Source organism: Coregonus clupeaformis, chromosome 15, assembly GCF_020615455.1.
Source record: "Coregonus clupeaformis isolate EN_2021a chromosome 15, ASM2061545v1, whole genome shotgun sequence".
NCBI lineage: Eukaryota > Metazoa > Chordata > Actinopteri > Salmoniformes > Salmonidae > Coregonus > Coregonus clupeaformis.
The window spans coordinates 32,659,957-32,732,045 of record NC_059206.1 but is presented as its reverse complement, the minus strand read 5'-3'; the positions used below and the strand labels follow the sequence as shown (position 1 = coordinate 32,732,045).

General features: G+C 44.3%; 3 protein-coding genes across 5 annotated transcripts in view; 1 reads left to right on the top strand and 2 right to left on the bottom strand.

Annotated features, from left to right (window-relative positions):
• Positions 1–4,184, bottom strand: part of LOC121582669 (protein kish-A) — a 5,220-nt gene extending 1,036 nt beyond the window's left edge. Inside the window, exons 1-4 of the mRNA XM_041898649.2 lie at positions 3,789–4,184; positions 3,114–3,223; positions 232–266; positions 1–5 (exon numbers count right to left, since the gene is read on the bottom strand). The exon at positions 1–5 is cut by the window's left edge and continues 1,036 nt beyond it. Of these exons, the coding sequence (XP_041754583.1) occupies positions 1–5; positions 232–266; positions 3,114–3,223; positions 3,789–3,791 (153 nt within the window). The 5' untranslated portion in view covers positions 3,792–4,184. The remainder of the gene's footprint in view (positions 6–231; positions 267–3,113; positions 3,224–3,788) is intronic.
• A 4,049-nt stretch (positions 4,185–8,233) lies between these two features.
• On the bottom strand, positions 8,234–11,617 carry LOC121583376. Of its 3 annotated transcripts, none has more exons than XM_041899555.2 (7): positions 10,822–11,617; positions 9,575–9,788; positions 9,122–9,447; positions 8,939–9,023; positions 8,720–8,854; positions 8,448–8,609; positions 8,234–8,340 (listed from the first exon to the last, which is right to left on the bottom strand). In XM_041899555.2, exons 2-6 carry the CDS (start codon positions 9,765–9,767, stop codon positions 8,452–8,454), a joined length of 897 nt encoding a protein of 298 aa, XP_041755489.1. In that variant the 5' UTR covers positions 9,768–9,788; positions 10,822–11,617; the 3' UTR covers positions 8,234–8,340; positions 8,448–8,451. The 3 variants fall into 3 exon arrangements, with proteins under 3 accessions (XP_041755489.1, XP_041755488.1, XP_045081329.1); XM_041899554.2 differs by lacking the exon at positions 10,822–11,617 and adding an exon at positions 10,016–10,295; XM_045225394.1 differs by lacking the exons at positions 8,448–8,609; positions 8,720–8,854; positions 10,822–11,617 and adding an exon at positions 10,016–10,295.
• Positions 11,618–34,320: 22,703 nt separating this feature from the next.
• LOC121582671 (versican core protein-like) lies at positions 34,321–68,935 on the top strand. The gene is made up of 13 exons (XM_045225109.1): positions 34,321–34,487; positions 35,660–35,731; positions 37,541–37,960; positions 39,803–39,977; positions 40,098–40,225; positions 40,327–40,620; positions 61,541–61,654; positions 61,816–61,929; positions 63,996–64,154; positions 64,828–64,910; positions 67,001–67,145; positions 67,443–67,625; positions 67,738–68,935. Exons 2-13 carry the CDS (start codon positions 35,671–35,673, stop codon positions 67,983–67,985), a joined length of 2,124 nt encoding a protein of 707 aa, XP_045081044.1. The 5' UTR covers positions 34,321–34,487; positions 35,660–35,670; the 3' UTR covers positions 67,986–68,935.
• The last annotated feature ends 3,154 nt before the right edge of the window (positions 68,936–72,089 follow it).

The window sequence follows — 72,089 nt, the reverse complement described above, 5'->3', positions numbered from 1 at the left end:
CTCACCTGGGGGGCAGATGGTAGAGGTCAGAGGTGATGATTGGAGACGTCAGAAGTTAACAGGGAAATACTGAATGCTTTCATGGTGTTAAAAAACAACAACTGACCACAGTAATCCAACACTGGGTTATAAAAGAGCAACAATTTATAGATGGCCATCATCACAAGTCTTCTAGATCTGGGTTCTAGATTATAAAACTGTTGATTATATAGCCAACGCCAAATAACATACCTATTCTGGCACATTTCCAGAAGATACCCAAGAGGCTGAAAAAAGAAAGACAGTTAATTAGCTAGGTATTGTTGTACACAACCAACAAAGTTTTAATAAGAAAACTTGAAAAGAGTAGATCAAGAGAGATACAGAGACAGATGGTCCATATACTGTAAGGAAGGGGACAGTCAGTGAACCGACACACACATCAGGGGGTCCTGAGTTTATTAAACACACATGTGGACTGACTGACTGAGTGAGTGAGAGGTGCAGTAAGGTGATGCTAGAGGCTACTAATTAGCCCACTAGCCCTCAACTGAACTGGCAGACGGAAATTGTGTGTGTCCATATCTTGATGGGGATGATTAGGGGGATCAGACAGTTGAATTAAATTTCCTTCCCCCTCAGTACCAGCCATAGAGGAGGGAGAGGAGAGTCAGAGTTAAGCATTGTTTGGAAAATAGAGAACGCCAACTGTAGAGCTGGTGACCAAGTCTGAAGTGGCCATGACAGGCCTGATGGGGTGGTAGGACACGACTCCTCCAGACTAAGCACCCACTGTCTCCAAGGTCATGTCCCAACCACCTCAAACAGCTTCCTTCCTTGTGTTTACTTTATTTATTTTGAAGCTTTCAAGACAACTGGGAACTTGGGAAAAAAAACTAGATTAAATCATGACTTCAGTGATCTTCAGGTCAGCAAGTCAGAGTTCTAGAAAGATGCCCGAGTTTCCTACATGGAATTCCGAGTTGGATGACCGTTCAAAACGATTTTCCCAGTCAGAGCTTGTTCCCCTCAACTGAAGTCGGAGATTTCCGAGTTGTTTAGAACACAGCATATGTCTAATTTCCTTCTTGACCTCAGATATAAAAACCGATATGCAAAAGCAGTGCAGCGGGAAAATAAAATCCAGTCCCATGTATCTATGAGGGAGACCAGACAAGAACAAGAAACCATGTGAGAGAATTGGGACAGAGCCCGACCCCCACTCTGTGACAACACAGAGGTCAGGTATTAAAGGTCAGGGGTCAGAGTGTAGACTGCGTGTAAGCACTCCTCTGGGAGTCGGTCTGCACTGGAGTTTGTTTTAAACCCACAACAGAACACACTATCCCCTCTATCTTTCCATCACTCATCTCTGTCTGTGTGTGTGTAGAAAAGCTTTAGCCCACCAGAACCGCTACTGGAGACAGACGCACAATGGTTCAGCCAGCAGTCTTCATATTTTCCCCCCATCCTTTCTCTTCACTTTCTTTTATTTAGCCAAAACAGAAGAGCTGGTTCAGTTACTTGTCTAAACACAAACTCAGCACCATATCACTGCTGAATGATACCAGTCACCTTAAAAATAATACAAATAACAATATCCAATATTTAGATTAGTAGAACACATTTAGAAAGTGGAAAAGATTGGCTTTTTGTCTTTTACATAATGATGGATATCATATCATGGTGCTTTCCCTAGGTCTCAAAAGTTCTTACATTCCATCCACCACCAATGTATAGCAATATCAAATTTGCTAATATGAGAAATGAGATCAATGGGAAACAGGATTCATAAGTACTAGCCTAAATAGGTTGTGGCCTTTTAGACCACCATATATCTGTCATCCAGCTGAGCCAATGAGCAGTGTCATCACTGACACCCCAACAACACAGACAGGCCTCCATTGTCCTGGTCTTTGGGGGGGGGTCAGTGTGTGTGTTTGTTAATGCCAGCACTGTAATGCCCAGGCAGTGTGTCAGTCTAATTTGTCTTGGAGAGTGTGTTTGCCAAGCTCAGATCCCTGGCTCACAATACTCCCCTCATTTCCCCCTAACCCAACATGTGGCACACAGCTTGTTGCCTTAGCCTCCCTCACTCAGAGGAAAAAAAACACAGTTGTGAAAAGAGAGAAAGAAAGACTGAACTGTTGTGGTTTTATCAGCGCTTAGCTTCCCCCCACCAAGAACAACATTGAACTGATGTGTTGTGTATGTATGCTGTGGTCCCAAATACCACAACTCCCACTCAGATTCAGAAACACAGTCACTTATCTAGTTTATGCTAGAGTGATATATAATATTGTTTATCACCGCTAGTAGCCGCATAGAAGTGGAATACAGTCAACACAGCCAGAGGATCTGAGTAGAGACCTACACATGCGAAGAGTCGGTGACAGACAGAATAGTCTCTCAAGGTAGTTAGCTGGCTACCTAGTGTGATATTTGGTTTGCTTGAACAGGCATGATGAGTTGAGCAATGATGTTAGTGTATCAGAGTTGGATTAATGCTGGGGTTAAAGTTGGCCGTTGGGGTAACATTGCTTTCCCTGAATGTTGTCATTCAGAAGCTAACAAATGTAGGCCTCTAGGCTTTAGCTCAGTGGATGAACAACACTGTCTGTATAGGTGTTTTAGTGTGATAGAGCCAGTATACCCAGTATTTTTCTTCTCTAGCAGGCTAAGTCCAGGGCTGCTACCAACTAGGGCTTTAGCTCAGAGGGATAACACTGTCAGTACATACTAGAGCTGGGACGATAAACCTAAAGTTATCGACACCGACCGTACCATATCGCAGGCATTTTGCTGAAATCATTCATTACGACAAGTAGCCTATACTAGAACAATTTGACATTTTAAATTAAATAAGTTAAGCTAATATGGGTGATTGTTAAATCAAACTAGTGGTAGTAGTTAAGGGTAATATGAAAAAAAACTGGTGCACATTAATGTTATAAACATATCATTATATTTATCATTACCGCATCAATTCAGGCAGTTTATCGTGATATGGACATTTGTCCACATCGCCCAGCTCTAGTACATACCCAGTCTTATTCTTCTCTGGCAGGCTAGGGGCCAGCTAGAGTTCTAAGGTAAGACCTTTAGCTCAGTGGGCTAACACTGTCAGTAAGTACCCGGTCTTGTTCTTGTCCAGGAGACTGGGGGCCATGGCTCTGAGGTAGGCACAGGTACAGACGAGCAATAGGATCACCGTCAGCAGGCTCTGGAAGTTAAATATGGCAGACTAGAGAGGGAATGAGAGCGGTTATTGCTGGTTCAACATCCATCTAGGATGCATTTATGACTCCACATAAGCAGGGTAGCTAAATCATACAGTATTTAATCTAATGGCATAGCTATTGCAAAGTCATTAAATAGTTTCAGTTCTGTCACACCTAAATACAAACAGGCTACTTCAGGACTGTTACTAGTGGTTGAAGGCTTTTTAGGTTGTCAACACAGGTTTCCAGGTTTATGCAATTGTGATAAACGCTAGCCTCGACCTTTCAGTGGGACATTTTCCTGACTGAGTTTGAGGGAAACCTCGTCTTAACAAGAAATGTAAAAGACAACAGAATCTACTTTTCTGGATTAATCAAGTTAGCTAGCTAGCTCAGCTGGCTTCACTGAGGAATTTGCGACTAGCTAACTAGTTATCCACCTGGCTACCTAACTAGGGACAGTGGCTCGCAATAAGAACGGCTACAACAGTGAAATAACTTCCACATAAGACACAAAACATGTCTTAATGCGGAGAGTATAGTTATTACATATATGTTGATGTTTAAGACTTTAATTCAACAACTCACCATGTCGGAGCTAGGTCTGCTGACTAGCTAGCTGCAACCTCACAACAGCCTCACAATTCCGTTGCGTCGCAGACAGATGACGTGAACGGAACAAGAAAGAGACGAACTGAAACCGCGGCTCTTGGCCTTTTAAACTATATTTTACAGCGGTTGTAGGTTTAAATGTTGACCCTCAGATATTACAAGACACATCCAACTATCTAACAACGTAGGCTGGTGCAGTTTGAGGTAGGTCGGACATTGACGTACGTGCGACATGTTTTGTATATAGCCACGTGTGCTGTGCTAGCTACGTTGCCTGAGCTTTGTTTACAAACAAGCCTGACGCATGCAAACACAAAGATATAGTAAGTTCTAGAAATCAACTTGGAACTGGCATTCGGTTATAATCGCCAATGAAGTAGGCTGCTTACTATGAGAATATCACATACCTGCCAACTTTTCAAAAAACCTTGGAGTGAGATTTTGTCCTGGGTCCGCCTGGGTCCTGCAGTCGGTGAAAAGCAATTGCACTGCCTGCGCCTCAGAACTGCGGCCGCCTTGATCTCATGAGGTTATCGTTACCCACGTGTGCATGACGTCAGAGAAAGTCGGGATCAAAGTCGGACACAAATCTAACCAGCATGCATTGGGCGGTGATCGATTCTGCGCAGACCTGGCTCATCTCAAATGAGCCTCTTGTCTATGATCTGTCGGCATGGTTATCCTGGCTTGTGGCCTTCTTGGAGGCCTTGATGATATCGGAGGGGGTCTCCCATTTGAAGCAGGGCTCCAGATTGGCCATCTTTATGGTCATTATTGAGGACAGGGTGCCATCCAATGCTAGGCTGTTTCTTCTCTTGGTTTTGTTCAGTCCCACAACTGAAAACACCCTCTCAGCATCTGCGTTTGCATGGGGCAACACCAGGACAAGCTTGGCGACGGCAGCAAGCCTCTCAAATTCTTTGGCTCCTGTCACCTATGGAAAATGCACCAAAACACAATGGAAAAACATACCTTGATTTTTGATTGATTAATACTGTAAGTATACTGTAGGTTGATCCATTAACAAAGTTCAGATAAAAACATGCAGAATTTGCAACATGCATGACATATATGCATGCAACAATTTTAAGCAACAGATGTAGCCAAGCCACACCTGCCAAAAGGAAAGACAAAAAATGAACAAATGTTTACCTTATGCTTCCGGGTTGCCATTTCCGCCCAGAAGCTTTCCATTTCAGTTTCGTCCTGCAGGGATATCATTGGCATGGTCTGATAATTTAGAAACTCCTCACCCAGAAGCAGTGGCGGCTCCTGAAAAAATTCTCAGGAGGGGCAATTTTTCTGATGATTTAGGTGACCTACACACATTTAAAAAAAGATATGTCCAGCAACAACATGAAGACAGGGGCAGCATATAAGTCAATACCAGAAGCATTTATTGACTGATCTCAAAAGTGTTGGCTTACCAGGGTTGGTGGAGCCCTCAGTTTCATCTTTGCCTCGCAAAGCTAACTCAAACACTCCGCAAAACTTCACACACTGGATTAGCCGGCTGAGGATGTGGCGGTTCTTGCTAATGTCGTAGTAAATATATTTGTTATAGTGAATATGGAATATGATATGTTGAGTAAAATGTTGTGCTAAGATCTATTTAAGTCAGGAGCTGGTTATAAGTTATGTTCCTATCCAATAACAATGGACAAAAGGGTCCTATCTTGTCAGCCTTGTCAGCAGGTGGCCAAGGACAACACCCACGCCATAGGCCTCTCAGTTCTTCCAACTCACGAGTTCTTGCTCTGAGGACACACACACACACAAACACACACACACACACACACATCATCACTGTTAAACACACACACACACACACATCATCACTGTTAAACACACACACACACACACACACACACACAAAAATCCCCTCTCTTAGGCTGAACATTTGAAGACAGAGAACCCGACTCAGAGCCAATGCAACAGTGACAGTAGCCTGGAGGGGACCTCGCCCAACTCATCAGGACCAATCAGAAGATCAGAACTACTAGATTGAACCTACTTCATTTATTGCATAAAATGTCTGCACACAATGTTTCGGGGCTCTCTTCAGATAATAATAATAATAATATGCCATTTAGCAGACGCTTTTATCCAAAGCGACTTACAGTCATGCGTGCATACATTTTTGTGTATGGGTGGTCCCGGGGATCGAACCCACTACCTTGGCGTTACAAGCACCATGCTCTACCAGCTGAGCTACAGAAAGTGGATACTCATGGATGCGCATTGCAATTGTAAAATGTCAACACAATTGGAGACACCACGTCATTTTTGGAGACATGTTATTGACAGTAAACTATTGTAGATGCGACTGCTAACTAAATAAAACATTTTAGCTGGCTAGCTAATCATCTTAGCTAAATGTGGGGCAAACAATTCAGTTATTTACCGTTAATTTGAGGGATTGGGGTGAAAGAAATCGAGTTACATAGTGATACTTTACGATATACTGTATTGACAATATCGCAATATTTTAGCGCTAGTTGGCTGTACCTGCACCAAAACACCATTATTGTTCCTTCATAGCTTGTTCTCAATCTTTTCACATTGGGAGCCAATTTGTTTTCAGCACTTTTATTTCCATGACTGATCAAAACTCGTTCTCATGGCTTTCTGATCCCTCTGCAACAGACATATGGTGCGCAATAAAATCACAGTATCGAATCGCAATACGTATAGAATCATGAGACTCGCAATGCTGATGCATATATCTTATCGTGAGGTTCCTGGCAATTCCCAGCCCAAGTTCATTTGCCACAACAAATCTCTTCGCTAGCAAACGCAATGTGTCTCCAGCAATGTTTACTTTTTTTGACGTTCTATGGCATCTCCACTTTCCAAGCATATATGACCACATGTAATATTTTGGTAAGTGATGCAAATAGTGAACTATGTAGGGCCAGGATGTAAAATATATGTAGCTGCAGCAATTTCTCTTATCTGATATGGTAAGTAATGGGGCTTGATTTATAGCTCCCTAAGAGTTTGACGAACGGGTCCGTGAACGCGATTGCAGATATCTTTACCTCTGAATAAACTGCCTTATATTATACAATTATCCACCTTGTCCAAAAGTCTCTACTTTTTCTCCGTTCTCCAGTAAACTTGTTTTTATCAACAATAGTAAGGTTCAATGACACAGAAAGCAGTTCAATGTCGGGGTACAGTCGCTCTCTTACCAGGATCGCGGTCCGCTCTGACCAGGGTGAAGGTGGCCGGCTCCACCTCTCTGCCAGCAGCGTTTTCATTATTTAGTCCGTTCGTAGCGGGTATGTACACGATCAACAAGATCAGTCCAAAACCGAAGATCAGTCCAAAGCAGAATGTTTGCAGAATGTTTGTAAACTAAGTCTACAAATTAAAAACATAAAATAACGCCACACTGCAGGTCGCAACATAGACGCTGATAGCCGCCATTGTCTTAGTTACGTTCAACGTTACGTCACGTATGACGAAAGCGCGTAAGTGCATGCACACAGACACCCATAGAGAATGTATTGAAAGCTTTGAAATGTGAAAAAAATTGATTTTACATGACAGGCTATGAGAGACTTCTGGGCGATTTTCAACCTGACTGAAATCGCCCAAAAAACGGGCGGGGCCATTTGAAGCACGACTTTAGCCTGATTTGACATTTAGTGGCTGGCAGATCAGACGTGAACACTGATAACTGCTGTTGCCGTGATATAATTTTTTATAAATTTATAAAAAAAAATAATAATTTTTTTTTATTTTTTTTTATAATTGATTAGAAAAAAAATCCCTTCCTTTTCCCGTTTGGCAGTGCGTCGCCCATATCGCCCTATTGAACAAGCCGTCCCTGCCCAGAAGGTCATGCTCCTCTGGCACATGGTATAGGAGGAGATGGGGAAACCTATTTATGAAAGTAGAGTTACAAGTTGTTACGTTTTAGGTATATAGTCATCAACCAGCAGCAGTTCATACACATCTTTGAGGAGAAGCCACATAAGAATATCTCATGTGCAGTTTAGGAGTGAACACACCTCCTCATAAAACACAGGGTATTTTAGCTAAGATGATAGACAATAATTAGAGAAAAAAAACTAACCTTTCAACAAAGTACAGGACATCTTCGATGTCACTTTCAGCCCTCTGCCGTACATCTACAAATTGTGTGTGCTTGATCAGTGGCTCTTCCAGTGGCAGCTTCTTAAGTGCATAGTCCACAGCACTTGTCAGGAAACACAACACAGCTTCATGGAATGAATCCACCTGCTGTGGTGTGATGTCACCCTCGTCGAGTAATCTGTTAAGTTTAGCCCTGGTTGTGAACCCAATGTTCAACTTTCTTCCTGTCACAGATACAGCATATCGGTATAAGGTACAAGGCTAAATATCACATATCACAGTGTTTGATCATAATAATAGTCAAATACTAACCTGGTAAATGGTTAGCCTTTTCTTTAAAGGCAATTTCACAAGGCTCCTCATGGCACTGCAGAGCTGCTGGAACCATAAACTTGGAACATAGCTTGCGTACGAATTTCACCATCTATAACAGACATTTACAAAAATAGTAGGTGAAACCTGTTTTAGAGGATCCCTGCAGATATCAGCAAGAAACACTGAATGGAAAAAAACTGCAAAATCCAATCCCACCTCATCATGAAATGTAACAAAAATATTGATGACTGCTCTCTCTGAAGCAGCAAGTTGAAAGAAGTGAAAGTTGGTACAGTGGCTTGGAAGAACAGCAGGTACACTTTGTCATGGGGTCAGTGAATGTCTGCACAAGTCTCTTGAACCTGGCCTGATTTTCATCTTGAATCAATCAATAAATAACACAAAACAAGAGGTTGTCATTAATACAAGTATGTGACTAACAATCCATGTAGTTGCTGCATAATGAAATTGAAAATTGATGACCATACTAGCAGATTTGTAGTAGCTGGCCAGAGGTTCATACAGCCTCAGGATCCTGGTCACACAACGTTCAAGGCTTAGCCAACGGACCGAGATATGCAGGAGGACCTCCATGTCCTCCGCTTCATGGAGCTCACAAAACTCTGTTTTAGACATTAAATCCATATCATATATTTTCTACAGCTCAGCATTTCAGTATTACACTTAATAGTATCAAACATGCATACCTGTCAGGTATCCTTTCCGATTTGTGCTACCCTTGAACCAGTAACCGATGTCCACTACCATATCCTCCAAATCAAAACCGGACACCTGCAATGCATAAATCAATCATAACACATTCAGTCAATGCACGTAATTATGATACAAATAAAAAGTTACATGTAAAGATAAATCAAGCCTTAACTCACTTTAAAAAATCCCACTCCTGCAGCTTTGGCGGTGTTATGTGCCACATGACAAGGACAACCATGAATATAGGTGTTGGGATGCTTCTGGAGCACCCTAGAGGCAATGGAATTACGTGGTCCAATGTTCACAGCTCCATTGTCAACTGAGAGACCAATGCAGTTCTCCCAAGGGATGCCATGCTCCTCTATGGTGGAGTTAATTTTGGTGAAGATCTCACTTGCTGTCCCACATCTCGTCCCACTTGTTGAGCACATATTTAAAAACTGGTGGACAACTTTGCTGCCCATGAAGACCCGGACAGTAAGCGGGTTCATCTTTTCCACTCCTATAATGACAAGTTAGAATCATACAGATGTTCATGTTATTAGATGTTTAAAAATACACAAAGCACATGTTTTGCAGAGGAGAAAAATCTCAAATAGTTTGTGAAATACCAGTGTCATTCGACCCACCCATTTTCATCTCCTTCACAAGCTCCTGTGTGAAATATGGTGCGAGTGCTTCATTGGTAATGCAGGATGACTTAGTCCTGGCACACCTGTACTCCTGCGCTGTCTTTGAATCTCCGAAACATTCTTTTAGGAGAGGCCCCAGGTGGTCCGCAAAGGCTAGGGGGACGTTGTGAACTACCAACCCAGCTGTCATTTTGACCTCAGCCCTTCTTGTCTGTAAGAAATTAAAAAGTATTAATCCTCCCAAAAGACCATTGTTTATATAGGGCACAGGTAAAAAACACATTCAGCAACTAAGATCTCAAATTAAGAAAACTGGACTGTACTACACTGAAATACAAACCACAAATTAGTCAAAACTATCAACCATGACTTTACGGTGATCAACTAGAACACAAAACTCTTGACTGAACCTTGACAGAATCATTACACATATCATACCTTAACCTCTTGTGCAGACATACCCCCAACAGATGGAACGGCCATTGCATAATGTGGCTGTGGACTGGAGAGCTCGTTGCTTATCTTGGTGGCCTTTGCTTTTTATATGGCGCACTACATCTGTCACACCCTGGTGGCAACATGAGTTTTCAATACGGCAGACTGCACACCAGTAGTGCGTGTTGAGGCTCCCTCTGGTAATAAATGGCCATGAAGAGGTCCACTCATTTTTGAAAATGGATCTATATGTTGCTGCTCCAGCCAGAGCACGACTCTTCTGGCCCTGCTGTTGGACTGGGGGGGTCTCTTCTGTCTGTCCCTCTGTGTCTCCTTGTTGGTTGTTCTATTTGTCCTGTCTGTTGCTCCTCTGCTTGTTTGTCAGTCTGTCCTGTCTCCTGCTCTCTCTGTCCTTTTGTGTTGCTCCTCTGTCTGTTGTCCTGTCGTTTCTATCAATCGTTCTGGCTGTTCTGTCAGTGTGTTTGTCTGTCTTTTCTCACTTGGCTGGTTCTTTTCACTTTTGTCCTGGCAAAGGTCTCTTACGGGACATCTTTGAAACCTTAAACAATTCAAATGGTCATGTTGGTTTAATAACTCTACTCTCAGTTACAAAAACATACCTACTTCTATTGCACACATTTCCTGTATTTATTTTAAATTCTTTGGAATACATCTTACCTGTTCGAAATCAGCTGAGTTTACATTCACCACACTAAATCATGTTCACACGCACAAACAAATACTTTCTTTCAAGATTTAAAGTTTAAGAGAGTGAGTACTCAATTGGACGACATTTCATTTTTACATACCTAGTCTCAGCTCAGCTTCTTATCAGACTTCTTGAGGTAGTGACCGTTTCTTCTCCTGTTGACTTTCGCGGCAATGGTATCTCTTCTTCTGTCGCTAACTTCGGGGTGCAGCGCATATTGTTCAGTGGCGCTCATCAGCGCCATCTACCATCGGGGAGTTTGAAAAAAGGAACGAACGAGTCTCTGCTGATTTTTTTTGCATGAGAAATTGGATGTGTGGCGTGAGTGCGTGTGAAAACAGGCAAAAACGTGTGTGACACGGCGAAAGCGTGAGAGTTGGCAGCTCTGTATCATGTCAGTGGATCTCCCACTCCCACTTCTCCTTCCTTTTAGTTCTCCATATCTCCCTTCTCAGGCTCTATGACCTAAGAAGGTGGTGCGGCTTTTGCTAATATTCCGTGTAACTCCTTTGCTGTGAAATCTTTCAGCCCCAGGAACCGCTCCGCCGCAATCACAATGATTTCAATCTTCCTAGATCTTTTCTCCACCTTGGCAGTGCCATTTATCACCATTGCAATAAAGGCCACCGTTTTAACCTTTAAAATGTCAGGATCCTCTTGGAGTCAAGACAACCCCTGCAGCCTGCAGTGAAGGCCTATCGGCTACCATGGACTCTTCTGGCGCAACATTCAACCCCTCAACCCTTTTCACAGCTTTTGCATATGAAATGCTCTGTATAACCCTGACTTTGGCCACCCTTGTGGGGTATTCAGAAGACGTGGCTTCATGATTCCCACCGCAAATTACAACATGTCACATTTTCTTCACTTTTATAACACATAATATGATATTTTCCACATCGGCTTCTCCCTTCTGCAAACACTGTCTACATGACCAAAAGCTTTACAATGTTCACAATTCATTGTTCTTGGGATAAATGCTCTAACTCTGTAGTTAATATACCCTAACCGCACTTCATTAGGGAGAGACTCCATTTCGAAAAACAAAAGACCAGATAAACTCTTCACTTCTTCCCCATTCACCAATCGATTCATCCGACCTGCTTCAATCACTCCAGGAATATTTTTCATCTCTTCCAAATCAACTTACCACGAAACGCCAGATATAACTCCCTTAAGGGGTACCCTGTTCCAAAGCGACACACACAACACTTCAAACTTATCAAATCGATTAAGACACAACGCACGTTCCTTCTGTTCTGTAGAATCACAAAAAATCTAAACAAGCCTGCCTCTCGTGATCCTCACATCCTTCACTTTACCCAGCACTCGCTCCACCAGTTTGGATAACTCAAATGTTTTTTTCAAGATTGGTACTCTGGTCAGCTGCTCCATATTAACAAACCGTACTCCTACTAGATACGAAGGGTCATTCTCATCACTGTACACTACTTTGCTCCGTTTTCCATTCTTTTGAACAATACTCCAATTCTCCTTGATTCTACCTCCATTGTATTCAGATTCCATTTCATCATCCGCTTCCGCCATCTTCCGTGAATCTGTCAACAAAACTCCTCTTCTTCCTCCACTCTCTGTAACATGTCGCTCCTCCTCCTCCTCTTCTTCTTTGGTATCTTCTGAGGTTTAACGGCGGTTGGCATCCAATTTGTTGCATTACCGCCACCTACTAGACTGGTGTACAACTCCCTTATATTTAGCTTGAAAAATAAAATAAAATAAAGAAATACCCTACCATCTAACACTACACTCACAAATTCAAAATTATTATTAATAATTAACACCACCCCACTCCACTATTTAAATAGATTCATTCCTACCTCATGCCCTCAACCTGAGATGATGGAACATCACCACTTAACACTCCCTGTAACTCTTCTGATGTCAAGTATCGCACATCCAAATACCTCTCTGCAGCTGCCACCACAACCTCAATTTTCTTAGACTTACGTTCCATCCCTACAGGACAATTAATAACCATTGCTATAAATGCTAAAAATCCAATCTTACTGAAACATATATCACTTGTTGTCCTATCCCTCTGCATTGGTACATCTCTACTACTCTCACCACTCCTCCCCCTTGACCCATCTTCCTCTACTTTCTTCACTGCCTCAGCATATGACAACTTCTTCACTACTCTTACTTCTGCACACTTCTCACACCTTGGAACCTCCCTCCTACACACTGCTTCCACATGCCCATAAGTTTGACACCTGTAACATCGTAATGTATTCGGCACATAAGCTCGTACAGGATAACTTATGTACCCTAACTACACTTTATCAGGCAAAGACTCAACTTCAAAACTCAAAAAAACAGACAATGACTCCTCTGTTTCCCCACTCTCGCCCCCCTGTTTGTGTCGCACCAAACGACGAGCATCACACACACCGGGAATCTTCCCCTTCAGTTGGTCAACTTTTATATTTACCTCTACCCCAGTAATCACTTCTTTCAATGGCGCCCTTTTCTTGAGAGCGAAACAATTCACCATTCTTTCCCCCATTTGTCTAAATCTGAGCGCCTTCTCCCTCTGACCAACAGAAACCCAAACAATTATCACTAGACCACTTCTGGTTACTCTCACCGATTCCACTTTACCCAACACTCTTTTCACCCTTCTTAAAACCACAAATGGATCAGCCAAAAGGCAAGGCTCCACTTTTTCCAAAAACGTCACTCCTACTGTCACAGACTCATCTTCATCTTGACCCTCTGCGCAATCCTCGGGCTCCGAGTACTTCACCACACCTTCCACCTCCGATACTTCACCCTCATTCACTTCCATTTCTCCTCCTATCTTCAGCTCACTTTGCTTACATTTCCTACCATTCTTCTTTAACAAACCTTCTCCTTTTTCCCACCATTTTTAACATACTCAAGCTCACAGACTTCCTCCCTCTCACTCTTAGACCTCCTCTGCCTCTCTTTTTCCCTCATTCCTCCTCCGTTATCCAGGTATACGTTTCCATATGATAATACTGCACTTCTCCTGACATACATCTGTTTCTTGCTTTCTCAAGGGACTCCATTTCTCCTCTTCTTTGGTATAATAGTGTTCGCAACAATTATATGTGCATTCCGCCACCTACTGTACAGGTGGATAATAAAGATCACAAAAGGAAAAAACAATCCACACCTATGTTAGCCAAGATAATACCTGAAACCAAGATGGTGCATTTACCTTCTCTCCTTTAATGGTGTTGTTTTAGTGACTGAATCCATTAATTACCAAGAAGAGAGTGATAGAGGAAACTCAGAGGACAGAGATTTTTTCAGGACCAGTGTGAGCAGGAAAAAGGACGGACAGAAAAACACATTTTAACAGAGGAGTGTGAGTGTGGAGATTTCAGTCTGTGGCAGTGGCACTCAGTGGTGGACAAACTCATGAACTGTGACTTTGATAGATTGGTAGGAGAAGCTAAAGCCTACTATTACAGAGTTGTACATAGCTGTGATGTGTTTTGTGGCTGAAATAGAAGCACCTGTGTTTAGTGATTTCACCAACCTTCAGGTAGAATTTCTCCTGTTCTTTTGAAGTTCCTGTGCTCTCTCTGTCTGTCCTTGTGTCTGTCATTATTCGGAGGTTGTGCGCGCACGTGATTGTGAAGGTGTCTGTGTGTTTCATTACAGATCGTGTGTGTCTGTCAGTCTGTCTATCATTACTGTCCGGCTGGTGTGTGTCTGTCTGTCAGTCTGTCTGTCATTACTGGCCGGCTGGTGTGTAGATGCTAGGTGGAGATAGTACAGATGTTACTAGGGGTTAATGAATGACTGTCCAACAGGGTGGGTTAAGCTCCATGGTTCTCCTCATTTACAGTGCTGCACATCTAAACTCACATCACAGTCACTGAGCTCTACTGTGTGCAACTTCTTGGTGTAACAGAGTATAGGCCTAGTGAGAGTCTGAGTGGAACAGTTAATTACCTAAGTCTATGACAGGAACAGGTGTGAAAGGGATGTTGTGAAGGCAAAGCATGCCACTGTGACTATAGTCATTATTTTAACTGAGGTAACTAGCAGATTGGTAGAAGTGTCTCTCCTCTCAGCTTCGTAGTTAGGAAGGAAACATAAGGGCCTGTTACAGTTTCTAAAGCTGTGATGACAAACCAAGTGGGGCTGCCAGTCACTGCCTGATGGTTTACAGATCCAAACCCCCTTGATACCCCTCTCTAATTAGCCCCCTTGCAGCTTCACAGTATATTAAAACACACAAGTCAGTCAGGCAATCATATCAACAGCAGGGTTGTATTGGTACTAGAGTTGATGGATCATTCAGGAGTGTGTTGTTGTTTCCCAGTGCTAACGTAAGGCTCTGTGATGTCACCCTAAGATATTAATGTCTTCCTCCAACTCTGTGCTTTGACTGGAAAATTATCCCCATCACGTTGTAAAGTAGAATACAGTACTATCACTGTGGAGGTAAACACACACATAGCCAACTAACAGCTTAGTTACGGTCAGTGTGCTCAGAGGTCGACCACACACACACACACACACATCTTCTTTATGCTGTGTTGCCATAGTAATAATGTAATGATAGAATGGAAATCCTAGTGCATGTGTTTCAGTAGAAAATGGAAATGAGTACAATTGACTGTTTCAGAAAGGAGAGTTTTGGACCAGGCCGTTTACAGAACTCACTGTGGTGCAACATCCCAGAGGAAAAAGCGTCTAGCGTTTTCTGTTGCTCAACAGTTTATAAAAAGATTCATTTATTCATCATAGAGATATGACTCATTATTATTAAAGGGTCCATGTCTAATGGCTGGTCATTCAACTCTTGCAACAGCACAGTGTGTGTTTGTGTGTGCCTGTTGTGTATTCTGCCGAGAGGGAGGGTTTACAGACACCAGTTGAAGAACCTTACAAAACCCATATAGAACCATATACTGTAGAACCATGCAGAACCCAATAGAACCCTGTAGAACTGTCCTGGACTAGGAGAGTTAGGAACATCTGGGTGATTGTTGGGTAGGCCTTGATATAAAGATTGGAATGTGATCTTCGTGTTTTTACTGCACATTACTGTCCCATAGCATCAGCCCCAGGACAGCTCCCAAATAGCTGTGAGTGGATTATCACTATTATCATACCAGCAGTGATCAGTTTATCATCACAACAGCAACATGCATTTGACTATAAACAGTCGTATTATGGCAGCATTTTACCACCTAGTCAGTGGGTTCCCTCAGATCACTGAAATTGTGCAACTTTACATTTGATGTTGCATTTAAGAGAACAATTCCAGCATTATTATAGTATGTGAATAATGGAATATTGTTGACTTCTCCTGCTGTTCCCTTCTGATGTGTCTTTTCTCCTGTCGTTCTTTATTTTTGAGAGGATTTGTGTGTGTGTGAGGATGTGTAGTCTCTCTTACTGTGTGTGTGTGAGCGTGTGTGTGTGTGTGTGTGTTGTGTCACAGGTCTAAACTACCCCCTGAACCCACTGATCATTCCCTCTGAGACCTGCTTTGAAAACTACCTCCAGAACCAGCATGTGGATCCATTTACACCAGGACTGTGTGTATGTGTGTGGCAGGGCTATGTGTGTGTAAATGTATGTGTATGGCAGTGGAGGTTAATGGTTTTCATCCCCAGTAGATGGACCAGTGTAAAGAGAGTCCCTGTAAGACCAACCCAGAACACAAACCTGTGTTCACAACAACAACATTGGACTTGACCTCCTCTCCCTCTCTCCACTTTCTGTCATCCTGTTATCTGGTTGCCAGTCACCTCACCACCTATACACTACTACTGTGAAGCCCTCACAGAAGCAGCAGTGGTTACAACAGTGGTTGTGGCTCATTTAGGAGTAATCCAGTTTAATGTAGGACACCACAGTGGTGTAGTAACGGCAGGCTATCCAAATTGCTCCTAATTCTCTCCAGTAGTTAATCATTGAATCTGAGTCACAGAGAGAGAGAGGGAAATAGAGAGAAAGAGAGAGTGTCTGAAACAGTAGCGTTTCTATGACGACTTATAGAAGCTCTGCCCAAGTCAACATTCTGTATCCAACTTGGTGCGATCCATCATGATACCGGCCAATAGTGTTCTGGGCCAAATCATTGTTGACCAATCGTTTTACTGCCCATGTCTTTACCAGTCAATTAAGTAACTGTCCAACTCGTTAGGGGCAAGCTAGCCTTACTGAGGCCTGTTAATGTCCTAACTAGGGCCCTGAGGTTTCCCTTGTTAGGTCACGTGGTCAGGAAGAACTCTAGTATCAATTATAATGTTAGTAGTACCGGTAATATTCAGTCTAGTATTAATAGGTTGATGTTTAGTCTGTTGATGTTTACCTAGTGTTACTCAGAGGAGATGAAGTCATGACTGGCACATATTACCCTGCTTTAAATATACCAGAGAGAGAGAGGGGAGGGAGGGTGTGTATGGGTGTTACAGGTGCACAGATGAACTCTTTCCAATCCCTCTCCCGCCTGGGTTCTGTGTTGCTGTGTGAGATTCCAGAGCCAGTGGAGGAGGTCCGAGCGTTACTGACTCACGGTCTAGAACGTGGAACCCCACCGCAGAACCGCAACAACTCACTAAAGGAGGAGAACCACAGACTCAGACATGAGCTACAACATCAATGCAGAGTAAGAACATACACACACGCAGCTCACTTCCCTTCTCTCTAGGAGTCATTACCCTATCCCCATAACTCTCTACAGGGTGGGGCCGCCACTGCACGTCACATTGTCTAGGGGCTGATGTCACGTGTGCGAGTGCAGTGTGTGCGTGCGTGGCTGCTGAGACTGGAAAAGATCGCTGAAAGGGGGCCTCAATGACGCACAGACTACAGAGCTCAACACAGAGGCAAAGATCAAACACACACACACACACACACACACAAAGGATGAGGGAATCCCTCCCAAGTGAGTGTTGAGGGCAGCTCCGATCACGTAGAGTGAGTCCATGTGTTTCTGATCATCTCACTGCTGTAGTTTCTCTGATTCTCAAATAGAAAATAGAGGGATTGGGTTTCGGAGGGGGGAAAAAAACCTTGTCTAGGTTCCCTGGCAACCAACACCAGACGCAACAGACCCTGCCTGGATTCAGAGGGAAGGGGTGGCTGATGGCTAGTGGCTGTGTCAGGGCTGGGGTATTAGATGATGTCCCTCTTTGATTATCACAAGGTTAGCTAATGATATAAATATCCCAGTCACATTTCTATCCCTTCCAAGGAATTGTTGCTGTGTTGCTGCATTTTTTTCCATCCCCTCATAACTAACTGTAACTAACTCTAACCCTGCTCTCCTGTTCTGGCTCTGATAAGTTGGGAAATCTTTAGATTCTCCGAGCTCTAACACAAACTATGTGTGTCTGTGTGGGTTGCAGTGGTATGTCAGTGGTAAAGTGGCTTGCGAAAGTATTCACCCCCCTTGGCATTTTTCTTATTTTGTTGCCTTACAACCTGGAATTAAAATGGATTTTTTGTGGCTTTGTATCATTTGATTTACACAACATGCCTACCACTTTGAAACAAGAAATAAGACACACAAAAAACTAACTTGAGCGTGCATAACTATTCACCCCCCCAAAGTCAATACTTTGTAGAACCACCTTTTGCAGCAATTACAGCTGCAAGTCTCTTGGGGTATGTCTCTATAAGCTTGGCACATCTAGCCACTGGGATCTTTGCCCCATTCTTCAAGCCAAAACTGCTCCAGCTCCTTCAAGCTGGATGGGTTCCGCTGGTGTACAGCAATTTTTAAGTCATACCACAGATTCTCAATTTGATTGAGGTCTGGGCTTTGACTAGGCCCCTTAAACCACTCAAGTGTTGCTTTAGCAGTATGCTTAGCGTCATTGTCCTGCTGGAAGGTGAACATCCGTTCCAGTCTCAAATCTCTGGAAGACTGAAACAAGTTTCCCTCAAGAATTCCCCTGTATTTAGCGCCATCCATCATTCCTTCAATTCTGACCAGTTTCCCAGTCCCTGCTGAAGAAAAACATCCCCACAGCATGATGCTGCCACCACCATGCTTTACTGTGGGGATCGTGTTCTCGGGGTGATTAGAGGTGTTGGGTTTGCGCCAGACATAGCATTTTCCTTGATGGCCAAAAAGCTAAATTTTAGTCTCATCTTACCAGAGTACCTTCTTCCATATGTTTGGGGAGTATCCCACATGGCTTTTGGCGAACACCAAACGTGTTTGCTTATTTTATTCTTTAAGCAATGGCTTTTTTCTGGCCACTCTTCCGTAAAGCCCAGCTCTGTGGAGTGTACGGCTTAAAGTGGTTCTATGGACAGATACTCCAATCTCCACTGTGGAGCTTTGCAGCTCCTTCAGGGTTATCTTTGGTCTCTTTGTTGCCTCTGATTAATGCCCTCCTTGCCTGGTCCGTGAGGTTTGGTGGGTGGCCCTCTCGGCAGGTTTGTTGTGGTGCCATATTCTTTCATTTTTTAAACAATGGATTTAATGGTGCTCCGTGGGATGTTCAAGTTCCGGATATTTTTTTAATAACTTTGTCCCTGACCTGTTTGGAGAGCTCCTTGGTCTTCATGGTGCCGCTTGCTTGGTGGTGCCCATTGCTTAGTGGTGTTGCAGACTCTGGGGCCTTTCAGAACAGGTGTATATATACTGAGATCATGTGACAGATCATGTGACACTTAGATTGCACACAGGGGGACTTTATTTAACTAATTATGTGACTTCTGAAGGTAATTGGTTGCACCAGATCTTATTTAGGGAGGGGCTTCATAGCAAAGGGGGTGAATACATATGCACACACCACCTTTCCATTATTTTATTTTTTTAATATTTTGAAACCAGTTATTATTTTCATTTCACTTCACCAATTTGGACTATTTTGTGTATGTCCATTACATGAAATCCAAATAAAAATCCATTTAAATTACAGGTTGTAATGCAACAAAATAGGAAAAACGCCAAGGGGGATGAATACTTTTGCAAGGCACTGTAAGGAAACTAGAGTCAGAGCTGTACTCTCGCTTCTTCCTGGTGTTGAATGACAAGAAAGCCAAGGTACAGGAGTCTACAGGAGGACATCACCCACCTGGAGGAGACCAGGTACATAGTACACACACATCCCCCATCTGTGACCTAACCTAACGTTACCCCACAGGGGTACCGCTCATATTATGTCCACGCCCATCTGAGATAAATGGAAATTATCTGATTGACCAACTGGGTTTGACGTCTCCTGTTTCATAATCTACAGTATGTGGTAACCTGTTGTGAAATCACGATGTTGTTAATCTAGTTGCACATTCTAGGATGAAAGGTGTGATTTATCCAAAATCATACTGTTCAATATTAACTGATTACCAGACACCCCCCATCCCCCATCCCCCCGTCAGGGCATGGACTCTGAAAAGTGTCGAAAGCCTTCCACAGATATGCTGGCCCATGTTGACTCCAATGCTTCCCACAGTTGTGTCAAGTTGGCTGGATGTCCTTTGGGTGGTGGACCATTCTTGATACACATGGGAAATTGTTAAGAGTGAAAAACCCAGCTGCATTGCAATTCTTGACACAAACCGATGTGCCTGGCACCTACTACCACACCCCGTTCAAAGGTACTTAAATATTTTGTTTTGCCCATTCACCCTCTGAATGACACACATACACAATCCATGTCTCAATTGTCTCAAGGCTTAAAAATCCTTCTTTAATCTGTCTCCTCCTCTTCATCTATACTGATTGAAGTGGATTTAACAAGTGACATCAATAAGGGATCATAGCTTTCACCTGGATTTACCTGGTCAATCGATGTCATGGAAAGAGCAGGTGTTCCTAATGTTTTGAATGCTCAGTGTACAAAACCTCCCCAAGTTGTGAACTTTAACATGTGCGTGTGTATATCTCTGGTCTCTCTAACGGAGGAGGGATAGCGCAGCAGTCCTGGGAAGAGAACGAAAAAGACCAGAGAGGAGGAAGAATATGAAGCAAGCACTGATGAAGAGCAGTCCACAGCACCTACCCAGGGTAGGGTGTACACACACACATATTCATGAAAGCACCCACATTGATTATTGCCATAGTAGTTGTAAACAGGAAAGGCAGTCCTTTGTTATGCAGAGCAGCCTGGTCTTATCTTAAGGTAATGGATAGATCTTTAACTAGGCAAGTCAGTTAAGAACAAATTCTTATTTACAATGACGGCCTACCCCGGCCAAACCCGTACGATGCTGGGCCAAGTGTGCGCCTCCCTATGCGACTCCCGGTTGTGGAGTGACTAGCACTGCGTGTGAATTAGTCACCCCCTCCGGTGCCCACAAGTTTTACATTTGTCATACACTCTTATCCAGAGCAACTTACAGTATTGAGAGCATACATTGTCGTACTGGTCTCCCGTGGGAATCGAACCCACAACCCTGGCGTTGCAAGCACCATGCTTTACCAACTGAGCCACACAGGAATTATACAAATTATATAAATATAAATACATATAAACACATATAAAGAAGAAACACACTTTCAAGTGTCTTTGAAGCTTGTTAATTACAAGTTAACTCGTCACTGGCAGTGTGTTTACGTAGTGGTCTCGTAGTGATGACATAAGAGCGTGTGTGATCTCACTCCTGGAGAGAGTGTTTGCAGTCGATTTACACAATCTGTCAGTGAGGGAGGTTACTGTGGGTTATATTAGAGCTTTGTGCCTGGGGGGCGAGGGAAGTGTGCATGCGTGTGAGAGAGAGAGAGCAGGGGAAGAGGGCGCGGAGAGAGGATATGGACCTGATGAAAGAGTTAATGATATTAGCCCCCACTACACTATCATTATGGAGTTCAGAAAATCCCCCCTGTTTGTGTCCAGTCCAGTGTCTGAAAGCATTTATCCAGTCTCGTCATTAACCCTAGCCTAACCTATAAATGCAAACTTAACCTACTACAGTCTATCTAAATTCTAAATGTGAGGTGAAGCCACCAAACAATTTTAATAGCCCCCACAGTACCACCATGGAGCTCAGAAGATCCCCCTGTGTGTGTCCAGTGTATGAAAGCATTGATTCTATCCAGACTCATCATTAGCCCTAAATTAACCTACTGCAGTCTGTTTCTGTCTAAATGGGAGGTAAGAGGTCACTTAATGTTTACCTTATGTTATGGGTAAGCGTGTGCTCAAAGAGAGAAAACCCAGCAGCATTCCAATAATCATGTAAAACATACGTTTTACAGTGCATTCCGAAAATATTCAGAAACCTTGACTTTTCCCACATTTTGTTAAGTTATAGGCTTATTCTAAAATGGATTAAATTGTATTTTTCCTCATCAATCTACACACAATACCCCATAATGACAAAGCTAAAACAGGTTGTTGTTTTTTGAAATATTACATTTACATAAGTATTCAGACCCTTTACTCAGTACTTTGTTAAAGCACCTTTGGCAGCGAATACAGCCTCGCGTCTTCTTGGGTATGGTGCTACAAGCTTGGCACACCTGTATTTGGGGAGTTTCTCCCATTCTTCTCTGCAAATCCTCTCAATCTCTGTCAGGTTGCATGGGGAGTGTCGCTGCACAGCTATTTTCAGGTCTCTCCAGAGATGTTAGATCGGGTTCAAGTCCGGGTTCTGGCTGGGCCACTCAAGGACAATCAGAGACTTGTCCCGAAGCCACTCCTGCATTGTCTTGGCTGTGTGCTTAGGGTCGTTGTCCTGTTGGAAGGTGAACCTTCGCCCCAGTCTGAGGTCCTGAGTGCTCTGCAGCAGGTTTTCATCAAGGATCTCTCTGTACTTTGCTCCGTTCATCTTTCCCTCGATCCAGACTAGTGTCCCAGTCCCTGCCGCTGAAAAACATCCCCACAGCATGATGCTGCCACCACCATGCTTCACCGTAGGGATGGTGCCAGGTTTCCTTCAGACATGACGCTTGGCATTCAGGCCAAAGAGTTCAATCTTGGTTTCATCAGACCAGAGAATCTTGTTTCTCATGGTCTGAGAGTCTTTAGGTGCCTTTTGGCAAACTCCAAGCGGGCTGTCATGTGCCTTTTACTGAGGAGTGGCTTCCGTCTGGCCACTCTACCATAAAGGCTGGATTGGTGGAGTGCTGCAGAGATGGTTGTCCTTCTGGAATGTTCTCCCATCTCCACAGAGGAACTCTGGAGCTCTGTCAGAGTGACCATCGGTTCTTGGTCACCTCCCAGACCAAGGCTCTTCTCCCCCGATTGCTCAGTTTGGGTGGACGGCCAGCTCTAGGAAGAGTCTTGGTGGTTCCAAACCTCTTCCATTGAATAATGATGGAGGCCACTGTGTTCTTGGGGATATTCAATGCTGCAGACATTATTTGTTACCCTTCCCCAGATCTGTGTTTTGACACATTCCTATCTCGGAGTTCTACGGACAATTCCTGGCTTTGTTTTTGCTCTGACATGCACTGTCAACTATGAGACCTTATATAGACAGGTGTGTGCCTTTCCAAATCATGTCCAATCAATTGAATTTACCACAGGTACACTCCAATCAAGTTGTAGAAACATCTCAAGGATGATCAATGGAAACAGGATGCACCTGAGCTCAATTTCAAGTCTCATTGCAAAGGGTCTGAATACTTACGTAAATAAGGTATTTCTAAAAACCTGTTTTCCCTTTGTCATTATGGGGTACTGTGTGTAGATTGATGAATATTTTTTAAAATATTTAATCCATTTTAGAATAAGACTTTAACATAACAATCAAGGGGTCTGAATACATTCCGAATGCAGTGTACATGGTATGACGGGTAGTCATGGTAGTGCGGTCAGTTTTTGTGTGTGTGTGTGGACTAGGCTGGTATAGTGGGTATAGTACACCAGGCTGGTATAGTGGGTATAGTAGACTAGGCTGGTATAGTCATAGGCTGGTATAGTGGGTATAGTACACTAGCTGGTATAGAACTAGGCTGGTATAGTGGGTATAGTGCTGGTATGTGCTGGTATAGTACACTAGGCTGGTATAGTGGGTATAGTACACTAGGCTGGTATAGTGGGTATAGTAGACTAGGCTGGTATAGTGGGTATAGTAGACTAGGCTGGTATAGTGGGTATAGTACATTAAGCTGGTATAGTGGGTATTGTAGACTAGGCTGGTATAGTGGGTATTGTAGACTAGGCTGGTATAGTGGGTATAGTACACTAGGCTGGTATAGTGGGTATAGTACACTAGGCTGGTATAGTGGGTATAGTACACTAGGCTGGTATAGTACACTAGGCTGGTATAGTGGGTATAGTACACTAGGCTGGTATAGTACACTAGGCTGGTATAGTGGGTATAGTACACTAGGCTGGTATAGTGGGTATAGTACACTAGGCTGGTATAGTACACTAGGCTGGTATAGTACACCAGGCTGGTATAGTGTGTTGTGGTTGAGGTGGTATATAAGGGCTATAGTAGGGGTAAATGGTCCGTTATATGGGCCGTTCTGTCTGAGACTAGGTTTATTTATGACAAAGAATATATTCGTTTTATTGTAGGGTTTTGGATAAACACAGAAAATAAGGTCTGTGGTGAACACAGGTTTAGGAGATCTTATACGTTCGGTTCTGAGATAATCTTCATCAGCTAACGTCACTTTGGGAAATGTTGAAGAATTTCTGTAATAAAAACAAGCACATAATGCACATAAAGGCTTCATAATTCGTAAAGGTCATGTTAACAGACTGCTATTATCTCATAGAACAAAACGTATAAGATCTCCTAAGCTTCTGTTAACCTCAGACCTTATTTTCGGCGTTTATTCCCAAACCCTATTATTTTCCCATAGGAATGGCTGAACGAACCAGAGGTAACTCATTTCCGGGTTTTAGGACTGCAAGCTGGCGAGCTCTATTCTATGACTGATGGGGAAATATTCACAGGGTCCTCTGTTGCTTTGGTTGCTACGACAATGAGTCAGTTTGTTAGTGTGTTGCCAGGAAGGGCAGAGGGGATGGGGAAAAGTGGTTGTTTTCACTAAGAGTTTGAGAAATACAGTGTTCGTGCACGTGTGCGCGCACGGCTGTGTGTGTAGGTATGTGTTGTTAACCGTGTGTGACGGCGGTTTATAACTACCCAGGGGTCACATTATGGCTACATGTGCCATAGACTGACCCCATGTACCCAATGTCTCACACACTGCAGTTGTTAGCTTGTTATGGTATATACAGTGCATTCGGAAAGTATTCAAACCCCTTGACTTTTTCCACATTTTGTTACGTTACAGCCTTCTTCTAAAATGTATTAAATAAATACAAATCCTCATCAATCTACACACAATACCCCATAATGACAAAGTGAAAACAGGTTTTTAGACATTTTAGCACATTTATACAAAAATAAAAAACAGAAATACCTTATTCACAGAAGTATTCAGACCCTTTGCTATGAGACTCGAAATTGAGCTCAGGTAAATCCTGTTTCCGTTGATCATCCTTGAGATGTTTCTACAACTTGATTGGAGTCCACCTGTTGTAAATTCAATTGATTCGACATGATTTGGAAAGGCACACACCTGTCTATATAAGGTCCCACAGTTGACAGTGCATGTCAGAGCAAAAACCAAGCCATGAGGTCGAAGGAATTGTCCGTAGAGCTCCGAGACAGGATTGTGTCGAGGCACAGATCTGGGGAAGGGTACCAAAACATTTCTGCAGCATTGAAGGTCCCCGAGAACACAGTGGTCTCCATCATTCTTAAATGGAAGAAGTTTGGAACCACCAAGACTCTTCCTAGAGCTGGCCGCCCACCCAAACTTAGCAATCGGGGGACAAGGGCATTGGTCAGGGAGGTGACCAAGAACCTGATGGTCACTCTGACAAAGCTCCAGAGCTCCTCTGTGGAGATGTGAGAACCTTCCAGAAGGACTACCATCTCTGCAGCACTCAACAAATCAGGCCTTTATGGTAGAGTGGCCAGACGGAAGCCACTCCTCAGTAAAAGGCACATGACAGCCCGCTTGGAGTTTGCCAAAAGGCACCTAAAGACTTCTGGTCTGATGAAACCAAGATTGAACTCTTTGGGTTGAATGTCAAGCTTCATGTCTGGAGGAAACCTTGCACCATCCATATGGTGAAGCATGGTGGTGGCAGCATCAGGGAAAGATGAATGGAGCAAAGTACAGAGAGATCCTTGATGAAAACCTGCTCCAGAGCACTCAGGACCTTAGACTGGGGTTCACATTCCAACAGGACAACGACCCTAAGCACACAGCCAAGATAATGCAGGAGTGGCTTCGGGACAAGTCTCTGAACGTCCTTGAGTGGCCCAGCCAGAGCCCGGACTTGAACCCGATCTAACATCTCTGGAGAGACCTGAAAATAGCTGTGCAGCGACACTCCCCATGCAACCTGACAGAGATTGAGAGGATCTGCAGAGAAGAATGGGAGAAACTCCCCAAATACAGGTGTGCCAAGCTTGTAGCATCATACCCAAGAAGACTTGAGGCTGTAATCGCTGCCAAAGGTGCTTCAAGAAAGTACTGGGTAAAGGGTCTGGATACTTATGTAACAACCTGTTTTTGCTTAGTCATTATGAGGTATTGTGTGTAGATTGATGAGGGAAAAAAACATTGAATCCATTTTAGAATAAGGCTGTAATGTAAAATGTGGAAAAAGTCAAGGGGTCTGAATACTTTCCTGGCTGCCTGGCTGCTTGCCTGCCTGCTTGCCTGATGTGATGAATGAGGCCCACACACACACACACACACACACACACACACACACACAAATAGTGGAAAAGGTGGCTGAGAACACAGGGCTGTGACGTGATGATGAGTTTCCCAACATGGTCTCCTGTGTAAATCTGTGTTGTATATTTCTGTGTTGTCCTGACTCCTGAGTGAATGTTTCCAGTCTGCCAAACACACATCCACTGGGCTTTGGTCTTTCTCTGTATTCCTCTTTATGGAAATGTTACCTCCACACACACACACTTCTCTGCCTCGCTCTCTCTCTTCCTCCCCACCGCTCTCTCCCTCCCACCCCACCTCTCTTTCGCTGTCTGAAACTTTGCCATAGATATGTAAAAGGCACTGGCTTTTCCACTGGAAGTCTGTTTCTGTCTGTGTTTATGGATGCTACAGCTTTACACTCCTAGCTTCAGGTGAGCTCTCAAACTAGACTGCAGTTGCCTCTTTAATAGCCACAACATAGGGAATACGGTACCTTTGAAAACCAAACAATTTTAGCCAAATGACGTACAGGATTTACAGTACATGGTAGCTGTCATAAACTGGTCCACTGGCCACCTCACAATTGTGACATCATCTCTCAGACGGAGTGTGTGTGTGCGCTTGTGAATGCGTGCACACTGGAACGTGCGTGTGAGTCAGTGCGAGTGCGTGTATAAACATGTGACAGAGCCTCTCTCCCTGCTCTTGTCCAGGAGTCACACATGACAGGCAGAGAAAACATTTCATCACCAGGCCAGCAGTCTATGTTTACTGTGAGAGCGAAAGAGCTAAAACTTTTGGCCGACTGACTGAAGTTAAGTCACTCATGGACCGACCCAGAGGGTTTTGGAAGAGCCTGGCTTTTAAAAGTACCTTGAATAATCCCTATAAATAAAAACACCCTATAACCTACAGACACTAGCTTGGCATAGTAAACAAACATGTTGTATGATGCAACATTAGATGAATCCAACAATGCTACTTGTCTGTTGCAAAGAACTCATCACTGTTGGTTTATAGAGAGGAGGAGACAGGAGATGAGTGGAGAGGAGAGGATAGGGGAGGGGAGGGGAGGGGAGGGGAGGGGAGGGGAGGCAAAAAGAGGATCATGTTCATAACAAAACCCTTTGTTATTTCCAACCACTTGAATAACGGTTTTGTTGACAAGATTAGCTAAATAGGTATGACATGCAAACAACAAATGCTGAGCCTTCATAGTTTTGAGTTCCACAAAGTGAGTGTGGAAGAGGTGAATTTGTTTTTGCTATCTATAAATAAGGACAAACCACCTGGTACCGACAACCTGGATGGTAAATTGCTGAGGTTGTTAGCAGAATACATTGTGATAAATAACTGAGACACAACATAGAGCTCCAGTCAGTTTTAGAATGGGTAACTAGCAATAGGCTGGTGCTTAATATCTAAAAAACTAAAAGCATAATTTTTAGGACAAATCGCTCAATGCTAAACCTCGTTTAGATATATTATTGAATAATGTGGCTATTGAGCAAGTTGAGGAGACTAAACTGCTGGGTGTAACCCTAGATAGCAAGCTGTCATGGTCAAAACATAGACTCAATGGTTGCTCAAATGGGAAGAGGTCTGTCCATGATAGGGTGTTGCTCTGCCTTCTTGACATCTCAGTCGACCAGGCAGGTCCTACAGGCCCTATTTATGTTGCACCTGGACTACTGCTCAACTGTGTGGTCATGTGCGGCAAAGATGGGAATAGGTACATTGCAGTTGGTCCAGAACAAAGCAGCACGTATCACACTTAGATGTACATGGAGAGAAAGTGTCAGTAACATGCATGTCAGTCTCTCCTGGCTCAACGTTGAAGAGAGATTGACTGCATCACTATTGGTCCCCTGGCTCAAAGTTGAAGAGAGATTGACTGCATCACTATTGGTCCCCTGGCTCAACGTTGAAGAGAGATTGACTGCATCACTATTGGTCTTTGTGTGAGGAATTGATATATTGAAGGTACCGAACTGTCTGTTCAAGCTGTTGGCCCACAGTTCGGACACTCATTGGCGTAGCTCAGTTGGTAGAGCATGGCGTTTGCAACGCCAGGGTTGTGGGTTCGATTCCCACGGGGGGCCAGTATGAAAAATGTATGCACTCACTAAATGTAAGTCGCTCTGGATAAGAGCTAAATGACTAAAATGTAAATGTAAACTCAAGACATGCAACCAGAGGTCTCTTCACAGTCCCCATGTCCAGAACAGAGGCTAGGAAACGCACAGTATTCAATCGAGCCATGACTACATGGAACTCTCTGCCACCCCAGGTAACTCAAACTAGCAATAAAAACAGTAAAAAAAAAACAGATAAAAGAACACCATACTGCACAAAGGGGACTGTGAAGAGACGCAGCCATTTTATATATTATATTGTATTGTAATTTACACTGTACTATGTATTAGACCTAGATTTTGTGTGTATGTACTGATTTGTACGCTGTGTGACGTTTTAAATGTATGTATTTCAGTCCTTGATTAATAAAGTTTTATACTTTGTATTATGTCATGCTTCATGTGGACCCCAGGAAGAGTAGCTGATGCTTTTGCAGAAGCTAATGGGGATCCTAATAAATACTAAATACCAAATGTCATTAGAGGCTAGCTCTTAAGGATCTCTTATTCCTCATTTTGTCACCACACACTTAACTGTGTGACATCGTTCCTGGTGTCATGGATCTGCTTGTGGCTGTCATGCAGTGACAGAGGAAGGCATAATGACACTGCCTCCTAGTCCTGAGGAGGGGAGAAGGAGAGGAGAGGAGAGTAGGGGAGAAGGAGAGGAGAGGAGGGGAGAAGGAGAGGAGAGGAGGGGAGAAGGAGAGGAGAGGAGGGGAGAAGGAGATGAGAGGAGAGGAGGGGAGAGGAGAGGAGGGGAGGGGAGAAGGAGAGGAGAGGAGAGGAGGGGAGAAGGAGAGGAGAAGAGGGGGGAAGGAGAGGAGAGGAGAGGAGAGGAGAGGGAGAGGAGAGGAGAGAGAGGGAGGGAGAGGAGAGGAGAGGAGAGGAGAGGGAGAGGAGAGGAGAGGAGAGGAGAGGAGAGGAGGGGGGGGAGGAGAGGGAGAGGAGAGGAGGAGGAGAGGAGGGGGGAGAGGGAGAAGGAGGAGGGGGGAGAAGGAGGGAGAAGGAGAGGAGGAGGGGGAGAAGGAGGAGAGAGAGAGGAGAGGAGGGGAGAAGGAGAGGAGAAGGAGAGGAGAGGAGAGGAGGGGAGAAGGATAGGAGAGGAGGGGAGAAGGAGGGGAGAAGGAGAGGAGAGGAGGGGAGAAGGAGAGGAGAGGAGGGGAGAAGGAGAGGAGATTCAACAGAACAGAACAGTGTTTTTGTTGGTCCATAGTCTCTGCATGTTGTAGCTGCCCGCTCGGCCATTCCTGAACTCACCTCATCAGCTGGGGTCACATTTTCCACTCCTGTAGTATGGTGAAAGACAACCTGTGGAAAACACCTCAGCTAGCCACCCTACGGTCCTATTACATCTACGCTGCATCTCACTTTATTGGTACTAAAATGCCACTGCTCTCCTGCAGGCTCTCTGGCTTTATGGTACTGCTAATTGTGTTTTAGACTGAAACGCACACACTCACGCACACACTCACGCACATACTCACGGATACACTCACGCACACACTCACGCATACACTCACGCACACACTCACGCATACACTCACACAGACCCTCACGCACATACTCACAGTTGTGTCAAGTTGGCTGGATGTCCTTTGGGTGGTGGACCATTGTTGATACAAATGGGAAACTGTTGAGCGTGAAAAGCACATCAGCGTTGCAGTTCTTGACACAAACCGGTGCGCCTGGCACCTACTACCATACCCCGTTCAAAGGCACTTAAATATTTTGTCTTGCCCATCCACCCTCTGAATGGCACAGATACACAATCCATGTCTCAATTGTCTCAAGGCATAAAAATCCTTCTATAACATGTCTTCTCCCCTTCATCTACACTGATTGAAGTGTATTTAACAAGTGACATCAATAAGGGATCATAGCTTTCACCTGAATTCACCTGGTCAGTCTGTCATGGAAAGAGCAGGTGTTCTTAATGTTTTCTATACTAAGTGTATTAGAGTAAGCTATGTCAAGAATTCAGTGTATTAATACATATGTGGTGTGTAGAAACAGTGGAACTAAAATTCAATGTACAGTAGTAGAAATAAGATAAATAAAGTATTGTGAGGACATTGGATATTAAGAGTAGTTTCTGGGTAAAGCTAAGGAGGTCGGGCACAGACTGACAGTCCAGTGGTAGCTCTCATAATAAGACATTCTGTAAATTATGTGGTATTATTGTCATGTCCTTGTGTTAAAGGCTTAATACTCAATGAGTTCTAGAGAATGCGTATTTGTCAGTTTACTGTTCTGTTGTGCATCGGCTGATTTTCCCATGACAAACTGACCCTCTCTGGTTTAAATTAGACTGCAGTACACACACACACACACACACACATTCATACAAGCTCTGTAAACCATCAGCAGCAATAATCACTACAAGACCTGGTATTGACACAGCACTGTGTGTGTACTCCGTGTGTGTGTGGTTGCATGTAGCTAGTTTGCGTAGATTTGTAAACAATACCTGGCACACACACACACACTAACCTCCTCAATCTGAGGCTCAGAGACAGAGACCTGTGTTTACATCAGTCAGTACTACCTTCTGTTTCATACAGAAACATTACCCTGGGGGTAGGGGGGCTTACTGTTGTGTCACAGGACCACCTGTATGTATGTGTGCGTCCATGCGTGTTCTACTGTTCTCACCTCTCCATGCACTCCCCTATGCCTATGTGATCTCACCTTTCCTAACTACTTCCAGGAGTTTAAATGTTTTCATATTGGTAATAATTATTTATAACAAGTTGAATGGCTTTCCTCTCTTCATACACTACACACACACACACACACACACACACACACAGTGGGCTATCAGTCAGAGGCCAAAGGTCAGAGGTGAGCCTTATTGAAGAGATGATTTAGTGGGAGCCAGTGGTAGGGGCACCTGTGTTAGAGGTCAAATAGAGCTCCTTCAAACCAATACACCTGAGGGGAGAGAACTAACCTCCCACCTACTCTATTCTCTCTCTCCCTCCCTTCCTCTACTTTCTCTCTATCTCCCTCTTTTACCAGAGTATTAGCAACTTCCATTTTCCATCTGCATAGTGACAGAGTGACAACGCGGTAGCCATGGTTCTATTTCCCTCCTTCCTTCTGAACTTTCAGTAGGGAAGAAATCAAGAGTGCTGATTTAGTCTACACACACACACACACACACACACACACACACACACACACACACACACACAATGAATACAGTGCCAGTTCTATCTAAACTGTTACCCTTCATTAATATTGTGGCTGTGTTTAACGAGAGGACTGTTAGATGGTGAAGGATGTGAGGAGTTTGTTGTGTCAGTGTTGTTAGGTTCTGCTGTTAGTTCAGCATTATGACTAATAGCTCTGTTAAAGTGGTGTGTATCAAACCTGTTTACTCATTAGCAGTTACTGTAGTATGTTACATGTTACAGTGGAGTGACTCAGCTTACATATGCGTACACACACACACACACACACACACACACACAGCGCAAACTGCTCCCAACTACTGAAACACTGTTTCCACACAGGAGAGAGCTCAAAGTGTGTGGAAATGGTTTACATGTTTTGTTTGAACTTTTTTTTGGCGGGGTGTTAATGGTTTGAGTGTGTGTGTGTATGTGTGCATGTGCCTCCGTGCAGATGTGTGTCTGTGTGTGTGTCGTAACCTCTGTAATGAAGTCCGTCTCTCCCTGTGTGTGTTGACTCCAGGGTTGAAGTGAGTCTGAGTGTTTCAGGATGAGTAAAACTATGCTGGAGAACGTCACCCCGAATCAAGATAATAGATAAATTATTGATTTGTGGAAACTACAGTACTTTGGATCGACGCAAGCTACACACCTTTTTAAATGTAGTGAAAACCTGATATAAATTTGTAAAAACGTATACAAGTTTTAACCCTTTAACAAGCCAACCTGTGGTGTCAGACCGACTGTAGTCAATCACACTACTGTCTTCTGTTTGATGTAGGTCGTTCAGCGGGTGAATGAAGCTGACATTTGATTTGCCCCCGTTTTCCCTAACACACACACACACACACACACACACACACACACACAGGTATTTGACATGACCATGTGTTTCCAGTCCTCCCTAACAGGCCACCTGAAACACACTTCCTGTTTCCAGGAGACCAGGCTGTAAACCTGCCTCATTAGCCCAATGACCTGTTCCACCTCCCTCCCTGCACTTGTGTGTGTGTGTGGGGGAAGGGGGGGGGGTAGTATACATTCCAATGTGGTTTTCCATACAGGTATACGGCCATTGGTCAAAATAAAGTAAAATAAATCCCAGCACACTCTCATTGCTCTGATGCAATACATGTAATACATACCAGTACAGTCATTGTTTTACTGCTTGGATTATACTGATATTTTAGAGTGTGTGTTGGCAGGAGGGACCCCCATCAACGTCCAAGGCAGCAACCAATAAGGACCAGGCTCCTCAGCGTTCTACTGATGTCAGTCCTGACGCTGAGGACCTGTTTAAGGACTTCTGAGTACTGTCCTTTCACTCCTCCATCAAATTCTGTCTATCCCTCACTCCTTTTATCTCTCTATCCTCCATCACTTACTTCTCTGTCACTCTATCAGCCGGTCCCAACTCGCTCCCTACCCCTTCCCCTTAGCCCTAATTAACCCTTTGATGTTTGTAAATCTGCAAGATCTGGATAGGTATAAGCAGTGTAGTGATGGAGCTTCCACCAATTTCCTTCCACCTTACAGATCTGCAAACATCAAAGGGTTAGGGCCAAGGGGAAGGGGTAGGAAGCAAATTGGATATTCTATCACTCACTATTTTCCCTCTCTATCCCCCATCCCTTGCTTCTCTGTCTCTCTTCTCTATCGCTCTACACAGGGGTGGCCAACACCTGGTACTAATCAGCTGCTCATCATAAGGACCTTGACAAGCTGAATCAGTTGTAATGGCAGGACTGGAACTAAAGCCCACTAGCTCTACAGAAAAGTGTTGGCCACCCTTGCTCTATCCTCCATCTCTCCACCTATCAATCCTCTACCACTCAAACCTGTGTCATTCTCTATCACTGAAACTACTAAACAAAATTACAGAGGATCTCAAATAGACTGTTAAATAGACAGAAGTGAAGAAGTATTTTTATACTGTACCATTGTTTACCAAGGGGATAATTTATAATAATGTAAGGGGACGTTTTTATACTCAAGATGGACAAACATGACCTAAAGCTCAGTGTGCTTATTTTAACATGATGAAGAGAAGTGCCAGTTCTTTACTTAATGCTATATGTGAATGAAACTCTAATAAGGTGTAAGAAAATAAAGTGAAGGCTAAGATAAAATATAACAAGGGCTGTTGTGTTCTCTAGTGTGTTAGCTGTGGTTTGCTAATGATCTGTTTTGGGTAGGCTACACACAGAAAATGTTGGAAAGAAACTTCTCTTATATCGCATCCTTTATAAAGCATCCCGGAGGACATTGAAAACATTGTGAAATGATTACCGGTAAATTATTTTGTTTGGATTCTGCATGCGTGCGCTACTGAGTCATTTGAACTTATAGAGCAGAAATTGGGTTAGGCAACCCCATCTCTGTGGTCTTCTATAGCTCAATTGGTAGAGCATGGTGCTTCTAACGCCAGGGTAGTGGGTTCGATCCCCGGGACCACCCATACATAAAAATGTATGCACACATGACTGTAAGTCGCTTTGGATAAAAGCCTCTGCTAAATGGCATATTATATTATTATTATCTCTCTCTCTCCTGTGTGTTTTACGATACGGGGCGGTATCGACATTGGGGTGTAGGACATGTGCGCCCCTCCTCTAGCTGGTGACGGATAATAGCAGTGGGTGTGAGGTGGATTTGAACTTGCAGCCGGGGCAGAGTGGAGGAGACTCCTAGCTAATGTCCGAGCAGACTGCGCTCTGAGGAGAGAAAGAGAGCTATATACAGCTGGAATTAGAACATATGTTCGTCTGGTTCTGGGACTAGAATCCGGGATCTTTGGAAACTAGATCGAAAACTTACTTGGTGGATATCTGGACCCAAGGTAGGATATATATTATCGTTGCTAGACTAGGCTAAGTAAGGGTTGTCTTATTATTACTTTTTAATAACCGGTGTTTACTCCGTCGCTTACGAGTCGATTTGCAGTGGACTTTTTGTAACAGATCCTCAGTTAGATGATGGTTCACATCGATGTCTGCTCATTGACATTTTTCACGCTTTGCTTGCTGTGATGTATCACCGTCTATACTGTATATCCACGGGCATTCAAAGAGAGAGAAAGATGTCAGTCAGAGTATGGGTGGTCAGGTTGAGGAATGTTCTCACAATGATCGAGGATCTTTAGCCTATAAGAGCTCCATTAACAGACCTCACACCAGGGGTTAGAGCTTTTTATGGCCAGGCCATTTGCAGTGATTGACAACTGATCAAATATAACCTTATCGCTGCTGCTGTGGTTGAGCGCGAGGCGAGCGAGTTTATCATTTCAATTTCAGGGACGGCTCCGGCGCGCGTCACAGCTGTCCAATTGCGCGCAGGGACATCTGTAGTGAAGTTGTCCCCATTGTCCTCAGCTTCAGCCAGGTGTGTGTGTGTTTAGCCAGTTTCCACGGAGCTGCTGGAGAGATGGCCCTGCTTGTCAAAGCTGTTTTCACAGTGTGTTATTTCATTGATTGTTCCAATATGACTCAAAGCAGTGTCCCAACAAAGTTTTTATTACTTCCATTATCTTACTTAGTGGCTGTAGCTTTTATAGGCATTAGTCTCTTGTCCATTAGTTTCCCTGTTCCAGAACAGCACCACTCTCTATTGTCAGACAATAGGGCTCCCTAGCTCTGTGTTTGTATGTTTTACCTTTCAACACCATAGTGAAGTGAAATTTAGCATGTAGGTATTTCAACACAAAGGCTAAACAAAATAATAATGTTAAGTACATAGTCTACATACGTCGGCCGACAGTATGTCACTTGCTCAGACTTGGCCAATACTTGTAGTAAAAACTGACTGCATAGTTGTTCCAATAGGGCCATGCAAGGTGAGGCCCCTGGAGTGTGTGTGCATGCGTGCACAGGTAGAATCACTAGTTTAGGTCTCACTCTGGATTTCCCCCCTTAATCGCTACAGTTTATGTTAAAGTAATATATACAGTATATACTGTATGTCATTCATGATCATTTTGATGTGATGAACTCAGTGTGTGTGTTTGTTCCACAGGTTCTGTAGAGATGTTACATCTCAGGCACCTGCTCTGGCTGATGTTTCTTTGTCCTGTTTTTGCTGAAAAAGGTGAGTCTTGCTGTGTATGTTTTTGTGTGTGTGTGTGTGTGTGTGTGTGTGTGTGTGTGTGTGTGTGTGAGAGAGAGAGAGAGAGAGAGAGAGAGAGAGAGAGAGAGAGAGAGAGAGAGAGAGACACGCAAATGTGACACAGACACGCACAATTTTCCACTGACAAACTGGAAACAAAAAACTGAAAGAGACATTCACGCAGCTCCATTCATCTTTCTCAATCCTGTAGACACGCACACACAGGGTTGGGTAAGTAACTTTCTAAATGTAATCCATTAGTTACTAGTTAACTGTCCAAAATTGTAATCAGTAATGTAACTTTTGCATTACCCAAACTACTCAGTAACGTAATCTGATTACTTTCTGATTACTTTCTGATTACTATCCCCTTAAGAGGCATTAGAAGAAGACAAAAAGTATCCATCAAATGCATTTGGTGTGTCATAGTGATCTCTGACTTGCTCAGGTGGAACAAACTTAAACTTGTGCCTTTATTCATTGTCATTGAGAAAAGTAATCCAAGAAGTAATCATCTAGTTTTTCAAAAGTATCTGTAATCTAGTGCAGGGAGATTAACCGAAATGTTAGTTTTTTGGGGGGTTATTAAACAACTAATTGACTGACGGTTCAATTACTTGAATTCCATTCAGTTCGAGAGAGATCAAGTCAAGAACTATGTGGGACGCTGAGCTGAAGGGAGTTGTAGTTTTCATTAAGAAAATATTCATCCTAGTTCAGCGCAGAAAAGTGGTAATTAGACTGCATGAGAGAGGAATGTACACAACCCCACAACGAGAGAGACAGAGACAGTTCGTGAAATTATGCCTTATCTACTTTGAAGAACTAGTAAAATGATTTTGTCAGACAGCTCTGCAGCATGCTTAGGCAGGTTAGCTAAACAGTATGACTAAAGACAGTACAGTATGGGTAGCACAGAGATAACATTATCTGACTAGCTGGCTGCTACTGCCTGAGCAGAGATGAGATGATGACTTTAAGGAATGAAAAATTATAAAGTCATGAAATAAAAACTAAGTAATATACACAACTGAAATATTGTATTATTTCATCATATTTGTTTTATTGATGTCAATCCAATGTGGACCTGACAGAGACAATGGAATATTTTTTATATGTTGGCAATTGAATGTTCACTATTTTTGGCTTTGGATTTTCCATTAAAAGCTCTAAAATCATTTTAAGGTAACTATTTCAGAATATTTTTAATGTTGGAAAAAAACATGACTATTTTTAAATAATCAAACTGAAACTCAACCGACCTCAAAAAGCACTAATCGCTCAGCACTACTGTAATCTGACAGCAATATTTTTTCTGGTAACGTAACTGATGTCAGTTAGTTTTTTGTAATTTACATATAATCAATTACTCTCCAACCCTGCACACACACACACACACATGCTTCCAGTTACTGTACCTACATCTGGGGTTGGATTAATCACACTGTAAGCCATCCGCACCACATACAGCACTCCACTAAACCCATTCACAAACTAAACCCATGCTCTGTGTATCTGTTTGTTCTGTGTCATTTAGTGACTTGCAGGCGATCTGTCCTGAATTAAACCCATCCACCCTGTGTGCTATCTGCCCTGAGTTAACTTTACATGCTTATTCTGTAGTCATTTGAACTATTAACCCCTGACCTTGACCCTCACTCTATGACCTTTAACCCTGACCCCTAGCCATGACCCCAAATCTCATATACTTGCTCATCAGTTTTGATAATATAGCCACTTTTGTCCTTACTAGCATGGCTAGATAGTAACTCCCTCTGTCTCTGTCTTTAGATCCATCATGGAGGATGACGGTAGAGAAAGCTGCCCCCGCTAGTGGCTCTCTGGCTGGCAGGGTGGTGCTACCATGCCACTACTCCATCACCCCCACCTCCTCAAACACCCCCACCACACACACCCCTACACTCACCCACATCCACACCCCTAACACCCAGGGCCCAGAGGACCAGCTGAGGATCAAGTGGAGCAAGCTGGAGGGAGATGGGGAGCGTGTGGTGTTGGTGGCCCAGGGAGGAGTGATCAAGGTGGGGCAGGAGTACAAGGGAAGGGTGTCTGTGCCCAGCCACCCCCAGGCAGTAGGGGATGCCTCGCTGATCGTTGTCCGCCTGAGGGCTAGCGACGCTGGGCTGTATCGCTGCGAGGTCATGCATGGGATGGAGGACACCCAGGATACTGTTCATCTCAATGTCAGTGGTGAGTGGACACACACACGGTAGCAGACACACACAGTAGCACACACTCACACTCACACACACATTTCGCCCATTAGAATGTGTAAATAATATAATATATGCCATTTAGCAGACGCTTTTATCCAAAGCGACTTATAGTCATGCGTGCATGCATTTTACTTAGTGATGGTCCTGGGTGGTCCATGCGCTTTTGTCATTAGTTACAGGAGTTGTTGGGTAATATAAATAATGTGAAACTCTCTAATGCTAACTGTTTCCTGTCATTCCCACTCAGACGTGCTGGTCCATAGGGAGCCTTTAGTTAGTCTGTAAAGGTACCATGGTGTGGTCATGTGTCAGCGTTATTAAGGTGGAATAGTGCAGTTAGCTTTCTTGGACAGCAGAGCTGAGCAGTACGTCAAGTCATCATCACTAGACTGAGGAACTAACTGGCAGACAGTGGTGTTGTAGGAATCCAGAAGAGGGGCTGTCTTGAACATCTTGAGACCTTGTGACTGGCGTTAGTGACTCAGCTTCATCATTACCTTCAGGTCATCATTACCTGCTCAGATGGCAGGAGATTCAGTCTGGGACTGTGATGTGTGAGGCAGAGTACATGGCTGGCTGAAACATTTAGCAGGTCTGCATACGTAGATGGAGAAATATGATTGTGTATTCTGACCTGGCAGTACTGCTGTGTTTCTCTGGTTGTAACACACTACCTCATGCTGGGTCTGATCTGTGCAGACCTACAGGGCTGGTGTAGGTCTTCTGAGGATAAGGTAGAGGTGGTCTGCTCTTTGGTCTCCTCTGCCCAAGGACACTAAGAGAGGGAGAGAGACTGAGACTGAGAGTAATCCTGAGAGATTAACCTAGAAATGTAGCCCTCATCTGACAAAGTCATCAGTAGTCTACAGTAGCTAGTATCACCATGTTTCACAGCACGGCAGTCTAATGACCATTAGCTGTGCCAGAGTAAACTAAACCACAGATTGTCTCCAGGTCTCTCTCTCTCTCTCCGAGTCTCTCTGGGTTGCATGCTGAGGCAAAGCTGGCTCTACACCTGTAGTATTGTTCACTAAACATACAAACCTGAGTTCCAAATCTTCTGCTCTGATGGATTTGTCCTATCAAATCTTTTACAATACATTGTGTTATGTAGCTCATGTTGGGGGGTGGTGGGGGTTACAGTATACTACTGTGTGTGGCATTCAAGCTGGGTATCTTTCAAAAGGAGAGACCCCCTGAATAGCCCAGATTATCCCAGATTCCACATTAGAGATGAACAACAGTCCGTTGATACAGTACAGCCTTTGTGTGTGTAGATACAGCCCGCTCTTCAGTCTCTGTTCACTAGGCAACAGACAGAGACTGCTCTATTAGACTAACAACTGTCCTTTTACTGCATGTCAGTCTATTCAGTCTACTCTATAACTGGAGACAGTTTCCTAGAGGGAAAAATTATGAACTCTTATGAACTTGGAATATAGGGGTCTGATTGCACAAGACAAACATTCTCATATAGTTTCAGGATGTCATAGAGCTAAAGTATCATAGCGCTTTCTTTTTATCTGTCTCCCCTGCAGAACGATGGTTGTATTACTTGGTTGTCTCAGTTTCCTTATTTGAATGCACGTTTTGTACAGTAAGTTGATCTGGATAACAGTGGATCCAAAACTACACACACACACGCACGCACGCACACACACACACACACACACACACACACACACACACACACACACACACACACACACACACACACACACACACACACACACACACACACACACACACACACACACACACACACACACACACACACACACACACACACACTGACATCCTGTCTCTGTCTCTCCAGGTGTGGTGTTTCACTACAGGTCTAGATCTAGTCGTTACACCTTGTCCTTCCCTGGGGCCATTGAAGCGTGTTTCGCTGCCGGGGCCACCATCGCTACAGCCGAACAGCTGACCGCCGCCTTCGAGGACGGACTGGACCAGTGTGACGCCGGCTGGATAGCTGACCAGACCGTCAGGTGTGTGTGTGTGTGTTACTTGAGCTCTCAACTGATAAACCCATCTCAGGGATACCTCCGTCCCTGTCAGAGTTTGTATTGAAGACTACATTTCCCATGCTCCCTCTCTCTTCCCTGTAGATACCCAATCATGAAGCCCCGTCCTGGTTGCATGGGCGATATGAAGCACAGACCTGGGATCAGGACGTATGGGCTCAGAGACCCTAAAGAGACCTACGACGTCTACTGCTATGCAGACAAACTACACGGTGAGGGAGTGTTAGTGTTGTTGTTTCTTGATGGTGAGCTAAAGCAATGTCAGCGTGTGTCTCTTTGGGTAAAGTGTGTGTATATCTCCCCTGTACTGTAGGTGAGGTGTTCTATGCTCCTATCAGCTACAAGCTGACCCTTCGCCAGGCCAAGCATGAGTGTGAGAGGCAGGGGGCGGTGCTCGCCTCCCCTGGTAACCTGTTCGCCGCGTGGCGTGGAGGACTGGATCGCTGTGACTACGGCTGGCTGTCAGACGGCAGTGCCCGCTACCCCATCTCCGTCCCCAGGCCCCAGTGTGGAGGAGGGCTGCTGGGGGTCCGGACCCTGTACCGATTCCCTGACCAGACAGGCTTCCCCAACCCTATTGACAGACATGGAGCTTTCTGTTTCAAGGGTAAGACTACTGTAATACTATTACCACCACTGTTACTGCTGTCGCTGCTGCTAAGACAGTGATGACAATGGCGATTACATTTATGCTGATAAGGATAGGAAGGAAGAGGACGAGGACGAGGATGAGGAGGGAGAAAGTGAAGAGGAGGAGGAGAAGGAGGAGGATAACGAGAAAGAGAGGGAGGAGGAGGAGGAGGAGAAAGAGGAGAGAGGAGACATGCTGTCTTGATGAAAGACAGAGAGAAAACGTGAGAGGGGTAGAGAAGAGTTGATCCTCTATTGTAGTAACAGACAGGCAGACTTGGCAGGGGAGTATCATCAGGGATATTTATGCAGCTTGAGTTTCTCTCAGGCTCAATGAGTTATGACCCGTCCTGTGTGAGGAAGAACTCTCACCCTGTTTTCACTTCCTGCTGAGGGTTATCTAAATGGCCAAGCCTGGGGGGACAGATCACATCTCAGTAGAGAGAGCGAGGAGGGGATGGAGAGAGAGAAAGTGAGGTATGGAGGGAATGAGGGAGGAGGAGAATGAGAATGAGGGAGCGAGACATAGAGGGGGGAGAGGAGGAGGCCAGTGTTACATGAAAGTCCTTTTACAGTAAAAGACTTAAGACATATGCATGTAACCCACATTTATTCCTACATCTCCCGTTGATATCAATGCATGCTTTATGTAATAGTTCAAGTTATGAGCATGTATTCTAAGTTAGAATCTGGCCCACAAAGTGTTTAAAGCTTTTAAAAGGACTTTTATTGTGATATCATGTTGGACACGTCTGTTTGCACAGTGAGCGTTTACTTTATATCACATCTGGAAAGACAATGGCCCACTCCCATCCTCTCCCAGCCTTACAGTGGCTTGCGAAAGTATTCACCCCCCTTGGCATTTTTCCTATTTTGTTGCCTTACAACCTGGAATTAAAATGGTTTGTATCATTTGATTTGCACAACATGTCTACCACTTTGAAGATGCAAAATATTTTTTCATTGTGAAACAAACAAGAAATAAGACAAAAAAACAGAAAACTTGAGCGTGCATAACTATTCACCCCCCCAAACTCAATACTTTGTAGAGCCACCTTTTGCAGCAATTACAGCTGCAAGTCTCTTGGGGTATGTCTCTATAAGCTTGGCACATCTAACCACTGGGATTTTTGCCCATTCTTCAAGCAAAAACTGCTCCAGCTCCTTCAAGTTGGATGGGTTCCGCTGGTGTACAGCAATCTTTAAGTCATACCACAGATTCTCAATTTGATTGAGGTCTGGGCTTTGACTAGGCCATTCCAAGACATTTAAATGTTTCCCCTTAAACCACTCAAGTGTTGCTTTAGCAGTATGCTTAGGGTCATTGTCCTGCTGGAAGGTGAACCTCCGTCCCAGTCTCAAATCTCTGGAAGACTGAAACTGGTTTCCCTCAAGAATTTCTCTGTATTTAGCGCCATCCATCATTCCTTCAATTCTGACCAGTTTCCCAGTCCCTGCCAATGAAAAACATCCCCACAGCATGATGCTGCCACCACCATGCTTCACTGTGTGGATGGTGTTCTCGGGGTGATGAGAGGTGTTGGGTTTGAGCCAGACATTGAGTTTTCCTTGATGGCCAAAAAGCTCAATTTTTGTCTCATCAAACACCAAACGTGTTTGCTTATTTTTTTCTTTAAGCAATGACTTTTTTCTGGCCACTCTTCCGTAAAGCCCAGCTCTGTGGAGTGTACGGCTTAAAGTGGTCCTATGGACAGATACACCAATTTCCACTCTGGAGCTTTGCAGCTCCTTCTGGGTTATCTTTGGTCTCTTCGTTGCCTCTCTGATTAATGCCCTCCTTGCCTGGTCTGTGAGTTTTGGTGGTCGACCCTCTCTTGGCAATTTTTTAATAATGGATTTAATGGTGCTCCGTGGGATGTTCAAAGTTCCTGATATTTTTTTATAACCCAACCCTGATCTGTACTTCTCCACAACTTTGTCCCTGACCTGTTTGGAGAGCTCCTTGGTCTTCATGGTGCTGCTTGCTTGGTGGTGCCCCTTGCTTAGTGGTGAAAGGCCCCATACTCTGGGGCCTTTCAGAACAGGTGTATATATACTGAGATCATGTGACAGATCATGTGACACTTAGATTGCACACAGGTGGACTTTATTTAACTAATTATGTGACTTCTGAAGGTAATTGGTTGCACCAGATTTTATTTAAGGGCTTCATAGCAAAGGGGGTGAATACATAGGCACGCACCACTTTTCCATTATTTATTTCTTAGAAACCAGTTATTTTTTTCATTTCACTTCACCAATTTGGACTATTTTGTGTATGTCCATTACATGAAATCCAAATAAAAATCCATTTCAATTACAGGTTGTAATGCAACAAAATAGGAAAAACGCCAAGGGGAATGAATACTTTTGCAAGGCACTGTACTGTATCACCCCATACTCCCAGCCTTACTGTATCACCCCATACTCCCAGTCTTACTGTATCACCCCATACTCCCAGCCTTACTGTATCACCCCATACTCCCAGCCTTACTGTATCACCCCATACTCCCAGCCTTACTGTATCACCCCATACTCCCAGCCTTAATGTATCACCCCATACTCCCAGCCTTAATGTATCACCCCATACTCCCAGCCTTACTGTATCACCCTATACTCCCAGCCTTACTGTATCACCCTATACTCCCAGCCTTACTGTATCACCCCATACTCCCAGCCTTACTGTATCACCCCATACTCCCAGCCTTACTGTATCACCCTATACTCCCAGCCTTACTGTATCACCCCATACTCCCAGCCTTACTGTATCACCCCATACTCCCAGCCTTACTGTATCACCCTATACTCCCAGCCTTACTGTATCACCCCATACTCCCAGCCTTACTGTATCACCTCATACTCCCTGCCTTATGTCTATTGGTCTCTAACCAATATCACATTCTTCTCCCTGCATTACTGCACTCTTCCTCTATCTACCTTACTTTGGTCTGCAGTCTCCAACCTCTCCATCCTCTATCAACCTTAATGTGGTCTGCAGTCTGCAACCTCTCCATCCTCTCTCTACCATACTGGAGTCTCCAACCTCTCCATCCTCTCTCTACCTTACTGCAGTCTCCAACCTCTCCATCCTCTCTCTACCATACTGGAGTCTCCAACCTCTCCATCCTCTCTCAACCTTACTGCAGTCTCCAACCTCTCCATCCTCTCTCTACCTTACTGCAGTCTCCAACCTCTCCATCCTCTCTCTACCTTATACAGTGGGGAGAACAAGTATGTGATACACTGCCGATTTTGCAGGTTTTCCTACTTACAAAGCATGTAGAGGTCTGTAATTTTTATCATAGGTACACTTCAACTGTGAGAGACAGAATCTAAAACAAAAATCCAAAAAATCACATTGTATGATTTTTAAGTAATTAATTTGCATTTTATTGCATGACATAAGTATTTGATCACCTACCAACCAGTAAGAATTCCGACTCTCACAGACCTGTTAGTTTTTCTTTAAGAAGCCCTCCTGTTCTCCACTCATTACCTGTATTAACTGCACCTGTTTGAACTCGTTACCTGTATAAAAGACACCTGTCCACACACTCAATCAAACAGACTCCAACCTCTCCACAATGGCCAAGACCAGAGAGCTGTGTAAGGACATCAGGGATAAAATTGTAGACCTGGACAAGGCTGGGATGGGCTACAGGACAATAGGCAAGCAGCTTGGTGAGAAGGCAACAACTGTTGGCGCAATTTTTAGAACATGGAAGAAGTTCAAGATGACAGTCAATCACCCCTCGGTCTGGGGCTCCATGCAAGATCTCACCTCGTGGGGCATCAATGATCATGAGGAAGGTGAGGGATCAGCCCAGAACTACACGGCAGGACCTGGTCAATGACCTGAAGAGAGCTGGGACCACAGTCTCAAAGAAAACCATTAGTAACACACTACGCCGTCATGGATTAAAATCCTGCAGCACACGCAAGGTCCCCCTGCTCAAGCCAACGCATGTCCAGGCCCGTCTGAAGTTTGCCAATGACCATCTGGATGATCCAGAGGAGGAATGGGAGAAGGTCATGTGGTCTGATGAGACAAAAATAGAGCTTTTTGGTCTAAACTCCACTCGCCGTGTTTGGAGGAAGAAGAAGGATGAATACAACCCCAAGAACACCATCCCAACCGTGAAGCATGGAGGATGAAACATCATTCTTTGGGGATTCTTTTCTGGAAAGGGGACAGGATGACTGCACCTTATTGAGGGGAGGATGGATGGGGCCATGTATCGCGAGATCTTGGCCAACAACCTCCTTCCCTCAGTAAGAGCATTGAAGATGGGTCGTGGCTTGGTCTTCCAGCATGACAACGACCCGAAACACACAGCCAGGGCAACTAAGGAGTGGCTCCGTAAGAAGCATCTCAAGGTCCTGGAGTGGCCTTGCCAGTCTCCAGACCTGAACCCAATAGAAAATCTTTGGAGGGAGCTGAAAGTCCGTATTGCCCAGCGACAGCCCCCGAAACCTGAAGGATCTGGAGAAGGTCTGTATGGAGGAGTGGGCCAAAATCCCTGCTGCAGTGTGTGCAAACCTGGTCAAGACCTACAGGAAACGTATGATCTCTGTAATTGCAAACAAAGGTTTCTGTACCAAATATTAAGTTCTGCTTTTCTGATGTATCAAATACTTATGTCATGCAATAAAATGCAAATTAATTACTTAAAAATCATACATTGTGATTTTCTGGATTTTTGTTTTAGATTCCGTCTCTCACAGTTGAAGTGTACCTATGATAAAAATTACAGACCTCTACATGCTTTGTAAGTAGGAAAACCTGCAAAATCGGCAGTGTATCAAATACTTGTTCTCCCCACTGTATGCAGTCTGCAACCTCTCCCTCCTCTACTTGCCTTGCTGTTGGCTGCAGTCTCCTACCTCCCATTCTTCTGCCTTACTGCAGTCTCCAAGTCTCCAACCTCCCCTTCCTCTCCCTGCCTCCCTGCCATACTGCAGTCTGCAACCTCCCCTAACGCTTCATCCTATCTCTACCTTACAGTCTCCAACTCCACGGCTGATTTAGCCCAGTGTCTCCAACATGGTTGGTTAAGGCCCATTCTTTAAGGGTCAGGGCTTAAGAATGGATCCTGGCTCGAAACATGGCTCTGATTTGGTGGGTCACTAGAAAACTTTAAAAGCTGTAGTTGGGTCACAGCAGAGACCCAGTTACAGTTAGGAACTCAAGCAGTTTATAGTGTGGTGTTGCAAGGTGGATGGGTTCTGCAGAGAAATAGGGCTCTGTTTAACTCTACCTCTCTCCTGTTCCTCACATTTATGGGGCTGTGTGTTTTATACGAGGGGAAAACCCAACTCATGCTCTCTAAGACAGAAACAGGACAGGTCCCTAATGCACTACAGCTGGCCCCTGCCCAGAGAGAGAGTGTAACGAGAGAGAAAGCGAAAGAGGAGGGAAAGAGAGTCTGAGAAAGAAAGCGAGCAACGCAAGTCTTACTTGCCCAAGAGTATCATTATCATTATCATCATCATCATCATCATCATCATCATCATCATCATGATCAGAATAGATTTACACACTTGCAATCCTCTTTTTCCAGAAACCAAATATTATGTTGCAATCTACTGGTTTCTAAAATACCAGAAAATGAAATCCATAACATAATTAACATGTAAAACCTGAAACAGTAAGGTCTCTGACAGTGTGGTACTGATTTATACAGCTCAAAACGTACAGTATATGTGAGCTGCCTCATGCACAGTGGATGTGACATGGCTATAGGGACAGGGGACAGACTGCAGCCCATCCAACCAGATGGCCTTGCCCAGCCAAACACATGACATCAGACCTGGGCTGGAGCTGAGCAGGAGCAGGAGCTGGACTGTCCAGGTCCCCTCACAGTGTGAGTGAGCAGGCTAACTAACTCCCCTGAGTGTCTTTGCTCAGAGTCCTGCAAGCTATAAACGCCTCCAACAGTCACAAAGAGAGAGAGAGAGAGAGGGGGGGTGGGGGGTGGAGAGGAAGATAAAGCAATGGAGAGAGGGAGTGAACGAGTGAGAAAGAGAGGGATAGAGAAAAAGGGGGAGAGAAGGGGTAAGGGGGGAGGATCCCAGCTCCTTCATCTATACATGGCCTCAACATTTTGAGAGGAGGTGGGGTGTTGAAATGGAATATATACAGAACCAGTCAAAAGTTTGGACACACCTACTCATTCCAGGGATTTTCTTTATTTTTACTATTTTCGACATTGTAGAATAATAGTGAAGACATCAAAGCAATGAAATAACACATATGGAATCAGGTAGTAAACAGAAAAGTGTTAAACAAATCCAAATATATTTATATTTGAAGTTTCTTCAAAGTAGCTACCCTTTGCCTTGATGACAGCTTTGCACACTCTTGGCATTCTCTCAACCAGCTTCATGAGGTAGTCACCTGGGATACATTTCAATTAACAGGTGTGCCTTCTTAAAAGTTCATTTGTGGAATTTATTTCCTTCTTAATGAAGATAGCCCTATTTGGTAAAAGACCAAGTCCATATTATGGCAAGAACAGCTCAAATAAGCAAAGAGAAACAACAGTCCATCATTACTTTAAGACATGAAGGTCAGTCAGTACAGAAAATATCAAGAACTTTGAACGTTTCTTCAAGTACAGTCGCAAAAACCATCAAGCGCTATGATGAAACTGGCTCTCATGAGGACCGCCACAGGAAAGGAAGACCCAGAGTTACCTCTGCTGCAGAGGATAAGTTCATTAGAGTTAACTGGCCGGATCATGGTCGGATTGCTGCAAAGAAACCACTACTAAAGGACACCAATAAGGAGAAGAGACTTGCTTGGGCCAAGAAACATGAGCAATGGACATTAGACCGGTGGAAATCTGTCCTTTGGTCTGATGTGTCCAAATTTGAGATTTTTGGTTCCAACTGCCGTGTCTTTGTGAGACGCAGAGTAGGTGAATGGATAATCTCCGCATGTGTGCTTCCCACCGTGAAGCATGGAGGAGGAGGTGTGATGGTGTGGGGGTGCTTTGCTGGTGACAATGTCTGTGATTTATTTAGGCACCCTTAACCAGCATGGCTACCACAGCATTCTGCAGCGATACGCCATCCCATCTGGTTTGCGCTTAGTGGGAATATCATTTGCTTTTCAACAGGACAATGACCCAACACACCTCCAGGCTGTGTAAGGGCTATTTGACCAAGAAGGAGAGTGATGGAACGCTGCATCAGATGACCTGGCCTCCACAATCACCCGACCTCAACCCATTTAGAGATGGTTTGGGATGAGTTGAACTGCAGAGTGAAGGAAAAGCAGCCAACAAGTGCTCAGCATATGTAGAACTCCTTCAAGACTGTTGGAAAATCATTCCAGTTGAAGCTGGTTGAGAGAATACCAAGAGTGTGCAAAGCTGTCATCAAGGCAAATGGTGGCTACTTTGAAGGATCTCAAATGTAAAATATATTTTGTTTTATACTTTTTTAGTTACTACATGATTCCATTTGTGTTATTTCATAGTTTGGATGTATTCACTATTATTCTACAATGTAGAAATTGTACTGTACATTAAACTTAATTATGTCATTACCGTGTGTCAGTAAGGTTAACGTACGTCAGCTGCCCATGAGACAAGCTAGCACGTTATAAAAGACCTGTGTGTGTCTGCTTTTGTTTGTGTGTGTGTGTGTGTGTGCTTGTGTTTGTGTGTGTGTTTGTGTGTATGTAAGGCCTTGCCTTCCCTTTTCCTCTTATGGTAAAGATTTACTGGAGATCCACAGATGTTGTTTGATGCCAAACTCATATTTCTCTGTGGTTTACACAGACAGCCTGTGGGTGGATTATATGGGCAGACAATGTAAAGACTTTGGGTTAGGGTTATAGGCTATTGTATACAGGAAGAAAAGAGAGAGGGCTAACATGTTGGCTCAAGATGTGCTCCAGTGTTGAAACATAGCAGGTTATGTGAAGCCAAATGGGTGTGTGTGTGTGTTTCCGCGCGCATGGAGGTTGGAGGTTTACTGTTGTCCTAAAACAACCAGTTTTAACACAGTTCAGACACCATGCTGTCTAAAAATACAGACCTCCTGGCAATTATACAGAGGGGGTTATTATCCTGACAGACTGACACCACTGGCACTGACGCTTTCCCTGGTTTATTCTTGACGGCTGACGTCTCTCTTTAAAAATCAAACTCTGGGTTGGATTTCCATTTACAGCCTGTTGCTGTGAGCTGACACCGTTCTGATTCTGACAAAATCATGTTTAGCATTCTCTGTTAAAGTTGTGATTCTTGTTAGTTTTTTATTTACTAAGGCACAGCATCGAACATCTGACCCCCATGGTTCATCTGGAACATCTGACCCCCCCCCTCTTTCTCTCTATACCTTTGAGTACATTACTGTACTTTGACTGTTATCTCAGGTGGGGGTATATGTTCCTGTTAAAAGTGTTGTGACCAGAGCTAAACATCTCACATCTCTCTGTCTCTGCAGGTAAGGAACCAGAGATCACCACTCCTGGACCTGTGACGACCACAGACGCTCGCAGGACAGACACAGTTACAGAGAAACCTCATGCTACCAACCATACAGGCAGACCAAACCTTACAGACCCAACTCACACAGCCAGAACTGACCACACAGTTACAGACAGAGCTCACACAGTTACAGAGAAACCTCATGCTACCAACCACACAGGCAGACCAAACCTTACAGACCCAACTCACACAGCCAGAACTGACCACACAGTTACAGACAGAGCTCACACAGTTACAGAGAAACCTCATGCTACCAACCACACAGGCAGACCAAACCTTACAGACCCAACTCACACAGCCAGAACTGACCACACAGTTACAGACAGAGCTCACACAGTTACAGAGAAACCTCACCACACAGAAAGACCACACCAAACTACTGCAGACCAAGACAGAAGTCAGGCTACAGGTGGACCACATGATACAGCTTATACAGGCACAGACAGACATCACACAGTTACAGACAGAACACACACCACCAAACACAAACATCACACCACTGACCACAAGACAACAGACAAAGAAAAAACTACAGGAGACAGAACTGCAGACAGAAAGACCGACTCCTCTGTTGGTACCACTCTGTTCCCTGAGTATGATGTGGATGACTTTGGCCCAGACCTAACCAAGGTAGAGTCAGTCCCAAGCAGGGGTGATACCCTGTTCCCCCTGCAGCTGCCACCTCTCCCCACCACCCGCTTCCAGCCCACCCACCCCCACCTCGACATCAACCAGGGGGGAGACCATGTGGGAGAGGGAGAGACTCAGACAGGCTCAGGCAGAGGGGAGAGCAGTGGGAGTGGGGAGGGGAGCAGTAGTGATGGGGCAAGTGAGGAGAAGGACAGGGTAGTAGTGACTCCTACACAGGGCTTCATGGCCGGGACAGGGATGGGATCAGACCCCTCACGTCCAGGACAACCAAGTTACCCAGGACGTCCAGGGTCGGTCACCCCAGAGCAGGGCCAACCAGGCGGGGACAGAGTGACAGGACAAAAGCCTGCTGTGGTCTACAAGGAGGACGAGGGCCAGAGCTCTAGAACAACAACCCACAGCATACCAGAAGCCACGGAATCATACAGCGTGGACCAATCGGTGGGCAGCCCTCATGAGGCGTCTCCCACCAAACCACCCTTCCACCTCATCATTGTCAACGTGCATGACAAGAACCAATCAGGTGAGAGTTTACTGTTGACTCTAGTGACAAGGTGTGGAGATAAACCTAATGTTGTTTAATGTAATTCACAACTAGCCTAACTCTTATCTCAGGACTGCTATCTCAGTATGTATGTGGACGTACTGTAACACCGCTGTTTAGAGGGATTTTCCTCATGATTACAGTTTTTCTCAATTGCTAAAACACTAAACCCTATTGTCTGAACTAAATGCTCAGTTGCCTGAACCCACTGATTGAATCAATCACTCTTTTGGCAAAACCATAAGCACTTTTCACCTGTTTAGACACAACTTGCCAACACATTTTCATTGTGATGCACCCGTGCTGCATAATGGTGAGCACATGTGACAAAAGTCAAACACAATTAGAGCACAGGTATCACCACTTGAACACAACAACTCAAAATTGATCACACTTGTGGCTAATGATGTGAGGGAACATATACAGTAAGCCAGTTCAGAGAGCACTGGTTTGTGAGGCCCTACAATGGATAGAAATCTGAGAGGAAGAGTTCGTGTGAGAGGAGGTCGAGGTGGTCGAGGTGGTCAGCGAAGACAAAGAACAGTAATATCTGATGAAATCAGAGCTACTGTGATTGACCATGTTCTTGTCCATGGTATGAGCATGAGGGAGGCTGGACAAAGGGTACAACCAAACATCAGTAGATTCACTGTGTCCACCATAATCCGAAGATTTAGAGAAGAGAACAGGTAATTACCTTTTTTTGACATTATAGTACAGTATGTAAATGTTGACAGCAATTACTGTATGACATACTATATACTGTACCACAGTATACATCACTGTACCAATGTACTGTAGTATTGTAATGGAGGGTTGGTCTAACTGTTTGTAGGCCTAGTATTCCATGTATATTTTTTGTAACTCCATGTTCTCTTTTTGTAGAATTGAAAGACTGCCACATGGGGGTGGGAGGACAGGTATGTTCTCCCCACACCAAGAGACCCTAATTGTTGATATGGTCCGTAAGAAAAATGCCATTAAACTGAGCGAAATTCAGCAGAAGATCATTGAGGACCATTTACATTTTGAGGGTATCAACAGTGTCAGCCTCTCTACTGTTGATCGTGTCCTCAAGCGCAACAGACTGCGCATGAAACAGCTATACAGAGTGCCCTTTGATCGCAACTCAGACAGAGTCAAAGAGCAAAGATTCCAGTATGTACAGGTTGGCATATATCCAGACACATTCAATGTTGATTACTCTAAGTAGTGATTTACTGTAGTGGCCTAAATCACTTTTTCCGTATCACTTACAAAACTATATATATTTCTACAGAGGGTTTTTCAACTGGATGCAATGGAAAGACCCCATCAATACATCTACATGGATGAAGCTGGGTTTAATCTCACCAAAAGGAGAAGGAGAGGCCGTAATGTGATTGGCCATCGGGCCATTGTTGGTGTTCCTGGGCAGCGTGGTGGCAATGTCACATTATGTGCTGCCATCAGCAATCATGGGGTTGTCCACCATCATGCCAACCTGGGGCCCTACAACACTCACCAGCTCCTCATTTTCCTCAATCACATGCGAGATGCTTTGTTAGGGCAGCAGGATGAGCATCCCATCTATGTTGTTGTTTGGGACAATGTGAGTTTTCACAGAGCCCTCCAGGTTAGAGAGTGGTACAATATGAACCAAAGTTTTATCAATCTTTGCCTTCCACCGTACTCCCCTTTCCTAAACCCCATTGAGGAATTATTCTCCTCATGGCGGTGGAAGGTATATGAACGCCAACCTTACACCAGGGTAAATCTCCTGCAAGCCATGGGACTTGCCTGTGGTGACATAGGTGTGGAGGCATGCCAAGCCTGGATACGGCATGCCAGGGGTTTTTTCCCCGTTGCCTGGCCAGACAAAATGTGGCCTGTGATGTGGATGAAGTCCTGTGGCCTGACCCAGTACGGAGACATGATGCTGTGGCTGAGTAATGCACTTATTTGTATATTTTTGTACTTTATTTTTACATGGGCTTACTGTACACAAGCGGCAAACGCATAAGATTTCTGTTTGTTTTTACAAGTGCTACATGTAAATGCACAATATTTCTGTTTTGTCTTTTTGTACAAGTGCTAAATGCACAGTTTTTTTTGTTTTGCAACATGCATTTAGCCTACAGTGAACAATAAACATTTATTTCTCCAGCTTCATGTCCTGAGCATTGTGTTTTCTATTTTTCTACGTAGTGTTTAGTGACTGTTCAGTAGTGTTTTTTATTTTGATTGACTCGGGGCACGATTTGACAACATAGTTCAGTTTTGAGCACAGATTGAACTGTTTTGAGGTGAAAGTTTGGTTTTGCAAGAAGAGTCTGAGGTTTTGTGAATGTAGCTTGAAAATTGGGTTTTGTGTTCACAGTTAAGAGAAAAGGAGAGCAGCTTTCAAGAAATGTGTCTTAGCAATCGAGAAAAACTGTATATCACCAAACTATGCAGTCTCAGCCCTCTTGTTGTGAAATGACTATAATAACTTCTGTTGTGTACTCTAACATTCTGAGTCTCTGTGGGTGACTGTGTGCTGATTGACTCTGTACTCTGTACCCACAGTGGCCTGCTTCTATTGATGCTCTGTAGGCAGACAGACTGGTCAGAGAGAGAGACAGATAGAGAGAGAGAGAGAGAGAGAGAGAGAGAGAGAGAGAGAGAGAGAGAGAGAGAGAGAGAGAGAGAGAGAGAGAGAGAGAGAGAGAGAGAGAGAGAGAGAGAGAGAGAGAGAGAGAGAGAGAGAGAGAGAGAGAGAGAGAGAGAGAGAGAGAGAGAGAGAGAGAGAGAGAGAGATATCACATGGAAAGAGAGTATACAGGACACACTGTTAAAGAGTGTGTGTGGCATGGACAGGAAGGACACAGTGACCACTCTTAAACCAGGCTACTGCTGGACAACTGTGACCTAAACTGACCTGATACATCTCCATAATATATTAGTCTCCAGATTTCCACCCAAGACACATTTACGAGGGGTCTCTGAGATCTGTCATGTCAGTAAGCCTTGGCTGCTGTTGGAGTTCAGGATCTGTGGGAGCTTTTTCAGATTCAGGGCTGACCTCATTTAGCTGTGTGCGTGCGTGCCTGCTTGCAGTGATGCCTTGAGGAAATGTGGGGCTTGACGAGGATGAGCTCTGGATGCTTTCTAGCTGTTTGTTGTCTTGTTTTAATAGAGAAGTTGTATCATTATCACCCCTGTCCATTTACAAGCAAGCTGGCAGCACCAGTTTACATGCAAACACATCCGCAGATTCTGCACAAACAGATGTGGACAAACATTAAAAAATGTTTTGGTCTTTATCTTGGTCGTCCAGGAACTTCTCAGAAAGAAAGAGAGAGAGAAAAAGAGAAAGACACTCTCAGACACACACACTCACACACACACACACACACTCACACATACACACACTCACTCACACACACACACTCACACACACACACACACTCACATACGTGCACACACTCACACACACACACTCACACTCTCACACACACACACACGCACACACTCACACACACACACACACACACACACACACACACACACTCACACACACACACACACTCACACACGTACACACACACACACACGCACGCACACACACACACACACACACACACTCACGCACACACACACACTCACACACAAACACACAAACACTCACACACACTCACACACACAAACACTCACACACTCACACACTCACACAAACACACAAACACTCACACACTCACACACTCACACACTCACACACACACACACTCACACATACACACACACACACACACACACACATACTGCAAGTAGGCCTAAGCATTTCGTTGGCCGGTGTATACCACGTGCATACGACTAATAAAACTTGAAACTTAAACTTGAAACACACACACACGACCCTGAGGTCAAATGGCCTCTTAAATCAATCAGCAATGTAATCATGGTCAACTAATTACTCCCTTCATCCCCCTTTCCCCTGTGATGTGTGAATCCACCCCGCTCCCCTACCCCCATCCAAGCCATAACATTTATGAATGGCTATTGTTCATAATTAAAGGTGCATATTGTATATTGGATCCAGTAAGTTAGATACAGTTCACCCAATAACTCAATAAGAGCTCAGTTCCTAAGTGGGTTATAGTCCCACTATTTCTACACTAGAGGAAATTGAGAAATTGAAATATTTAGTATTATGGTTCAAACTTCCTGTTTCACATATAGTAGATGCTTTTGACTCAGGGTCACAAAGGGACACCTCTTTAGGTTGGGAGTGGTTTTTATTAAGATGGGTAAGTCTGATGCATGCACACACACACATTTATATTTACATTTACAGTTTTTTACAATCACTTTGGCACTAATTTCAGAACCTTGACGTCATTTTTCAAAACTCTAGACACAAAACTCAAAACGGTCATCACTTGTAACACAGGCTGTCCAATGTTCAAAACATTGCATTGTGCATTCACATCTTTAAAGAAATCTTGCACTTGCACAATCATTGGTTCAAAAAACAAATTTATTGTGAAATACCAATGAAACGTTAATTTAGATCACCCACACACAAGCAACCGATAGTTTCACTGTGTCATTGTTCGTACGATCATTAAATATTGTAGTACAAAATAGGTGATACATGTTTCATTATGGTACTACATGTAAATACATCCCTGTAAAAGTACTGCAGTAGTAGAGAGAATACTACCGACACAGTGGAATCATTGAACAAAATCTGAAATATATTGATGAAAAACAATACAGTACTGTAAAACATCAAATGCAGTGTTCCTCAACTTGCTTGCTTGTACTGTAAAAAGCAAAACATAGGAGTGATTACAGTACTTCTACATTTTCATCAACTCTGTCTTGTGGTTTTGGCCACAGGTTCTCATCTACATCACAATGGATGTTTTCATTAGCCAAACATCTTGGAAAAAACCTTTGGCCATGGCGAATCCAGGCCTGACACTGGTCTGCCGTGATGTCATTGCATGCGTCATCCATGGCCTGGAGAAGAGTGACTTGTTCATGAGGGCGCCTATCATAAACCTTCCATCTCCATGTGGAGAAAAAATTCCTCAATCGGGTTAAGGAAAGGAGAGTATGGGGGTAAATACAGGGTGGTAAATTGTGCATGGGCCTGAAACCATGCTTGCACCATATGAGCATGGTGGAACCTGACATTATCCCACACAATGACATAGGTCACGCCACCAGCTCTACAGGCCTGATCGAGCTCATCAAGGAAGGTTACAAGGGGACCATAGAAACGGTGTCTGATAAAGAATGATGATGAAATATTACATCCATAGATAATGTAGTCTAATTGGTTCATGCGCCATGCTAATTTGTGACAATGAATCTCGTTACTTTGAAACTTTCATGATCTAAACATGGAATATTGTTTGTCTGTTTCCATACAACTATGCATTAAGAGCAATGCAACAGTTACTTATCATTTTGAGCAGTTGTATCAATTGATAGTTGGATAATTGTAATGAAATGAATAGACACTCATCTGAAATGTAATGTGTGAATTGCCTTTTGAAATAGTAGTACTTTGATGTTAAGTTGTGTCATATTGAACAGGTGACTTTTGTTAAATGAACAAATGATCTTAGTTTTATGTGTATTGTATCCAAGCAATTGAAAAAAGTGTTAGAGTTTTGAAAAATGTGCATTTTGATCATTGGTTGTGAGTTTTGTGTCTAGAGTTTTGAAAAATGACGTCAAGGTTCTGAAATTAGTGCCAAAGTGATTGTAAAAAACTGTAAGTCATGTATTAGACGCTCTTATCCAGAGGGACTTACAGGAGCAATTAGGGTTAAGTGACTTGCTCAAGGGCACGTCAACAGATTTTTCATCTAGTCGGCTCAGGGATTCGAACCAGCAACCTTTCGTTTTCTGGCCCAACGCTCTTAACCGCTAGGCTACCTACGCACACACATATGCGCGTGCACGCACACACGCAGGCACACACACACACACACACACACACACACACACACACACACACACACACACACACACACACACACACACACACACACACACACACACACACACACACACACACACACACACAGAGAGAGAGAACAGAGACAGACAGACAGACAGAGACACACACACATTCAACTGTAGATTAAAATGATTTATTTATACCATCCCGTCACAGTTTTTATTTGTCCCCAGAGATATAACTAACCTCAGGTTTAGTGCTGACCATCCGATTGTGCTTCCCCCTTGCACCCGTTCCCACGATATAGGTTCCATGTGTACCATAAAGACCTAATGAAGACACACAAACCTGCCTTGTTCCAGTAACACGTCTGGCTCGGATCGACCCAGTCATAGCCAACACACAGCAGACACTATTCACTCTTTGTGGATAGTATTGCAATGCTGAAACAATTATACAGTGGGGAAAAAAAGTATTTAGTCAGCCACCAATTGTGCAAGTTCTCCCACTTAAAAAGATGAGAGAGGCCTGTAATTTTCATCATAGGTACACGTCAACTATGACAGACAAATTGAGATTTTTTTTCTCCAGAAAATCACATTGTAGGATTTTTAATGAATTTATTTGCAAATTATGGTGGAAAATAAGTATTTGGTCACCTACAAACAAGCAAGATTTCTGGCTCTCACAGACCTGTAACTTCTTCTTTAAGAGGCTCCTCTGTCCTCCACTCGTTACCTGTATTAATGGCACCTGTTTGAACTTGTTATCAGTATAAAAGACACCTGTCCACAACCTCAAACAGTCACACTCCAAACTCCACTATGGCCAAGACCAAAGAGCTGTCAAAGGACACCAGAAACAAAATTGTAGACCTGCACCAGGCTGGGAAGACTGAATCTGCAATAGGTAAGCAGCTTGGTTTGAAGAAATCAACTGTGGGAGCAATTATTAGGAAATGGAAGACATACAAGACCACTGATAATCTCCCTCGATCTGGGGCTCCACGCAAGATCTCACCCCGTGGGGTCAAAATGATCACAAGAACGGTGAGCAAAAATCCCAGAACCACACGGGAGGACCTACTGAATGACCTGCAGAAAGCTGGGACCAAAGTGACAAAGCCTACCATCAGTAACACACTACGCCGCCAGGGACTCAAATCCTGCAGTGCCAGACGTGTCCCCCTGATTAAGCCAGTACATGTCCAGGCCCGTCTGATGTTTGCTAGAGTGCATTTGGATGATCCAGAAGAGGATTGGGAGAATGTCATATGGTCAGATGAAACCAAAATATAACTTTTTGGTAAAAACTCAACTCGTCGTGTTTGGAGGACAAAGAATGCTGAGTTGCATCCAAAGAACACCATACCTACTGTGAAGCATGGGGGTGGAAACATCATGCTTTGGGGCTGTTTTTCTACAAAGGGACCAGGACGACTGATCCGTGTAAAGGAAAGAATGAATGGGGCCATGTATCGTGAGATTTTGAGTGAAAACCTCCTTCCATCAGCAAGGGCATTGAAGATGAAACGTGGCTGGGTCTTTCAGCATGACAATGATCCCAAACACACCGCCCGGGCAACGAAGGAGTGGCTTCGTAAGAAGCATTTCAAGGTCCTGGAGTGGCCTAGCCAGTCTCCAGATCTCAACCCCATAGAAAATCTTTGGAGGGGAGTTGAAAGTCCGTGTTGCCCAGCGACAGCCCCAAAACATCACTGCTCTAGAGGAGATCTGCATGGAGGAATGGGCCAAAATACCAGCAACAGTGTGTGAAAACCTTGTGAAGACTTACAGAAAACGTTTGACCTGTGTCATTGCCAACAAAGGGTATATAACAAAGTATTGAGAAACTTTTGTTATTGACCAAATACTTATTTTCCACCATAATTTGCAAATAAATTCATTAAAAATCCTACAATGTGATTTTCTGGAATTTTTTCTCTCATTTTGTCTGTCATAGTTGACGTGTACCTATGATGAAAATTACAGGCCTCTCTCATCTTTTTAAGTGGGAGAACTTGCACAATTGGTGGCTGACTAAATACTTTTTTCCCCCACTGTAATTTATCAGCAATGTGCATGAGGGATTCCCCATGGTGTGTTTCTGGTAGACCTTAATCTGCAGGATCTGCAGGTCCTGATGCACACACACACACACACACACACACACACACACACACACACACACCCTTATTTGGATCCACAAATGTACATTTCAAGAGGGATCCAAACCTCTCAATGGTCACTGTATACATGGACACTCAAGGATAAAGAAACCACCTTGTTCTCCAAACAGCTGAAACAGGCCAGTACCTAGCCAACTGCTTTGCTATGGTCTTTAGCAGGGCCGTAACATGGAGGCTATATACTGCAAGCCTATGAAAGTGTCTGAGACTGACAAATAGAAGTATCACCAGCTTGCACCTACAGTATACCCGAGGCTGTCCAAGCGTGCTACCGAGGGGCTGGTATTTTATATAGCAGTCAAATTAGCAGCCCACTTCCAGAATCCCACTTCCCACTTCCCTGACCTCTCCCTGTGTTGCTCCTGTGTTTCCAGTGGACCACATCCTGCAGATCCTTGGCCAGCCTCTAGGGGGTAATGGAGATTCCCAGTCCGCTCTCATCCCAGCCTTCCCATTCATCCAGACTGAGGCCATTCAGGGCAGCGAGGACTCTGACAGCATCCATCCCATCACTCTCCCCCCAACACTAAGCTTCATCAACGGGAAACACCAGGTCAGATTTACCGTGGTTGTCTGGATTTGTGAGATATGTTCAGCCTCTTTTTCAAGGACAATTGAAGTAGAAAAGCATCATCGGGATGTGTTGCATAAAGTGACACAACAGGAAAATTAATATTCATTAATTCATTTATTCATTTAGGTGACTCTGGAGCCAGAGCTGCCAGGGAAGGAGCAGGAGGCGAGAGGAGACCAGTTTGAGACAGCCACACCAGTCCACAGTGAACTGGGAGAAGAGATGGATCATGAAGAGGAGGAGAAGAGCCTCACTCCCTTTGACTATGGAGCTATTCATACTGGAGAGACCAGAGAGTCCACTACTACAGACACAGACACAGACAGACACACAACTACAGACACAGACAGAGACACAGACAGAGACACAACTTCAGATAGAGACACAGACAGAGACACAACTTCAGACAGAGACACAGACGGAGACACTACTTCAGACAGAGTCACGGACAGAGACACAACTTCAGACAGAGACACAGACAGATATAGGGACAGAGAGAGGACACAGACAGAAGGAAAGACAGAGAGCTCCAAAGAAACAACCCCTTCTTCCCGACACACTTCCCCAGTCTCTTCCCCAGTCTCTTCTCCAGTCTCTTCCACAGTCTCAGCCTCATCCTCTGGTTCCCCCCATACTTCCCCAGATGGCATCTCCCCATATGAGGACATGGAGGGGTCAGGCGGCCGTACCCAGGAGGGCTCAGCAGACGATACCCGGCCCACCCCAGCCGTAGATAGCCAATCAGATGTGGTCACGGACGAGACAGAGATTGGAGGGGCGGAGAGCGTCACACACACTCCATCTCACACACGCTACACTTACACCAAGGACACACACACTCCCTCACAGACCGAGGCGGGAGACTTTGAGGGTTCTACATCAACAGAAGAGGAAGGCTCAGCACAGGAGGTGTACCCACCTGAAGACCCCAGATACACTAGCCCTGGCAGCCCTGGAGCCATTGAGGCGCCCCTGGTGGGGCCTGGGGTGAAGGGACAGGTGACTGTTCCACCCGAACCAGGTGCCAGACCAGGAGCCAGACCAGCCCAGGGAGGAGTGACTGTAGGAGACCGCACTGCACATCACACAGACTCTTCTACACAGCACAGAGACTACCCCCTCCAGCCTACCACGCAGGATAAAGATCCCTTCACTCATACTAAGGATCAGACCAGATACTCACCTACACATGGGAAGGACCAAACCACTCAGCACACCACACACGATAGAGATCACTCCACACACACTAAAGAGCAAACCAAACAACCCTCTCACCTTAGATTCCCCACCACCCACCACCAGGAGCAAACCAGCCACTCTACCACAGATCAGAAGACCACACAGCACCTGAACCAAACACACACACCCCCTGCACACCCCTCCACTCCACCTCCCGCCCGCCCCTCCACTCCACCTCCCGCCCGCCCCTCCACTCCACCTTCTGCACACACCTCCACTCCACCTCCTGCCCGTCCCTTCACTCCACCTCCCGCCCGCCCCTCCACTCCACCTCCCGCCCGCCCACTCCCGCCCGCCCTCCACTCCACCTTCTGCACACCCCTCCACTCCACCTCCCGCCCGCCCCTCCACTCCACCTCCCGCCCGCCCCTCCACTCCACCTCCCGCCCGCCCTCCACTCCACCTCCCGCCCGCCCCTCCACTCCACCTCCCGCCCGCCCCTCCACTCCACCTCCCGCCCATCCCTCCACTCCACCTCCTGCCCGCCTCTCCCGCCCCATCCCTGACTGGACCCTGACCCCCCAGACCCTCCTGCCTAATGGGGAGGAGTTTGTGGATAATGACCGTGTGATTGGTTCTCCTCTGCTGGAGGCCAGCCCCCCTGTTCCTGAGGAACCCCAGTCCACCTATCAGCCTGAAACAAGAACTGACTACTACATCGAGGCCCAGACCGTCGATGTCAGACGTAGGTGTAAATCTCAGAGCCTATTCAATGTGTTTAATGATGGGTGTATGATGTCATCATGGCCATTGGTTGTTGTTGAATGTTGATGATGATAATAATGTTCTTGATGATAATAATAATGTTATTGATGATGATAATAATGTTCTTGATGATGATAATAATGTTATTGATGATGATAATAATGTCCTTGATGATGATAATAATGTTATTGATGATGATAATAATGTTCTTGATGATAATAATAATATATAATGTTGTTGATGATGATAATAATGTTCTTGATGATAATAATAATGTTCTTGATGATGATAATAATGTTATTGATGATGATAATAATGTTCTTGATGATAATAATAATGTTCTTGATGATGATAATAATGTTCTTGATGATGATAATAATGTTCTTGATGATGATAATAGTGTTATTGATGATGATAATAGTGTTATTGATGATGATGATGCTGATAATGCTGATAATGATGACAATGACAGCGATGATGTTAACTTTGCGATGATGCTAATAACTGCTGTGATGATGAGGATGATAATGATGATGATATGTGTGTGTCTGTCTCAGCTCTGCAGCAGTGCACTGTGAATGTGTGTCTGAACGAAGCATCTTGCTACCAGAGAGGCAACGCCAGCATCTGTGTGTGTGCACATGGATACACCGGACAGCGCTGCGAGACAGGTACACACATACGCACACACACACACACACACACACACACACACACACACACACACACACACACACACACACACACACACACACACACACACACACACACACACACACACACACACATACACACACACACAGTTATATTATATTCTGTGTCATTTGTGTAGATGTTGATGAGTGCCAGTCCAACCCATGTCGTAATGGAGCCACCTGTATGGACGGAGTCAACTCCTTCAGCTGTGTGTGTCTGCCCAGCTATGCAGGACAGCTCTGTGAACAAGGTAACACACACACCAGTGCAGCTGCTTTGATCAAAGCTTTTACAGAAAAGAGACAGCCTTTCAAGCCAACCAACAAAAGTGGTAAATTATTCTAGTGGAACTGCCAGCTCTTGGTCGTATTTAGTCAGTAGACAGACTCCATTCTCTGGATCAGGCTGAGAAAACCATTGTCCAAGGTTGACTACGGCTGTGTATAGGGCTGCATCACACACACAGACACATACGCATTCACACACACACACACACACACACACACACACACCACCACACACACACACACACACACACACACAGTGAGTCATGTCTCTGCTCCCTGGATATCCCCTAACGCTGGGCGTTGGCTGCACACTAGATTAGTTCCAGCTCCATCCCCAATACTGCTGCTTTTACTCAGCAATAATACTGTACTGCATGCTCACGTACATACACCCAATAACATCTTCATTCACCCTCTTACTGTATCTGTAACAGTGCATACAGAAATATCATGCTAAACAAACACACACACTGACAGCCACACCTGGAGAACCACAGCTGTGTTCTGCTGCTAGTGGGCCAGAGGAGAGAGAGAAAGGAGAGAATTAGTCCATTATTTTATTAGAAAGATGTTGCAGCTGTGGTGAACTGGATCAATGCAGGCTGTACTAACCACTGGCATTGACCAAACCAACTCTTTATCCAGTACAGAGCTGCTCGTTGACATTGTGTGTGTGTGTGTTAGTGTGTGTGTGTGTGTGTGTGTGTGAGCATGTGCGTGTGTGTGTAAGTATGTGCATGCGTGTGTAGCCAGGGACGGGGGTATGATAAGTTAATAAAGGTGATCTGAAGTTTGCTGATGATAGACGTACCCTGAGGCCTTGATTAAATGTAATATTATTGTCAATTGCACTCCAGGTCCAGCCGAAACTTGACTTCCGCTTTTAACCCAACCCCTCTGAATCGGAGAGGTGCGCGGGGCTGCCACATTGGGCTCCCGGGGAACTGTTGTTGTGGGGGCGTTGCTCAGAGGCAGAACGACAGATTTTTCACCTTGTCGGCTCAGGGATTCAAGCGGTCAACCTCTGGGTTACTGCCCAGCACTCTAACTGCTAGGCCACCTGCCACCCCGTAACCCACTATCTAACACACACCACATGCTCTCTCAGTCTACCAGTCTTGCTTTAACCCTTTATAATGTTTGTATGTTTCTCTAGACGTTATAATTGATGACATCACAAAGACCTGCCTATTCAGCCCGTAAGATATGAATAACACTGGCTATTCCCTAGCAACGAACTTAGCAACAAGACTTGCGGGAAACAAGCAAAACAGACCCGAGAAGTTAACAGTGGTTTTTGCAGATTGGCATTCGCTGTATCAAGTGTCTCATCATTAAATTATGTCAACACATGATGTGTTGCTTTTCATAACATATTGAACCCATTCAACATTCTACAGTAGAACACTCAGAATAAACTTCTAGAAGAATGAAACTACTCTAAGCAACTAATTCTATTAGAACAGCTCACCAGAGAATCATGTGTGTGAATAGTCATCTCATCCAAGCCAGCAGCATGCCAGATCATGGTGTTCTGACATAGCATTGTGGACCCACTAACATACACTTCATGACCAAATCTAGCAAAGTCCAAAATTAACAAAGAGGGTTCACTATGGAGCTACAGTCCCTTAGTGCAGTAGCATGCTCTTCTATACTCGACTTACACAGGCGGATCAATGTGTGTGAATGCATGAGAGCGAGCAATCTTGTGTGTGTGTGTGTGTGTGTTTGGCCTAGAGAACAGGGGAACTTGTGAGGGTTTCCAAAGAGGATAATGAGCACCAACTGTGAGTCTGTGAGCTCATTCAGTCGGGGACCTTTCTAAACCAGCTGGAGCTCTTTCTCTTTTATAGTCCACCCTTCGTTTTAGTTTCTCTCTCTTTAACTCTCTCACTCTGTTTCTATGTCTCTGTTTCTCTCTCTTCTCCCCTAATTTTGTGCAATTTGTTTAATCTCTGTGGATATTGTTAGCCATTGATTCCTCTGATAGTCAATGATTCCTCTCTCTGCCTCTCTCTCCCCCCAGACACAGAGGTGTGTGAGTATGGCTGGCAGAAGTTCGAGAGCCATTGTTATAAGTACATCACCCACCGTCGGACCTGGGACGCCGCCGAGAGAGAGTGTCGTGTCCAAGGAGCCCACCTAGCCAGTGTCCTGTCACAGGAGGAGCAGCTGTATGTCAACCGTAAGTCCCGCCTCCCTTAGGTTGTCATTGGTCACAGGTAACAGGTCCAGGTTAGGGTGAGAGGTCAGAGGGTAGAGAGTATGGGGCATAGAGATATTGTGTGTCATATGTAGCACTCAAGTCTCCATAATGAAACTGTTTTGATGAGTCTGCACAACAAACTGTAAAAGACTGATGTTTGTGCAACATGCAGCTCAGGCTGTGGTAACAACATGACAACATGACCCAGTTTTGCTGACTAGTTTATTGGGGACAGTTCACAGTAGGAGGGACTCACGCCATACCCTAGGGCTGCTTACCTACTGCACAGTAAGTACCCCCTCTGCTCTGGTCTGTATCATTCATGCACACACTGCAAACTACCCACTGGGCACAGACGTCAGTTCAACGTCTAGTTATGATTTACATTTTGTTGAGTTGTCAACTAACGTGAATTCAGTGTAAAATCAACACATTTCACCATGTCATTGAATTTAAAAGTTCCACATTGACGTGGAAACAACGTTGATCAACCAGAAAGGGGGAAAGAGGGAGTGATTTGCAGTGTTTTGGGGCTTACAAAGCAGACTTTGGGAACAAGGAAGCTGGTGATTCACACATCTTAAAATGTCTTTGTGATTTCCTGTTGGAGAGCTAGACAGAAGCAGGCCAAACTGTTGTTTCTCACACCCAGGTCTGGGCCATGACTACCAGTGGATCGGTCTGAACGACAAGATGTATGAGAGAGACTTCCGCTGGACAGACGGCAGCATCATGGTAAGACAGGAGAAAATCCCCCTGATTAGATACACTACATGGTCCAAAGTATGTGGACACCCCTTCAAATTTGTGGATTCGGCTATTTCAGCCACACACGTTGCTGACAAGTGTATAACATCGAGCACACAGCCATGCAATCTCCATAGACAAATATTGGCAGTAGAATATCCCGTACTGAAGAGTGACTTTCAGCGTGGCACCGTCATAGGATGCCACCTTTCCAACAAGTCAGTTCTTCAAATTTCTGCCCTGCTAGAGCTGCCCCTGTGAACTGTAAGTGCTGTGAAGTGGAAACGTCTTGGAGCAATAACGGCTCAGCCGCGAAGTGGTTGGCCACACAAGCTCAAAATCGTCTGTCCTCGGTTGCAACACCCACTACTGAGTTCCAAACTGCCTCTGGAAGTAACGTCGGCACAAGAACTGCTCTTCAGGAGCTTCATGAAATGGTTTGCCATGGTCGAGCAGCCACATACAAGCCTAAGATCACCATGCGCAATGCTATGCGTCGGCTGGAGAGGTGTAAAGGTCGCCGCCATTGGACTCTGGAGCAGTGGAAAACACGTTCTCTGGAGTGATGAATCACGCTTCACCATCTGGCATTCCAACAGACTAATCTGGGTTTGGCGGATGCCAGGAGAACGCTACCTGCCCCAATGCATAGTGCCAACTGTAAAGTTTGGTGTAGGGGGAATAATGGTCTGGGTCTGTTTTTCATGGTTCGGGCTAGGCCCCTTAGTTCCAGTGAAGGGTGATCTTAACGCTACAGCATACAATGACATTCTTCCAACTTTGTAGCAACAGTTTGTGGAAGAACTTGACTTGCCTGCACAGAGCCCTGACCTCAACCCTATTGAACACCTTTGGGATGAATAGGAGCGCCGACTGCCTAATCGCCCAACATCAGTGCGTGACGTCATTAATGCTCTTGTGGCTGAATGGAAGCAAGTCCCTGCAGCAATGTTCCAACATCTAGTGGAAAGCCTTCCCAGAAGAGTGGAGGCTGTTGTTATAGCAGCAAAGGGGGGACCAACTCCATATTAATGCCCATGATTTTGGAATGAGATGTTCGTTTGGCCACATAGTGTATGATATGATGTGATATGGGTGTTACAGATGGTCTTATCACACACTCTCACACACACACACACACATACTGCGCAGCTCCAGAGAATGTCCAGCTGTTTTCTCTGTATGAAGTGTGAGCTGAGACATGGAGTAAGGACAGTGTGTGTGTGTGTGTGTGTGTGTGTGTGTGTGTGTGTGTGTGTGTGTGTGTGTGTGTGTGTGTGTTGCTGTGCGCGCACAGCCACAAGAGAGAGACACAGATGATACTGTTGAAACAATGTTTTTTTTAAACGGAGTTATCGCTCAGTACTGCAAGACACACCCTTGTTCAGTTCTAAGTGTACGTGTGTGTTTGGGTGTGTGTTTGAGTTAACACGCGTTAATGCATAGCTGTAGCCGTTTGGACCAGGGACGCTGCAACAAAAATATCCTAAAGAAGAGAAGGGGGAGGCGGCGAAAGTTGGGGAGAATTCCCCCTGTCCCCATGCCAGAGGGTGGTGGAGGGTGGTCGGGATTAGCTAAACATCTGGTTCAGTTTCACAGTAGAGATTATGGGTCTGGCTCACTGAGATGGAGCAATAGCGCCCCAGTATGCCCTCTCTGTGTATTACAGCCACAGACTAACCACCTCAGCACTATTCTGTCACGGTAGGAGTCTCCACTGGGTTCTTTCCTCTAGAGGCGGTTTAGTTAGTAAATCTTCAGACAGGTCACAGAATAGCAGGGTTAACAAAGGAACCTTGTGTAATAAACCAATAGGCTTGTTAAAAGGTATTGTCATCTGGTCCCTATAGTAGCTAGAGATGAATGAGATTGGTAAAGAAGTTACAATGAGATTCCTCCCCTGTGTTATACGGTGACTACCTTATAGGTGAGGTGTATTGTGAATGATGATCTTATACAATAAGGGCTGTGTGAGCTATCAGAGTAAATGTGGTGCTGTTTAGCTGTTAGTGAATGTGGGTGCAGTAAAAAGGTCTAAACTTTGGTGATGATGAGAGTGTGTAATTGTTTGTTTGCAGCAATATGAGCACTGGCGTCCCAACCAGCCAGACAGTTTCTTCCAGTCTGGTGAGGACTGTGTGGTGATGATCTGGCACGAGGGAGGACAGTGGAACGATGTACCCTGCAACTACCACCTCACATTCACCTGCAAGAAGGGCACAGGTAACACACACACACCAGGGTTGGGGTCAATTCCATTTAAATTCCAGTAAATTCAGAATGTAAACCAAATTTCAATTTTGTCATTGAAAATCATTGAAGAGAATTGGAATTGGAATTTCAATGTACTTCCTAATTTGATTGGAATTGAATTGGAATTGATCCCAACCCTGACATGCACTCACTCACTCTCACACACACACACACACACACACACACACACACACACACACACACACACACACACACACACACACACACACACACACACCTTACCCCTGTCCTCTCTCCTCCCTCCAGTCTCTTGCAGCCAGCCCCCAGTAGTGAAGGATGCCTGTGTGTTTGGTTCTATGAAGCCTCGTTATGAGATCAACACTCTGGTTCGTTACCACTGTAAAAACGGCTTCATACAGAGACATGTCCCCACCATCCGCTGCCGTGACAACGGCCAATGGGACAGCCCAAAGATCACCTGCATGAGCCGTGAGTACCGTCCACTTCCGCTGTCTCAATGACTACCAGAACTGACTGCACACACCATCTAATCAGGGCCTTGATCCAACGACATTAACAATCTCTCCTTTTGTTTTTTCAGCCGCTACCTACCAGAAGTCTTTCGTTTCTAGGCAACGTACCGGAAATCACAATCATAACCAGAATCAGTACAATCACAACAATCAAAACCAGCACCAATACAACTATCAAAACCACCAATACAACTATCAAAACCAACAATATAACAATCAAAACAATCAAGACCAACAGAAGAACTACAACCAGAAACGTCAGGGCAGCCGTAACCAGCAGCAACAGAGCCAGAGAGAGAGGAGACATCAACACTAATCTGATCTCTGGTCAGTCCTTAAAAGCACAGATAATGTTGCAAAATTCCAGTAACTTTCCCAAAATTCCGAATTTTTCCAGAAATCCTGGTTCCTGCTTATTCCCTCCCTCCTTCCAACCGGGATTTCTGGAATTTTGAGTAATGTAGTAATCCCAGACCAACTCAGATCGAATCCAAAGGGCTAGCTAGGGCCAGACCCATAGACATACATTCATAACTATTTATGAATATGTATAGCTATGGCTCTGGATAGGGCCGTGGGGGTATTTCACAAGGCATAATCATAATCAGCAAGCTAACTCTGATAAAAACACTTTTCTAATTTATAAACAGGTTTTATAAACATTGTTACACAGAGTATTGAGTCCATTTCAAATTCAACTAGGACAAATTAAAGTTTCTGAATATTTTTTGAAGTTAGCTGGCTAACTTGATCTTGATCTTACTTAGTGAAATCCACCCCAGATCACGTCTGATTCTTCCTACAACTGTGACACACAGTGCCTTAATGGTTAATACAGCAACAATGACCATCTCTAGAACAGGAGAGCTTGACTGTTCCTGCTCTAGAGGTACACATCTCAATCCAGTGCTTTCTGAATATTTCCACTTTACCCTGTTTCTTTTTCCTGAGAAATAATCCACTGAAAAGGCATATAAAATAGATATTTGGCTCACTACTAGAATGTCTGCCTGTGTGCTGGTGACAAGTTTGCAATTATTCCAGTGAAAGAGACCATAGTTTATTATTTGGAATAATGAGCATTCACATAATCACATCAGCAAGTTATGAAGGTTTATATGAATCATTCCATATTTTCTGCTCACAGAATGTGAGATAAAAAGTTGATTGTTCTCATATAACCCCCACCCCCTTCAGAACAGCCTCAATTCGTCGGGGTATGGACTCTACAAGGTGTTGAAAGTGTTCCACACGGATGCTGGCCTATGTTGACTCCAATGCTTCCCACAGTTGTGTCAAGTTGGCTGGATGTCCTTTGGGTGGTGGACCATTCTTGATACACACGGGAAACTGTTGAGTGTGAAAAACCCAGCAGCATTGCAGTTCTGGCACCTACTACCATACCCCGTTCAAAGGCACTTAAATCTTTTGTCTTGTCCATTCATCCTCTGAATGGCATACATGCACAATCCATGTCTCAATTGTCTCAAGGCTTAAAAATCCTTCTTTAACCTCTCTCCTCCCCTTCATCTACACTGATTGAAGTGGATTTAACAGGTGACATCAATAAGGCATCATAGCTTTCACCTGGATTCACCTGGTCAGTCTATGTCATGGAAAGAGCAGTTGTTCTTAATGTTGTGTGTACTCAGTGTAGAATTGATTAAATATTGTACATACTTATTGATGTCACCTGTTAAATCCACTTCAATCAGTATGTCATATGAATTCATTTTATGTAAAAAAAACAAAAGAAAAATGCCACACATTTATCACACTCTATGAAGTGAAAGCAGTCACCTCCCGCAGTGGCTCTCCAGTGTATTCAAAAACATCAGTAATACCTTCATCGTAAAGACAATGGTTTTAAAAGGGAGTGTTTTTTAAAATGTTTAACCATTTTTATACATACAATGATAAAGAGGAAAATATAGAGTAGAATGAATGTCAGGTATGTGGGTGGGCATGTGCTGTGGCTAGGGACCTGACTCATAAGATAGAGGATAAAGTTATATATGAAGACATATCTGTTTAATTTATTGCATATATTACACCTGTTTAGTAAAGTTATACAATCCAGATATCTGAGCTGTTACCACGCTGTGCAGGGGGTTGACCTGTACCTGAGAATCACGCCAAACTGCTCTCAAAAGAACCAACTATGAGAAACATGCAGGTCGTGTTCCCCTACTCAGACGTTGCATGCATCAACCAATGGTTGCGTGCCAGATCATCAACTGTGCCGTCAGGCACCAGATTGCTATAACATATGTTGTTAGCTGATACGTAAAATACCTATCCAGGCACGTCTGAGAAGAGGAACACGACCTCAAAGACACTTGAACTATGACCTTTTAGAAATACAAATTATTCCTTTTTCCGTAAGGCATAATATTGGTCCAAAAAAAGAGTAGTTCAAATACTTTTTCAGTATATCCTGTTGCTATCATCTGTAAAATATCTGTATAAATCAATTGGTCCTGATTAAGCATGAACAACAGCACAAAGAGGACACGGTATTGAACGTTTATAGGCTAGTATCTCTGTTCCTCAGTGAGAGGATTCTGCTGCATTTGTCTTCTTTGTTTACTGCTTTCATCCATTCTGTTTGCTCTTCATGTATGTGTTTTATCATCCATGTGTGTTTCTACCCAGAGAGTGATGGGGATACTGTATCGGAGGAGGCAGAGGGAATGTGATTTATCAGAGAATACTTTGTCTGTTTTTATGTTCATGTTTCTGTTGTGTATGTCGCCAAAGACTCACTAATAATGTACCTATGCACCATCCTCGGCTCCATCTCAACTTCTGCTGTCTGTGCAATAAAAATATGATAACAGATGTTATCCATGTGTATCAATATTCTCACGTTTCATACCTCAATGCAGAAGATTATTCATTACATGCAATTGAGTTTATTGAAATATTATACAAATATTGTCGTTACCTGCAATAAGTATTGACTACCAACAGAGGGAGCCACTTTACTTTATTTTAGAAAGTGGGGATGCATTCCAATGTCTAATGGCGTAAAGAGTCATGGCATATACTCTCACACAGTGAATGAACAAATGAATGAATGAAATGATTGAAGTGAGTGAATGAGTCTATCTTTCCTGTCTGTCTGTCAGTCCAGCCCTGCTGTGTGTTCGGCAACAGCTAAAGGCTGGGTGGGGGATCCGAAAATAGCACTCCTTGCTCTGGAAACCAGCATGAAAATATGAACCGTCACCAGTAAAACAAAGTCTCACCCTCATGACGTCATCCAGCTCCTAAAATAATCTGCTGCTTTGACAGACATTTTTTCGGTTACAACATCAACGAACAGAACAGGAATACCTTGAAAAGACGTGTACTTCTGTAATTAATAAAACTGGCAGGAAAACACTTTATGCAAATGTACCCACTCTTTGGAAAGACCTACATTACTGAGGGCATGTGTGTGTGTACCGCTATCCTCCTACTATATCCCCTTCCCCTATCCTCCTACACCTATCCTCCTACTATATCTCCTACCCATATCCTCTTACTATATCCCTACCCCTATCCTCCTAGTATATCCCCTACCCCTATCCTCCTACTATATCCCCTACCCCTATCCTCTTACTATATGCCTACACCTATCCTACTATATCCCCTACCCCTATCCTCCTACTATATCCCCTACCCTATCCTCTTACTATATCCCTACACCTATCCTACTATATCCCCTACCCCTATCCTCCTACTATATCCCCTACACCTATCCTCCTACTATATCCCCTACCCTAGGGCTCCTACTATATCCCCTACACCTATCCTCCTACTATAACCCCTACCCCTATCCTCCTACTATATCCCCTATACCTTTCCTCTTACTATATCCCCTACCCTAGGGCTCCTACTATATCCCCTACACCAATCCTCCTACTATATCCCCTACCCCTATCCTCCTACTATATCCCCTACCCCATCCTCCTAGTATATCCCCTACCCCTATCCTCCTACTATATTCCCTACCCCTATCCTCTTACTATATCCCCTACACCTATCTTCCTACTATATCCCCTACACCTATCCTCCTACTATATCCCCTACCCCTATCCTCCTACTATATTCCCTACCCCTATCCTCTTACTATATCCCCTACACCTATCTTCCTACTATATCCCCTATACCTTTCCTCTTACTATATCCCCTACCCTAGGGCTCCTACTATATCCCCTACACCAATCCTCCTACTATATCCCCTACCCCTATCCTCCTACTATATCCCCTACCCCATCCTTCTAGTATATCCCCTACCCCTATCCTCCTACTATATTCCCTACCCCTATCCTCTTACTATATCCCCTACACCTATCTTCCTACTATATCCCCTACACCTATCCTCCTACTATATCCCCTACCCCTATCCTCCTACTATATCCCCTACCCCTAT

Excerpts from the sequence above, each read along its gene's own strand:
- LOC121583376 (XM_041899554.2), bottom strand. The coding sequence starts at position 10,060 with ATGGCCGTTCCATCTGTTGGGGGTATGTCTGCACAAGAGGTTAAG. Across the intron at positions 9,448-9,574 it reads TGTGAAGGAGATGAAAATGG|GAGTGGAAAAGATGAACCCG; the intron begins GTGGGTCGAATG and ends TTGTCATTATAG. Across the intron at positions 8,855-8,938 it reads TCGGAAAGGATACCTGACAG|AGTTTTGTGAGCTCCATGAA; the intron begins GTATGCATGTTT and ends TGTCTAAAACAG.
- LOC121582671 (XM_045225109.1), top strand. The coding sequence starts at position 35,671 with ATGTTACATCTCAGGCACCTGCTCTGGCTGATGTTTCTTTGTCCTGTT. Across the intron at positions 40,226-40,326 it reads CTATGCAGACAAACTACACG|GTGAGGTGTTCTATGCTCCT; the intron begins GTGAGGGAGTGT and ends CCTGTACTGTAG. Across the intron at positions 67,146-67,442 it reads CACCTGCAAGAAGGGCACAG|TCTCTTGCAGCCAGCCCCCA; the intron begins GTAACACACACA and ends TCCTCCCTCCAG.